This window comes from Oryctolagus cuniculus, chromosome 6 (assembly GCF_051225735.1).
Source record: "Oryctolagus cuniculus isolate XC-2025 breed Fujian yellow rabbit chromosome 6, ASM5122573v1, whole genome shotgun sequence".
In the NCBI taxonomy this organism is placed as follows: Eukaryota; Metazoa; Chordata; class Mammalia; order Lagomorpha; family Leporidae; genus Oryctolagus; species Oryctolagus cuniculus.
In genome coordinates, this window is record NC_142872.1 from 78,874,520 (window position 1) to 78,946,608 (window position 72,089).

The window sequence follows — 72,089 nt, forward strand, 5'->3', positions numbered from 1 at the left end:
ATTTGTCCTTTGGGTAAATGCATTGCTCTTTAAATTGATAACAGCAGTCAAAACAGGAGCCTCTCCCCAGTCTGCGGAGACAAAATAAGAAAGGGATCTGCAGCCCTGGATAATGCCAATGAGTCTTTGCTAACCTCATTTAGAGTTCCGCTGGTGTGAAACGGCTCCTAAAGAGCATGATGAGAAAACTGACATCTGTTGTCCTTAGCAGCACTGCCCGAAAACAGCCCTCCACCCCCCACCCCGCCCCTCTTCACAGCTCTGCTACTAGGAGTGAGAAAGGGCCAAGAGCAGCAGGCGAGCCCCCTGTAGCAGATACACAAATTTAATTCTCATGCCAATCAGGGAAATAGAAACCCTGCTTTCTAAAGCAAAACAGCTACAGCACAACTCTGAGCAGCTAAAGAAGGGCTTCCTCCAGTTCCTCTGGGCTCCAGCCTGCAGCCCTGCTTACCATCACTATCACTCCGTTCTAGAGATTCTCACCTGGTGAAGCAAAGGATAATAGCACTAGGAAGGTCTTTAGTGCATCCAGTACAACTTGCCACTCCCCTAAGAAGAGAACACTAAAACTTAGAAAATAAAAATTTACCTGAGGGATGAGTGTTGTGATTCAGCAGGTTAAGCCACCACTGGCGATGCTGGCATCCCATATCAGTGCAGTACTGGCTGCTCTGTTTGCAGTACTACAAACTGCATATCAGTTTGAGTACTGGCTGATCCACTTCTGATATAGCTCCCGGCTAATGCACAGAGACAGCAGATAACAATCCAAGTACTTGGGCCCCTGCCTCCTATGTGGGAGACCCAGATAGAGTTCTAACCTCCTGGCTTCAACCTGGCCCAATCTCAGCTATTGCAAACATTTGAGCAGTGAACCAGCGTCTATACTCACAATTATACTCTTTAAAAAAAAAGATTTATTTATTAATTTAAAAAGTAGAATCACAAAGAGAGAGAGGGAGAGAGAGAGAGACAGAGAGGGAGAGAAAGTCTTCCATTCACTGGTTCACTCCCCAAATAGCCGCAAAAGCCAGGGCTTGGCCAGACCAAAACCAGGAGGCAGAAGCTTCATCCGGGTCTCCCACATGAGTGCAGGGGGCCCAAGCACTTGGGCCACCTTCCGCTGCTTTTCCAGGTGCATCAGAAGGGAGCAGTATCCAAATTGGAGCAGCCAGCACTTGAACCAGGACCCTTACAGGATACCAGCACTGCAGGCGGTGTCTTAACCCACTACACCCACACCATTACACTCTTAATTCGTGATGAGATCAACTGAGTTTGCATTCTGCAAAGACATGAGGAGGCAGGGCTATGACAGGCACAGGAGCACATCCCATGCCAACCCTGCTCAGGAGGTTGCCCCTCAAGCCTCATTGCCCAGCCTAGCAGAGAGAGAAAAAACCCAACCCTATGTTCTGCAAGGTACATCAATGTGGCTTCTGTAAGAGTGAAATGCAGATATAAGTAAGCAGAGATACAAATAAATAAAGGCATGTTATGGAAAGAGAAAAAGGAGAAAAGGCACACAAATGCAAGGAATTGTTTCTCAGAAATTCCAGCTCTAACCTCATTCTTTGGCTAAGGCATGAACTAGACAGCCCTCCCCAGCCTCTCCTAATGGTCTCCTCACTGAGGCCTCTCTGTTGCTGGCTTTTGCACCAGTGACTTCTTTCTGAAATGTCCTTGAGTGCGCTCACCAAATCCCTTCTCTGGTACCTCCTCCCAGAAGCCCCCAACCCCTGATTTCTCCAGGCAGAGACCTTTAGTCCTTTCTCTACACAGACATAAGAGATCTCCATGTGGTCTCCATGTGATGTTGGTGACCCCAACAGGAGCCTCCATTCTGAGAGGGAGACAATGTCTAACCTCTAACGACATTCCAGACATGGCCCCCACCACATTCTAACAATCTGTGTGGTAGAGGTGACCAGCCCAGGGGTCAAGGAGCAGCGCCAGACTCCGCCCTTCCTAAGCAGAGCAGTGTTAGCTTCGAGAAAGGGGAGGTGGTGATTGATGGCAGCATCACCAGCATGTCTACCACACCCTGCCATCGTCAGCTACTGATGGGGGACAACCAGTTTCACAGTGAAAGTTTGAGAATTAAATGAGACAGAGCCATGAGAGCTCACAACAAAGAATGGCTTAGGACAGTGTACGCTTCCTCCCGTCTCTTGCTGCTCAGGACAGCTTCACGTCTTTTTGTGTCTCCAGCTTAGTTACGCTCTTCTCCCTCCACTAACCTTTCTTCCAGGAGCTCCTGGAATTGACTGTTCACTCTGCACAGCTGGTTCCTCAGGCTGGATCTGTGAGGCCTCCCTCATCTCCCAGTGACTGCATGTCCTGAGGGCCTCCACACTCCCATGATGCCTCTACCTCTGGTGTCTGCCTGCTCCCCTACTTCTTTTTTTTAACTTTTATTTAATGAATATAAATTTCCAAAGTACATCTTATGGATTACAATGGCTTTTTCCCCTCAATAACTTCCCTTCCAACTGTAACCCTCCCCTCTCCGCTCCCTCTCCCCTTCTATTCACATCAAGATTCATTTTCAATTCTCTTTATATACAGAGGATCAATTTAGTATACATTAAGTAAAGATTTCAACAGTTTGCACCAACACAGAAATACAAAGTGAAAAATATTGTTTGAGTACTAGCTATAGCATTAAATCACAATGTACAGCACATTAAGGACAGAGATCCTAGATGGGGAGTAAGTGTACAGTGACTCCTATTGTTGACTTAACAAATTGACACTCTTGTTTATGGCGTCAGTAATCACCCTAGGCTCTTCTCATGAGTTGCCAAGGCTATGGAAGCCTTTTGAGTTCGCCGACCCTGATCATATTCAGACAAGATCATAGTCAAAGTGGAAGTTCTCTCCTCCCTTCAGAGAAAGGTACCTCCTTCTTTGAAGACCTGTTCTTTCCACTGGGATCTCACTCACAGAGATCTTTCATTTAGGTCATTTTTTTTTTTTTTTTTGCCACAGTGTCTTGGCTTTCCATGCCTGAGAAATTCTCATGGGCTTTTCAGCCAAATCCGAATGCTTTAAGGGCTGATTCTGAGGCCAGAGTGCTGTTTAGGACATCTGCCATTCTATGAGTCTGCTGTGTATCCCGCTTCCCATGTTGGATCGTTCTCTCCCTTTTTTTTTTTTATTCTATCCATTAGTATTTTCAGACACTAGTCTTGTTTATGTGATCCCTTTGACTCTTAGTCCTATCATTATGATCGACTGTAAACAGAAATTGATCACTGGGACTAGTGAGATGGCATTGGTACATGCAGTCTTGATGGGATTGTATTGGAATCCCCTGGCACATTTCTAACTTCACCATTTGGGGAAAGTCCGATTGAGCATGTCCCAAATTGTACATCACTTCCCTCTCTATTTCCCGCTCTTATATTTAACAGGGATCACTTTTCAGTTAAGTTTCAACACTTAAGAATAAATGTGTATTAATTACAGAATTCAACCAATAGTATTAAGTAGAACAAACAAAAAAATACTAAAAGGGATAAAATATTAAGTTGTTCATTAACAGTCAGGACAAGGGCCGATCAAGTCACTGTTTCTCATAGTGTCCATTTCACTTCAAAGGTTTCCTTTTTGGTGCTCAGTTAGTTGTCACCAATCAGGGAGAACATATGATATTTGTCCCTTTGGGACTGGCTTAGTTCACTCAGCTTGGTGTGTTCCAGATTCCTCCATTTGTTGCAAATGACCAGATTTCATTGTTTTTGACTGCTGTATAGCATTCTATAGAGTACATGTCCCATAATTTCTTTATCCAGTCTACTGTTGATGGGCATTTAGGTTGATTCCAGGTCTTAGCTATTGTGAATTGAGCTGCAATAAACATTAATGTGCAGACAGCTTGTTTGTTTGCCAATTTAATTTCCTATGGGTAAATTCCAAGGAGTAGGATGGCTGGGTTGAATGGTAGGGTTATATTCAGGTTTCTGAGGAATCTCCAGACTGACTTCCATAGTGGCTTTACCAGTTTGCATCCCCACCAACAGTGGGTTAGTGTCCCTCTTGCCCCACATCCTCGCCAGCATCTATTGTTGGTAGATTTCTGTATGTGAGCCATCCTGACCAGGGTGAGGTGAAACCTCATTGTGGATTTGATTTGCATTTCCCTGATTGCTAATGACCTTGAACATTTTTTCATGTGCCTGTTGGCCATTTGGATTTCCTCTTTTGAAAAATGTCTATTGAGGTCCTTGGCCCATCTCTTAAGTGGGTTGTTTGTTTTGATGTTGTGGAGTTTCTTGATCTCTTTGCAGATTCTGGTTATTAATCCTGTATCTGTTGCATAGTTTGCAAATATTTTTTCCCATTCTGTCAGTTGCCTCTTCACTTTCCTGACTGTTTCTTTTGCAGTACAGAAACTTCTCAATTGGATGTAATCCCAATAGTTAATTTTGGCTTTGACTGCCTGTGCCTCCAGGGTCTTTTCCAAGAAGTCTTTGCCTGTGCCAATATCTTGCAGGGTTTCTCCAATGTTCTCATAATTTGATGGTGTCAGGTCATAGATTTAGGTCTTTAATCCATGTTGAGTGGATTTTTGCGTAAAGTAGGTGCTCCCCTACTTCTTTTTTTTTTTTTTTTTTTTGACAGGCAGAGTGGACAGTGAGAGAGAGAGACAGACAGAGAGAAAGGTCTTCCTTTGCCGTTGGTTCACCCTCCAATGGCGGCCGCGGCCGGCATGCTGCGGCCAGCACACTGCGCTGATCCGAAGCCAGGAGCCAGGTACTTCTCCTGGTCTCCCATGGGGTGCAGGGCCCAAGGACTTGGGCCATCCTCCACTGCACTCCCTGGCCACAGCAGAGAGCTGGCCTGGAAGAGGGGCAACCAGGACAGAATCTGGCACCCCGACCAGGACTAGAACCCAGTGTGCCAGCGCCGCAAGGCGGAGGATTAGCCTAGTGAGCCATGGCGCCGGCCGCTCCCCTACTTCTAACCCTCGGCTCCAACCTCACTTCATACCACCACCACTGCCTTACTCAGGACCTCCGTGCTCTCTCCTGTGTCTCCAGGTACGATCTGATCCATCCTCCGGACTCCCATGGGCTTGTTTTTTTTCAGAGTAAAGTGTGATGAATGTCGCTCTCTGCTGACAGTCTTACAGTGTGCTGGCAGTGGCTTTGCCCCGTCAGCTCAGATCCCAGGAAGTAGGGAGGATACAACAATGTGTGCTCCTTCTCTGGAAAGATGCAGCTGTTTAGACTCCAGGCAGCTTCCCAAACCAGGTTCAGGACATGTGAGGACTGTGGGCCTGGAGAACATTACACCAAGTGGAATAAGCCAGTCCCAAAAAGACAAATAACACTTGTTCTCACTCACATGTGGAAGCTAAAATGGTTGGTTTCATGAAGGCAGAGAGCAGCGTAGTGGCTATCAGAAGCTGGGAGGAGGGGTGAGAGTGGAGGAGAATGGAGAAAGGTTGGTTACCAAGTAAAAAAAGATGGAGTACAGCTGTTCTATAGTATAGCATGTGACTATAGTTAACAATAGCTTATTGCCTATTTCAAAATAGCTGGAAGAAAGGTTTTGGAATGTTTCCAATACAAAGAAATGATAAATGTTTGAGATGATAGATATGTTAATTATCCTGATTTGATCATTACACATTGCCTACATGTACCAAAATATCACACTGAGACCATAAATATGTACAATTATATGTCAATTGAATATAATAGAATAATTTTAAGAAATTACTTCAGCGGTTAACCCTTGCCTACTAGCAAAAATCTCAAATCTAAGTTTGACATATAAAGAAATTCTCATCTCATGCAAACCCATCTATATCTCTGGCCTCATTTTTTTTTTTTTTTTGACAGGCAGAGTTAGAGAGAGAGAGAGAGAGAGAGAGAGAGAAAGGTTTTCCTTCCATTGGTTCACCCCCCAAAAGGCTACTACTGCCTGTTCACTGCACAGATCTGAAGCCAGGATCCAGGTGCCTCCTCCTGGTCTCCCATGCGGGTGCAGGGCCCAAGCACCTGGGCCATCCTCCACTGCCCTCCCGGGCCACAGCAGAGAGCTGGACTGGAAGAAGAGCAACCGGGACTAGAATCTGGCGACCATATGGGATGCTGGCGCCACAGGCGGAGGATTAACCAAGTGAGCCACGGCGCCGGCCACAACCTCCACTTCTTAACTCCTTTTCAGCAGAGGGCAGGATATTGCTCACATGTGTATCCCCAAGATGTACAGTTGTGCCCATTGCATAGCAATCCCTCCATGTATGTGAATTAAATGAAAGAAAGTCAGTTATTTGTTTCTGGACCCTTAAAGAGGAAGGAAGTCTTGATTTGGAAACAGATCTGCAGCAGAATAGGAAAACCTCATTTATGTTTCCAGTAAAATTCCAACACCAATGATGGCACTATTATTCCTGGGCCAGACATCTAGGATTCTTACCATATGTAGTCTAGAAATAGTGGAGGCTTCATTGCCACTTCCAGATTGAATACCCTATGTCCTCTGATTAACAACAACAACAGAAACAAAAAAATACTGCTCTCGCATCATACCATGTACTTCCCAAGAATGATCACCGAGGCACTTTAGGAACAACGTCAGGTTTATCAGTCTGTTTGTGCTGCTTAATGTTTCTCAGTACCTGAGAAACAGTTCTACTTTGCAAAGATTCTAGCATTCTTTGGAATTAGTTTGCAAGCTGGAATAGTACAGTTTATCTCATACAGTCAACCAAGACCTGCTTGGTATTTGAAATGTTCAGCACTGGCTGAACTTGGTTTGTTCAAGTTGAGGCTCAAAGTTTAATTTATATTGTTTAGAACTCATATATTGACTAGCTCTAAATTCCATTAGGCATGACAATCCCAGGTGACATCATTTAAATTTGCAACTGTCTAAGTGAATATGATTAATTGGACCAGGTTTATTAAATGGGAACAAAAACTAGAATACACAAATAAAGGTGCTTATTAACAAAGACAGGAACACAAATTCTACAAATGAATATTTCAACACAAAGTGGATATTCATTTAATTCTAATACTTCTCTCATTGGTTTTCCAGAGAATGTCAGTGGGCAAAACATGCAAGTCATCAATCTTAGTCTAACTCCAAAATAGCTAAATCGATCTGAAGGGATAGCACGTTCAGACTAAGAAAGCCAGCACAATCACAAAAAGGGTTTTTAATAAATCTGCAAATATGTTCAATTGGATAAAAAAGAAAAAGGAACAAGAAAACTAGGTTGATAGAGCAAAATATGTGGAGTGTATTTGTTAAGTGAACAAGATCTGTCCTATTACTGATTCTCATGACTTGAACTGCTTTAAGAAATAATTCAGGCAGTACCCAGGTTATAAAAAATAAGCTCTGCATAGTGGAGTGAACAGGACACTAGGGATTGAGAGGGTCAGTTGGCCTAGGGTACTAAAGGGACCAGCCACATGTGAGTCTAACCTAGGGAATACCAGCTCACTAGGGCCCTGAACATGGCTATGGTGCCGAGGCTGATACAGCCTAGGAACAAAAGGCATAGCATGTAGAGATGCAGCTCAGGCAACTGCAGAGGGGATTAAGTGGATGGATCGGGATGCAAGGAGAGTTGGCTGGTGCAAGAGGTCAGCACAGCCTCAGGTAGAGAAGGTGCTGGTTGGAGAGGATTTCTTCTGTCCCAACAGGTATCAGCTGTGCTAAGGGTAAGGGAAGCCAGGCAGGGCTCAGCAGTCCTAGGAGACTGAGACTCGAAGCATGCCCAAGAGTATTACGAGGTCCTCAGATATCTAAGCCAATTAGATGACTTCAATCAAACAGCATCCTTTTGTTGATGACTCCCAAAACTGTATCAGCAGCCCTAACCACATCCCTGAGTTTCAGTTTCACACACTCAAATGCCATCTTGACATTCCCACTGGGATGTCTCATCCTTGTGTAATCCATGACACATCTGAAGAAGAACACTTGGTTTTCCACCCACTTCCCATCTTCCCGTTTCAGTAGCCAGGAATAGTCCTTGGTTCCCCCTTCTCTCACCCAACTCCATCAGCCCATCAGCAAGTGCTGTCAGCTCCGCCTGCACAGTGTAGCCCACATCCAGCAGGCCTTCCACCACTGTTATCCAGGTCTGTCTACCACAACCACTACCACCTCTTGCAGGACAGATCTCTAACCATCCCCCTGCTTCTCCCTTTGCCCCCCAATCCAGGCTGTCACAGAAAACCAGAAAGGTCTTTTACATGCAAATCAGAGCCTGGACCTCCCCTGCTACCTCCCACCTAAAGCTTTCCCTAGCCCAGAGAACAGAATCCCACAGCCCACATTACCCTCTAGGCTTCCCACAGTCCCCCTCCTCATCAGGCTCTGTTGCCTGCCCACCCACCAGTCTGCCTCTCTCTTGCACTATTTTCTTTCATTCAGAGCTACTACTCAGAAACTGTGTGTTTTAATTCTATTTTCTGCAAACATTAAAAGAAACAAGATTATTTATTTAGAAGGCAGAGTGACACAGAGAGAGAGAAAGAGAGAGAGAGAGAGAGCGGTATTTTCCATCTGCTGGTTCACTTCCCAAATGCCTGCAATGGCTGGAGCTGGGCAAGGTGAAAGCCAGAAAGCAGGAGCTCCATCTAGGTCTCTCATATGGGTGGCAGAAAATTGAGTGCTTGAGCCATTATCTGCTGCCTTACTGGACCCATTAGCAGGGAGCTAGATGGGAAGTAGAACAGTTGTGTCTCTGATATGGGATGCTAGAATCCCAAGCAGGGGCTTACCCAACTGTGCCACAGTGTCCGCCCCTCCACAAACTTTTTAAAATAACCATGTAGAGTGGAACGACTATTTAAGTAGTATTTACACTGCATTAGATATGTATTATTAAGTATTTTAGGGATGATTTAATTTTTAACTTTTATTTAATAAATATAAATTTCCAAAGTACAACTTTTGGATTATAGCAGCTTGTTCTCCCCATAACCTCCCTCCCACCCGCAACCATCCCATATCACACTCCTTCTCCCAGCCCATTAATATCAAGATTCATTTTCAATTATCTTTATATACAGAAGATCAATTTAGTATATACTAAGTAAAGATTTCAACAGTTTGCACCCACCCAGAAACACAAAGTATGAAGCACTGTTTGAGTACTAGTTATACCCTTAGTTCACATAGTACAACACATCAAGGACAGAGATCCTACATGGGGAGTAAGCGCACAGTGACTCCTGTTGTTGATTTAACAATTGACACTCCTATTAATGACGTCAGTAATCACTCGAGGCTCTTGTCATGAGCTGCCAAGGCTATGGAAGCCTCTTGAGTTTGCCAACTCCGATCTTATTTAGTCAAGGTCATAGTCAAAGTGAAAGTTCTCTCCTCCCTTCAGAGAAAGGTACCTCCTTCTTTGATGGCCCGTCTTTCTGCTGGGATCTCACAGAAATCTTTCTCCTTTTTTTGCCACAGTGTCTTGGCTTTCCACGCCTGAGAAACTCTCATGGGGTTTTTTAGCCAGATCCAAATGCCTTAAAGGCTGATTCTGAGGCCAGAGTGCTGTTTAGGACAACTGCCATTCTATGAGTCTGCTGTGTATCCTGCTTCCCAAGTGGGATTGTTCTCTCCTTTTTTATTCTATCCATTAGTATTTTCAGACACTAGTCTTATTTATGTGATCCCTTTGACACTTAATCCTATCATTGTGATCAATTGTGAACAGAAATTGATCACTTGGACTAGTGAGATGGCATTGGTACATGCAGTCTTGATGGGATTGTATTGGAATCCCCTGGCACATTTCTAACTCTACCATTAGGGGTAGGTCCAAGTGAGCATGTGCCAAACTGTACATCTCCTCCCTCTCTTATTCCCAATCCTATATTTAACAGAGCCTCAGTTTTGTTCTGTTTTGTTTTTTAAACAGTCCTGGTTCATATCTCCACACATTCACTAGGTCTTAGTCTCCTGTTATTTCTCCCCACCAGAGTCAGGTTTTTCTGCTTGGCTGAGGCTGGGTGCAGCCCCGAGCTTGTGCAGCTGTTACATATGTCCAAAATGGCGCCTGCTCTATTGTCTCGCACACCATTATAAGGTGAGTGGAGAGAGAGAATCGTGTCTGTACCAGTCCCTTTTATTTTTTTTTTTCTCTCCTCTAGTTAGACTGGTGTACTTTCCCCCACAGGGCTTCAAGCCTTGTTCACTCTAGGCTCTTTCTGCTGCTTTTCTGCCAGTGTCTTGGGCTACTATGGTTTCGCCTCACCTCCCTTTCCAGCACTGGTGCGTAGACTCTGCAGCTGGTGTCCCGAGCCTTGGGTGCCCGTGCCCTCCATGTAGGTCCACTGTGTCCCTCTAATTCCAGAAGAGTTTCCTCTGCAGTTTTTTCCCTAACTCTTCCCTGAGACTACAGTATCTTCACTTTTATTAAACTATCTTTTCCTGGACTATCAATGAGCTCCCTTCCTTTTTCGCCATCTTGGAGCTCTCTTACGGATGGTTTAAAGCATGCAGGTGGATGTGTAATTGCTACATGCAAATACTACTCCATTTTACATAGGACACTTTAGCATCTGTGGATTTTAGTATCTGTAATGGAAGCAATCTCCTGTGGGTACTGAAAGATGACTCTATATGCAATCAAGGAAATTGATTCTAAACTGTTGTCTGTTAAACGCATATTCTTTTTCTATAAGGTGGGGAGAAGAGCCAGCCTGTGCTCATCTACAGCAATGGTTCTCAACTCAGCAGGCATCAGAATCATCTTTAGGTTTAAACAGAATGATTGAGTACATTACTGGTTCCATTAAGACCAGGGTGGGACCATATTACTTGCTAACAAGCTCCCAAACAAGGCTGACATTGCTGTCACCCCAGGGTATGGTGAGGGACACCCAGCTGGCTGCATGGGCACCCGAGGTTACTCCTAGCATTACAGCAGGACATCTGGTTGCAGCAAGTCCTCATTTCAAACCTCTCCAGGCAAGGGTCAACCTCCCTCACAGTCTGACTGATTGGGAAAAGAGCACACCTTGGCCCTACAACAGGACCTAGAGTGACCTGGACACCTGAAGCAGAATGGCCACAAAATAAGGGATGAAATACACATGGGATCTGGGTATGTTTGCACACCAATGACCAGTACAGCATGGCAGGTGTGAAGCAAAAGAGTGAATGTCATATGGGATAAGAAGAAATTCAGTTGAAGGACCAAGTTGGGTCTGGGCTGAAAGACCTTTTTCTATCATGGTAAAATGGTTAGCTGATAAGTCAAGGGGAGGCTTGGAAGAACTTTAAGCATAAGAAATGATAGTATTACCTCTTGATTATAAATGATCACTTCAAGGAACAAGATGGGCCATAGGGTTTTTTTGTTTGTTTGTTTTGACATGCAGAGTGGACAGTGAGAGAGAGAAAGATAGAGAGAAAGGTTTTCCTTTTTCCATTGGTTCACCCCCTAAATGGCCACTGTGGGCAGCACACTCTGCTGATCCAAAGCCAGGAGCCAGGTGCTTCCTCCTGGTCTCCCATGTGGGTGCAGGGCCCAAGGACTTGGGCAATCCTCCACTGCATTCCCGGGCCACAGCAGAGAGCTGGACTGGAAGAGGGGCAACCGGAACAGAATCTGGCACCCCGACCGGGACTAGAACCCGGTGTGCCAGCGCCGCAGGCGGAGAATTAGCCTAGTGAGCCATGGCGCCGGCTGAGCCATAGGTTTTTAAGGAGGACAATGCAAGTACAAACTTCCAGATGAATCTTTACTCAAACCTGATGCATCAGTTTTGAGAGGCTAGGTTTTCATGATTTTTCTTAAAATTGGAGGCAACTAGCATTTCATTTTAATCTGTTATAATAAATAAAAACACTCAACTCCTCCATGTTTGTTTCATGTTGGCTAGGAAATGTCATTATGAAAATAGCAGGGTCTGTTGGAGTCCACAGGCAAATTGCAGATACACAAGTACATCTCTGGAAATGGTCTCGTCTCAAAATATTGACTTTGTTTATTTAAGGCTTTAGCTACCAGAAGTGCTCACAGACTCAAGCTGGCAGGGACAGGAGACCACAGATTCCCACAGCTTAGGGCTTCTGAGGGTTATGGGGTTTTGTGATTTTTTTTTTGAGGAGATGGGGTTTGGAGGGAGTTTTCAAAAAAATAGAAAATTCATTTTAGAATGGATTTAAAACCATACCATAAATGTCATTCAAACTCCACAAAGGCCTCAACCATACAAAAGTACCAGTACCAAAGAAAAAAATTCAACATAGAGATATGGAAAGAACAATAGTTTATGCTCTGAAAGCTATAGACACTTCATCATATAAATCAAGCCCTACCTAGGCTCATGTAACTTTCAATATATTTAAGTAACTGGAGTAGTCCCTTAGATCCTTCCTGTTTTAAACGTCATGGTTTGAAATCATTGCACATCAGTCCATGCTTTTCTTGGATCAGTTCATGTTCTCACTTTCCTGGGAAGTCTAAGACTCAGCTGTCAAAGGATAGCTCCAAGCCTGGTTGGCTGCTGTAGCTGCCCCATAGTCATATGTAATGGTGCTCGTGGAATAAGCAAGGAGAGATTTTTACCAGAACATCATACAGACATTTTCATAGAACCATCTATTTACATAGTATTTTGTAATGTATACTAGCAAACATAACACCAGGGTTTTTTATTTGTTGATAAATTTATTTATATTTATTTGAAAGGCAGAGCAACAGAGGAGAGAAAGAAATCTTCCATTAACTTGTTCACTCCCCAAATGCCACCAACAATAGCTGGGCCAGGATGAAGCATAAGCTAAGAACTCCAGCTGGCTCCCCCATATGGGTGGCAGGAATTCAATTACTTGAATGTCCATTAACAGGAAGGTGGATCAGAAGCAGAGATAGGACTTGATCCTGACACTCTAATATGGGATGCAGGTATTCCAAGTGGTAATTTAACCCACTTCACCACAATGCCAACATCTCCAGGTTATTTTTTGATGACAGCATAGAACTTAACTTGTAAAATATTTCTAGCCTAGGGAAGTCATGAAAGATTTTATTTTTTTTTTAAGATTTATTTTATTTATTTTAAAGATAGAGTTACAGAGATAAGTAGAGACAGAGGGAGAGAGATCTTCCATCCGCTGATTCACCCCCAGATGGCTGCAACGGCCAGAGCTGCGCTGATCCGAAACCAGGAGCCAGGAGTTTCTTCTTGGTCTCCCACGCGAACACAGGGGCCCAAGGACTTGGGCCATTTTCTACCGCTTTCCCAGGATCGGAAGGGGAGCAGACGGCACTAGAACCAGTGCCCATATCAGATGCCAGCACTTCAGGCCAGGGCATTAACCCACTGTGCCACAGTGCCAGCCCTGAAAGATTTTATTTCTGTATCCTCAGCCTCAGGCTGAGCACATAGTAGGCACCCAATAAATACTTGATGGATTGATGAAGGGATTTTTCTTATGATATGTTATATTCATTATTGCAAAATTACGTAAATCTTCATCCAGTACTACCAGTGGCTGATCAGGGAATCATGCTTCTATGTATCAATTAATATATTTTACTGTTTATGAAATGTGTTATTTAAATATCCAGGTTGGGTTGGCATTTGGTAGAGCAGGTAAGACACCACTTGGGACACCCACATGCAATATTGGAAAGCCTGAGCTCAAGTCCCAACTCTGTTCCAACTTCTAATGTACACCTTGTGAGGCAATAGGTGATAACTCAAGTACTTGGGTTCCTACCACCCGCATAGGAGACCCAGTTTGAACTCTGGCTCCTGGCTTCAGCCTGTTGCAGGCATTTGGAGAGTGAACAAACCAGAAGATGGGATGTCTGTCTGTCTGTCTACCTGTCTCCTATCTTTCAAATAAATGAATACATTTTAACAACAAAACTAAAATGTCCATGTTTATATGAGGCAAATATGCAGAGATAAAGTGTAACCTTTCTCAAGGTGTTATTCTGATCTAGCTTGACAATAATCAAAAGTGCTCTTAAAATGAGTGTTCTTATTATCCTGAAGTATCTTTTGAACATTTTTTTAATTACTCTCTCATTTGTGTCACCTCATTCAACCACTTCTGACATTTACATTACAGTCAATTTAGCTTCTCCTTTTCTTTCTCTACAGACAGAACATATATTTAAAATTTAAAGAGAAATTATCATTAAGCTAGATTATTTTGCACCTGTTAGATCTGACCCACGCACACCCCTCCCAACATCAGTACAGTGAATGTGCATCAAAGGCAACATTTCTAATGATATACAGAAAAGACAGGGTGTGGGAATACATCTAGATATTTGAGTAAAGAACCAGATCTGCATTTATCAATTTTCTCTCATTGTTATTCATTAGAAATCTAGGTTTTCATGTAATTTAAAACAGAAATTCCTAAGGTTAACTTTCTGTTCTTTATTTAGATAAACAGAAGAAATGATTGTCTAGACTAGAGGCAAACTTTAGAGCCCTTTCTAATAAACCAGACACTGAGATAACAAAAGGCCTAACTCTCAGAGGCTCCCTCCTGGTAAGGACTTAGAGATAGACAAAGCACTATGTAAATGCAAATTGCAGGAAAGTGTAATTCTCCTGGGATGCTCACTGGAATACTTTGCTTGCTGGTTACTAGGCGGCCCTCTCATTATTTCAACATCAGATTAAATGTCACCCCAGACAATTCTACCCTGATCCTTAGTCTAAAACAACACACCCTCTCATTTAATCCTCTACACTGTTCAGGTCCCTCTGTGATACACTTTTTAAATTATTTTTTGAGAAGCAGAGAGACAGAGAAAGAGGTAGAAAGAGAGAACTCTCATCCATTGGTTCACTTCCCAAATGCCCCTAATAAACAGGGTTGGGCTAGGGCCAAAGCCAGGAGCCAGGAACTCCATCCATGTCTCCCACATTGGTGGCAGGAACTCAAATGCTTGAGCTATTACCTCTGCCTCCCAGGGTCTATATTTGCAAAATGCTGAAGTCAGGATACAGAGCCAGGAATCAAACTCAGGTACTCCGATGTAGTACCTGTGCAACTAAGCCACCGCACCAATCAAGTCATCTCTCTAGTGTTTACTTGTTCATCAATTACCAGCTGCTGCTGCACTTCCCTCAGGCAAGACAGGGTCTGTTCCTTTCAACTCTTCATCTCCAGATCCTGGAAGCACATCTAGCACTTTGAAGCTTCCAATGGATATTTGCTGGAAAATGAGTATGCCAGGAGTTGGTGTTGTGACGTAGCAGGTGAAGTCACTGCCTATAGCACTGGTATCCCACATGGGTGTTGTTAGAGTCCCAAATACTCCACTTCCAATCCATCTCCCTGCTAATGCACCTGGGAAAGCAGTGGAAGATGGCCGAAGTGCTTGAGCTCCTGGACCTGTGTGGGAGACCCAGATGAAGCTTCTGGCTACTGGCTTCAGCCTGGCCCAGCCCCAGCCATTGCAGTCATTTGGGGAGTGAACCAGCAGATAGAAGATTTCTCCCTCTCGGGTGGCCCAAATGCTTGGGCTCCCGCACCCTCATGGGAGACGGGGAGGAAGCTCCTGACTCCTGGCTTCGGATTGGTGCATCTCTGGCCTTCACTGCCATTTGAGGAATGAACCAATGGAAGGAAGACCTTTCTCTCTGTCTCTCTCACTGTCTGTAACTCTAACTGTCAAATAAATAAATAAAATAAAATGAAAGAGTTCTCCCTCTCTCTGACTTTCAAATACAATAAATAAATATTTTAAAAAAAGATTGAATATGCTTGCCTAAGAACTGGTAAAGTGATAAGTATAAATACACAACTGATCAAAAAGATAGGGTAAGTGTCGAAGAGATTTCACAAATAAGACCAGTGTAAGCAAATAATGAAGGATAGAATTAAAAGGGAGAGAATGATCCTGTGGGGGAAGCAGGACACACAGCAGATTCATAGAATGGCAAATGCCCAAAACAGCACTCCTGCCTCAGAATCAACCCTTGGGACATTCAGATCTGGCTAAAAGGTCCATGAGAGTCTCACGGTAATGGGAAGCCATGACATGGTGGCAAAAAACAATCTAAATGAAAGATCCTGGTGAACAAGACCCCAGCAGAAGGAACAGGCCATCAAGGAGGGAGGCGCCCTTCTCTGAAGGGAGAAAGGAACCTCCACTGTGATATGGCCTTGACTAAACAAGTTCAGAGTCGGTGAACTCAAGGGGCTTCCATAGCCTAGAGAGCTCATAGCAAGAGTCTCGGGTGATTGCTGACGTCATAAATAAGAGTGCCAATTGTTAAATCAACAACGGGAGTCACTGAGTACAGGCTCCCCACGTAGGATTTCTGTCCTTAATGTGTTTTACTATGAAACTTAAAAACAACACTACTAGTCGAACAATGCCCTATACCTTGTGCGGTTGTGTGAGTGCAGCCTGTTGAAATCCTTGCTTAGTGTATACTAAGTTGATCTTCTGTATATGAAGGTGATTGAAAATGAAACTCGATGAAGGGCGGGATGGGAGAGGGAGTGGGAGAGGGGAGGGCTGTGGGAGGGAGGGAGGTTGGGGGGGAGCCACAACAATACAAAAGTTGCACTTTGTAAATTCACATTTATTAAATAAAAAAAAAAGACCTATGAGGGGGGGAAGCCATTGTAATTCATAAACTGTACTTTGGAAATTTATATTTATTAAATAAAAGTTAAAAAAAATCATACTTAGTGAAATAAACCAGTCCCCAAAGGACAAATACTATATGTTCTCCCTGATCTGTAGTAACTAATAGAGCACCTAAAAGGTAATTTATAGAAGTGAAATTGACACTTAAAGATGCAATGATTTTGAATAGCCCTTGTCTTGACTGTTGTGAAAGTGCTTTTTATTTTTTGTACAATTTGTTGAACACTTTATGTAGTATACAGTTAATCTTATGAGTGTAAACTTAAGTGAAAATATACCTTTGTAAAAAATATGATTTGGAATAGGAGAGGGAGGCAATAGAAGGGAAGGAATGTGGGTGGGAGGGCCAGTATGGTGGAAGAATCACTATGTTCCTAAAGTTGCTTTTATGAAATGTGTGGTTTGTATACCTTAAATAAAAGGTTTCTGGGAAAAATACTAAACTGAAAATAGATCTTTGTAAAAATTAAGAGTGGGAATAGGAGAAGGAAGAAGAAGGGTGGGAGTGTGGATGGGAGGGAGAGTAGAGTGGGAAGTATCACTATATTACTAAATCTGTATATACGAAATTCATGAAACTAGTATACCATAAATAAAATTTTTTAAAAAATTAAAAATAAATAAATAAATAAATAAATAAAAAGAAATTTATTGGGCCAGCCCCACGGCTCACTAGGCTAATCCTCCGCCTACGGCGCTGCACCCCAGGTTCTAGTCCCGGTCGGGGCACCAGATTCTGTCCCAGTTGCTCCTCTTCCAGTCCAGCTCTCTGCTGTGGCCCGGGAGGGCAGTGGAGGATGGCCCAAGTGCTTGGGCTCTGCACCCGCATGGGAGATCAGGAGAAGCACCTGGCTCCTGGCTTCAGATCGGCGCAGTGTGCTGGCTGTAGCGGCCATTTTGGGAGTGAACCAATGGAAGGAAGTCATTTCTCTCTGCCTCTCTCTCTTACTGTCTAACTCTGCCTATCCAAAACACACATACACACACACACACACACAAAGGAATTTATTTCCAGGGCTCACAATTCCCTGGACCTATTGACTATTCAGTAAGTAATTATTGAGTGCCTAACCCCTAAGAACTATTCAAGGCACTAATAATTCATTAGTAACAAAATGGTAAAATTGAAATCTCTTCTCTCATAGAGCCTGTAGCTTAGTGCAGAGAGACAGACCATAAGTGGATGGTGGGGACTCAATTACTTGAGGTGTCACCACTGCCTCCACGGTCTGCATTGTGAGGCAGGATATTAGAAATCTGGAAGAACAAGATCAGAGCAGCTGAGCTAGAGAATAGATGCCCATCTGGATGTTATAAGCTCGTTTGACATCTTACTTTCCACTTTCCCCAAATCTTCAAAATTATCTCATTTGAATCTCACGGTAACCATGAATGGGTATTCATTAAATTTAGAACAAGAATAATACAGGTGAACCATTCCTAATCCAAAATCTGAAATGTTCTGAAATCTGAAACTTTCTGAGCACAGACAAGTGGAAAATTCCACACCAGATCCTGTGTGACTTGTCACAGTCAAAACATAGGAATACCTTCAGGCTATGTGTGCATAGTTTATATGAAAAATAAATGAATTTTTCCAGTTTCAACTTAGGTCCCTTCCCCAAAGTATCATTATACAGATGCAAATATTCCAAAATCTGAAAAATTTGAAATACTTCTGGCCCAAAAATTTTGGGTAATCATCCTGTAGTGAGTCTGAGGACCCCTCGAGGATGGTCTTCTCTTTGACTTCAAGCACTTAGACAAATTTAGTGGAAAAAAATCATTGTGGACCCTGGTTTCTTCATTTGTAAACTGAAAGGGTTAAACTGATTCTAACATTTTCAGCCATAGAAATATGATCTTGACAAGGTTGAACTTTACTGGAGTCCTGTGTTCCTGGGAGAGGGAAAGTTGAGAAACCTTAACAATGCCACCATTTGAAGTTAGGGAACCACTTTCATGAGACTCTCAGATACCCCTTTGTGGATCTAAGACAAGGCCTAACAGTGACCCTACAAAATGCCCATCTTGGCCTCATAAATATTCAGCTGCCTTGTTGGCTCCCACTGATCAGTCAGGATGAAATGCTTGAAGGAACTTCAATACACCTTCTCTCCTTTCTCCAAGCCTCAGGGGAGGAATACCTTCCCAGATATACTCTCTGATCCACCACCTTTTGATACTCCTCTCCCGATCTGATTCTTTCTGGACTTTCATACTCCTTTCAAGAGAAGAAAAGCCCTTTGCCTGTTTCTGGGGAGCTTTCAGAGCTTACAATGAGAGTGTTTGCCCTATTGCAATGGTCCCCTTCCCAAATTGCAATAGCTCCCTTCCTCCCACCTGGCAGTAATATTTTCCAATAAGTACTCCTAAGTTCCATTTTTTTATTTTGACAATAACTTGGATAAAACTAAACTAATTCATGACTACTCACAATCAATCACATTCCAAAGAAACAGCAGTCTGCCATCCACAAAAGCTAAAGAAATCCTTTTAAGTGTTTACTGGAGACTCTTGAAGAAGCGTTGTAGCAGTCTATTTAGGGTAAGTTACACAGAAATAACCAAGGGGCCCCAATTTGAGATTTAGAACCTAATCTTCAACTGAGAAGATGTAACACCTCCATTAATTTCTATCAGCTTGTTATCACTACAACACACAAGCCAGTCAGATGGTATGTGTGTTTGTGTGTTCAAAATGAGTTGGGAGGGTTCCTTTATGTCAAGGTGGAGGTGGGAAAGTCATCGAAGAGAAGCCTTTATCTCTAAAAGCTGCAGAGGCCAGCACAAGAGGACACACCTGTTCCCTAGATAGGAGGAACAAGGAGTATGTGTCAAGATTTTCATGCCAAGGACAAGCTAAGTGGTTTTAAATTCGCACCCAAAATCAAAAGTCACTGAGCTGTAGATATCATTGCTTTCACCATGGCAACCACACAGTGACATACTCCATTGCCTCAGTTTGTTTATGTGGGGGTGGCTGGTGACTCTCTTGGCAATTCAGACAGGCAGCTTCCATTGATCCCACAGATGTTGCCAAACATCTGCAAAGCAATGTTTGTATTGAGTTGATGTTCTGTAATCCACTAAAGCTCCTTGAAGGCAGGGATGTTTGCCTATTTTTCTAATGTTACATCTCTCATGCATAGAACAGAAACCAATGTGGAGTTGATTGATCCATGAATATGTGTTGGATGGATTCTCACATCCTTAAAGATAGTGTCCCTATTTTAAAGTCTGAAACCTGGAGGTTTGGGAAATGAATGCTGTTTGCCTGAAGTGACCACAGCAAAGGGCTGATGAGTTTGGAGGGACGTTAATGGCATCCCTTCAGTTTCTGTAGAATCTTAGGTACCTGAGACACATACAATTCACAGCATCAGCCTCTCCTATATCCAGAAGGTATTTTTCTCCCCATCAACTCAATACTTTTGCAGTCCCTTTCCTCATATCAGATAATCATTACAAACTGCCATGTTTTACAGCTATCTCTATGTGGGACTTATTCTTCTAATTAGCAAATAAACTTGGTGGTAGAAATTTTAGTGGGTAATTAATTATATAACCTCCATAGGACCTGCCTAACAAAAGGACTGTAACAGGTAACAGATGCTTAATCCAGGCAATTCATCCAGCATTCCTCTAGCAATGACAGTCTTTATGCAAGCTGAACCATTTTCTTTTCTTCCTGGGCACAAAGTTAAATATACTTTCTAATCTCCTTTGAAGTTAAGTGTGACCACAGGGATGGGTTCAGCATAGAATGTGGGAGGAAGAGACATCCACTTCTCTGGACTGGCCACTAGAACTCTTGCTTGGTCCTTTATACTCTTTCTTGTCTTACCAGCCAGATTCAGAGATTTGTAAGTGAACTTTGAGGGCTTGGAAGATGTCAGAGTCTGAAGGAGCAGAGCCTCAACATGGACAACATTGGCCCTCACTGAACTATGACTTGGATGAAAAAAATAAATCTGTTATTGCTAAGCCAGTGGTATTTTGGAGATTTCTTATTACAGAAAGTAGCTTTTTCTAATAGAAACAACCCCCAAATGAGTCAGTACCAGATCTAGGTGCTTATTTTGAGATTACAGAGCAAGAGCCCTTTCCTTTCAATTAGCATGACAGTCTTGAGTATATTAAAAACATCACTAATTACATGTGTAGGTCAAGTTGAAGAAGCTTGAGGTTAGAACCTGGACACTAGAGGTCCCTAAGCAAGCCTTACTCACATTTTTTGGTAAATTCTTGACACTTAGATCATTTCTCATTTCCCCTGAGATCCAAGTTCTAGCACAAAGGAATCGATAGACATATTTCAGAATAACTAATATGTGCAAGTTGTTCCAATTCTGATTAATTATTTGGAATAATGGAAAGTAAGCTTTTGGGGGAAAATGGTTCTTCTAAGTAGCAAAACCCTTCATTAAGCTTAGGAAGGAAGACCTTCATCTACATAATGAAAATCATCCCTTTAATTTTCCAAAATAAAGGCTTTTATGGACTTTGGCCGGAAGACTGAATCCTCTTCCATTTGCAAGCTAATATTTTCTGTTCATTATGAAAGCTCTAGCTAAGGCATGAGGCTACTGCGTTGGCTTTGTATTCTACTATGCAAATCCAAGAGTAGTTTTGGTTCCCCATGGAGTCAAAATACTAAAACTTAAGAATGAAAATGGAGAGACTCGAAGATGGTAAATTGGGGAAGGACATACTGCACTAGGCTCGGGATAAAGAGTTAAAAAAAAAGTGTAGGAAGTGCACTCTCAGGAAAGAATCAGAGAATCAGAGAGAAAACCGCACTGGAAACTCTACAAAAGGAAGAGGAATGCTGTGGACCTATGTGGAAGGTACAGATGCACAGCACAAACACAGACACAACACAGGACTGCGGCAGCTGAGAGCCAGAACGGGCAGCAGCTGGAGATAGAGATGAGACCAAACTACAGCAACCTGTGGTGATATAACCTGAGGGAGAGGGTGGGGTGAGTCCAGATTGGAGCCCTAGTGGCTAGCGGTTAGTAGTGGTTTTCCACGGACCCAGCGGAAGTAAAAAGGGCACATCTATTTCACCTCATCCTCCCCACAACAGTACCCACTGCCCAGCTGAGAAAGGGTGGGGGCCATTTTGGGCTTGGGCTGCACCTGTGGAAGTCCTTGTGCATGCAAACAGCAACTGGCTTTGACAGGATGCCACCTTCTCAGCAGTACTGGCAGCAGTGGCAGGGAGAGGGCAACATTCGCCCAGTGGCTGTTATATATGCATGTGATCAAGGGATTCTACCACAGTGAAAAATTCACAGCCCCCACTAACTTTGAGACTGGCTGGTAGGATAGACAAGTGGCTGGGCAGCCACATAGGACTGTGAGGAGCCCCTAGCCTCCCAACGTAGCACAGGCTCCGAGGCTCAAGCTGCCTAAGCAGAGCTGGCTTGGGGAACATCTGCCTCTCCGTTGACTGGACAGGTGACAGGGCAGAACTGAACTTCTGCACCCAGTGACTGTGGGCACCTTGGGAGTTCCCACCTGAGACTTTGGGGACTTGATGGCTACATAAGAGTCTAGGCAATCACTGGGTGTGGTTTCACACACTCTAAGATCCATGGTTGCCTGGGGTGAATCATTTCAGTGGGAGTTGTGCTCAGGGTAAGGACTACAGATATCATTTGTGCAGTTCATATAGTGATGCGGATGAGTATTGAATGCACTTGAGGTTAACATCTGGGCATTGCTCAGCTTGGAGGAGAGGAGATGAGGGGGTGATCACACCAACAGAGATGAACATTCCTTTCCTTCTGTTAACAAGAGATTTACCACATCCAATTTGGGTGTTATCCTGGACACTCACCCCACCCTGGAGCACTGATCAGAGCTCCCTGGCCACATGCAGCACACACCTCTTGGTATTCATTGAAAGAGCTGATATTCCACTAAGCCAGAGAGGCATAATTCAAAGATAAATGCTATCAGAGGAAAAAAATCAATAAGTAATTCCACATATGCCTAAAAATAATTGCAGAAATTCAAGAAACAAGAGTAAGGAAGACAGCATGTGTTCCCAAAGGAACACAACAACATTTCAATATTAGAATGTGAAGATGAGGAGATAGATGAAATGTCAGAAATGGAAATCAAAAGATTAATCATAGGATTACTCAAAAGCAATCAGAAGCAAATCCATGAACTAAAGAAAACCATAGACAACATGAATGAAATTTTTCCAAAGAAATTGATATTTTAAGAGAAATCAAATGAAATATTAGAAATGAAGAATTCAATAGATCAAATAGAAAATGCAGTGGAAAGCCTTAATACAGAGTTGGTGAGGCAGAAGAAACACTATCAAAGCTAGAAGGCAAATTTGTGGAAATCTTTCAACTAGATCAAGAAAATAAAAGAAATTAGAAAACTTAAAAAGAGTGTTGGAGATCTATAGGATACTATTAAATGACCAAACATAGGGGTCTTAGGAGCTTCTGAATGTCTGGAAAGAGAGATGGACTAGAAAGCCTGATTTACTGAAATAATTACAGAAAACTTCCCCAATTTAGAGAAAGAAATTGACATCCAAGTACAGGAAGCACACAGGACTCCTAACATACATGATCAGAAAAGATTTTTACCTCAACACATTGCAGTCAAACTCTCCGCAGTAAAACATAAAGAAAAGATTATAAAATGTACATGAGACAGATGCCAGATTACCTTCAGAGATTTCCAATTATACTCACAGCTGACTTCTCCTTGGAAATCCTATAGGCTAGAAGAGAAAGGTGAGACATTTCCAAATCTTAAAAGGAAAAAAAAAAAGCTGTCAACTCAGAATACTGTACCCTGTAAAGTTCTCATTTGTGAATATAGGTGAAATAAAGACATTCCATAACAGAAATTGAAAGAATTTGTCACCACCCATCCAGCCTTAGAAAAGATGGTTAAGGATGTGCTATACAAAGAAACACATAAAAGCAACCATAGTTATGCAAGAATGTGAAGTCAAAAAATCCTCCAGTAAAAGTACAAAAGAAATTCAAATAAAAATAAGAATATGTATGGAACAATAATAGGGCCAAGTCTTTGCTTATCAGTAGCCACCTTGAATGTAGTGTTCTCAACTCTCCAGTTAAAAGATGCAGGCCAGATGAATGGATCAAAAAAACAATACCCATTTATTTTCTGCCTACATGAAACACATCTCTCCAACAAAGATACCCATAGACTAAAAGTGAAAGGATAGAAAAACATATTCCATGCAAGGGAAAGCAAAAAAGAGTTGTGTAGCCATCCTAATATAAAACAAAATAGACTTTAACATAAAAACTGTTAAAAGACAGAGAAGGGCACTATGCAATGATTAAGGTAACAATTCAACAGGAAAATACCACTATAAAAAATGTATATACACCCAATGCCAGGGTGCCTGGCTATTTAAAACAAATGTTAATGGACCTAGAGGGAGATATAAACTCTAATATAATAGTACTGGGGGAATTCAATACCCCACTCTCATCAATGGACAGATAAACTAGACAGAAAATAAATAAAGGAGCAACAGAGCTAATTGTCACCATAGACCCAATGAACCTAATTGATATCTACAGAACTTTTCAATCCACAGCTGCAAAATACACATTTGTCTCATCAGTGCATGAAACTTTCTCTAGGATAGACCATATGCTAGACCATGAAGCAATTCTTACCAAATTAAAAAAATCAAAATCATGCCATGCATCTTTTCTGACTCATTCAGTGGAATGAATCTGGAAATCAGCAACTCAAGAATCTCTAGAGCATATGAAAGCACATGGAAACTGAACAACATGCTCCTGAATGAACAGTGGGTCACAGAAGAAATCAAAAGAGAAAGCAAAAAATTTCTGGAAACAAATGAAGATGACAATACATCATATCAAAACTTATGGATATACAGCAAAATTAATGTTAAGAAGGAAGTTTATAGTAAGTGATGCTTACATAAGAAAATTGGAAAGAAAATCCAAATAAATGAGCTATCAGTGCATCTCAAGGACACAGGTAAACAACAACAAGCCAAACACCAAATTAGTAGGAGGAAATGAATAATTAAAATTAGAGAAGAAACTAATTTGAAACTAAAACATAGTGCAAAAAATAAGTGAAATAAAGAGCTGGATTTTTGAAAACAAGCAAAATTGATAAAACATTGGCCCAACTAAACAATGAAAAAAGGGGGAGAAAGACCCAAATAAAGAAAATCGGAGAGGAAAAAGGAAATGTAACAACATATACCACAGAAATGAAAATAATTAGCAGGAAATACTGCAAAAAGTTGTACGTCAACAAATTAGGAAACCTAGAAGAAATGAATAGGTTGAAGGACAAAAATTCAGTTATGAAGACAGAAAATCTAAAGAGACCAATAACCAAAGCAGAAGCTGAATTAGTAACAAAGACCCTCCAAACAAAGAAAAGCCCAGGATTGGACAGCTTTAATACTGAATTCTACCAGACACTGAAGAACTAATTCCAATTCTTCTCAAGCTATTCAAAACCACTGAAAGGGAGGGAATCCTCCCACACTCTTCCTATGAAACCTGCATCACCAAAAACCATATGATCATATCAATAAATGCAGAGAAAATATTTGATAAAATACAACACCCTTTTGTGATGAAACCCTTAAGTAAACTGAGTATAGAAGCAACATTCCTCAACACAATCAAAGCAATTAATGAAAAACCCATGGCCAACATCCTTTTGAATGGTGAAAAGCTGGAAGCGTTTTCCCTAAGATCCAGAACCAGACACAGATGCCCGTTGTCACCATCGTTATTTAATATAGTCCTGGAAGTTTTATCTACAGCCATTAAGAAAAAAAAAAAAAAAAGAAAGGAAAGAAAAGAAAAGAAAGGAAATAAATCACTGTGACACAAATTGGAAAGGAGGAAGTCAAACTATCCCTATTTGTAGATGACATGATTCTATATATAGGGGATCCAAAAGACTCCACCGAAAGACTATTGTAACTCATAAAAGAGTTTGGTAAAGTGGATGGACATAAAATCAACACACAAAATCAGTATTCTTTGCATACACAGATAATGCCATGGCTGAGAAAGAACTTTTAAGATTGGTTCCATTCACAATAGCTCCAAAAAGAATTAAATACTTGGAATAATTTTAACCAAGGAAATCAAAGATTTCTACTATGAAAATTACAAAACATTAAAGAAAGAAATAGAAGGAAACATTAAAAAATGAAAAAATCTTCCATATTCATGGATTGGAAGAATCAATATCATCAAAATGTCCATACTACCAAAACAAATTTACTGATTCAATGTGATCCCAATTAAAATACTAATGACATTTTTTCCAGATATAGATAAAATAATGCTAAAATTCATATGGAAACACAAGAGATCCCAAATATCTAAAGCAATAATATACAATAAAAACAAAACTGTAGGTATCACAACAGCAGATTTCAAGACATACTGTGAGGCAGTTGCAATCAAAACAACCAGGTACTGGCACCAAAACAGACATGTGGACAAATGGAACAGAATACAACATCTAGAAATCAACCCAGACATCTACAACTAACTTATCTTTGACAAAGGTGCTAAAATCAATCCCTGAAGCAAGGACAGCCTCTTCAACAAATGGTCCTGAGAAAACTAGATCTCCACATGCAGAAAGATGAAGCAAGACTTCTCTCTCACACTTTACACAAAAATTCACTCACAATGGATTAAAGATCTAAATCTATGACTCAATACCATCAAATTGTTATAGCACATTGGGGAAACCCTGCAAGACATGGGCATAAGCAAGTCTTCTTGGAAAAGACCCCAGAGGCATAGGCAATCAAAGCCAAAATTGACAAATGGGATTATATCAAATTGAGAAGCTTTTGCATCGCAAAAGAAACACTCAGCAAAATGAAGAGGCAACCAACAGAATGGGAGAAAATATTTTAAAACTATGCAACTGATAAAGGATTAACATCCAGAATCTATAAAGAATTCAAGAAACTCAACAGCAAAACAAACAATCCAGTTAAGAAATGGACAAAAGACTTGAACAGGCATTTTTCAAGAGAAGAAATAAAAATTGACAATGGAAAAAAAAAGTTCGAGGATCACTAGCTATCAGGAATATGCAAATCAGAACCACAATGATGTTTTACCTTACCCCAGTTTGAATGGCTCTCATATAGAAATCAACAAACAAAAAATACTGGTGAGGATGTGGGGGAAAAGGTACTTAATCCACTGTTGGTGGGAATGTAAACTGGTGCAACCACTGTGGAAGATAGTATAGAGATACTTTATAAATCTGAATATAGGGGGCCGGCGCCGCGGCTCACTAGGCTAATCCTCCGCCTAGCGGCGCCGGCACACCGGGTTCTAGTCCCGGTCGGGGCGCCGGATTCTGTCCCGGTTGCCCCTCTTCCAGGCCAGCCCTCTGCTGTGGCCAGGGAGTACAGTGGAGGATGGCCCAGGTGCTTGGGCCCTGCACCCCATGGGAGACCAGGAAAAGCACCTGGCTCCTGGCTCCTGCCATCGGATCAGCGCGGTGCGCTGGCCGCAGCGCGCCGGCCGCGGCGGCCATTGGAGGGTGAACCAACGGCAAAGGAAGACCTTTCTCTCTGTCTCTCTCTCTCACTGTCCACTCTGCCTGTCAAAAAAATAAAAAAAAATAAAAATAAAAAAAAATGAATATAGGGGCTGGTACCTTGGTGCGGTAGGTTAATCGTCTGCCTGTGGAGCCAGCATCCCATATGGGCGCTGGTTCTATCCTGGCTGCTCCACTTCTAATCCAGCTCTCTTCTATGATCTGGGAAAGCAGTAGAAGATGGTCCAAGTCCTTGGGCCCCTGAACCCACATGGGAAACCAGGAAGAAGTGCCTGGCTCCTGGTTCGGATCAGTGCAGCTCCAGTCATTGCGGCCAACTGGGGAGTGAACCAACAGAAGGAAGATCTTTCTCTCTGTCTCTCCTCACTGTCTATAACTCTACCTCTCAAATAAATAAATAAATAAATATTTTTTTAACTTTTATTTAATGAATATAAATTTCCAAAGTACAGCTTATGGATTGCAATGGCTTTCCCCCCATAACTTCCCTCCCACCCGCATAAATATTTTTTTTTAAATCTGAATATACATCTACTGCATAATACAGTGATCCCACTTTGGAAATTTACCCAAACCAAAGGAAATTAGCATATGAAAGAGTTATCTGTACCCCCATGTTCACTGCAGCACAGTTCACAATAGCTAAGATATGGAATCAACCCAGTTTTCCATCAACTGTTGACTGCATAAAGAAAGTATGGTGTGTATATATATACACACACACACACACACACACCATGGAGTACTACTCAGTTGTAAAAAAAAAAAAAATGAAATCCTGTATTTCACAATAAAATGGGTGCAACTAGAAGCCATTATACTTAGTGAAATAAGTCAGTCCAAAAAACACAGTTATCATATATTTTCCCTTATCTGAAGTTGTTAATAGAGTACCTAAAATGTAATGCATTGGAGTGAAATGGACATTTTGAGATTCAATGATGGATTATAGTCCTTGTCTTTTCTGTTGAGAAACAGTATTTTTTTTCTTTGCACTGCTTGTTGAACTCATTTACTTAGTGTAAGTTAACTTTATGATCATTATTAAACTGAAAGTAGGTCTTTTTAAAAATCAGAAGTGGAAATGGGAGAGAGAGAAGGAAGAAAGATTGTAGTCTGGGGCCCACGCCGCGACTCAATAGGCTAATCCTCCACCTGCGGCGCCAGCACACTGGGTTCTAGTCCCAGTCGGGGCACTGGATTCTGTCCCGGTTGCCCCTCTTCCAGTCCAGCTCTCTGCTGTGGCCCGGGCATGCAGTGGAGGATGGCCCAAGTCCTTGGGGCCTGCACCCACATGGCTCCTGGCTCCTGGCTTCGGATCAGCGTGATGCGCTGGTCGTGGCGGCCATTGGAGAGTGAACCAACAGCAGAGGAAGACCTTTCTCTCTGTCTCTCTCTCTCTCTCTCTCTCACTGTCCATCCTGCCTGTCAAAAAAAAAAAAAAAAGATTTTAGTCTGGGCGGGAGGGAAAGTAGGTTAGGAAGTATCACTATGTTCACAAATCTGTGTATAAAAATACATGAAATTTGTATAACTTAGATAAAAATTTTTTTAAAAAAGGAATTAAAATGATCAGGTAGTCTACACATCTGTGAATTTCATTACCAAAAAAAAATCAGGAAAGTATGTTTAAAAGGGTGCTCATTTTCCATTTGATGGCTCTATCAGGCCGTGAGACAATAAGAAGATCAGCATCACTGATTATCTGGCTTTTACATTTCAGAATGTAAGTTATTATTCAAGCAAAAATCCAGAAATGCCACGTCTTATCTGCTCCCATGTATTTTGCTCTTGCTTCTTTTTTAAGGTGAACAAATTTCATGTATTTCATATTTAGAGATTTAAGAGCATAGGGATGCTTCCCTCACACGTATTCTCCCACACTCCCCTCTATTTCCTTTCTTGTTGTTTCTTTTTTTACAATGATGTACTTTCAGTTTATTTTATACTCATAATATTAACTATACACTATTTAAAGAATTCAATGATAGTAAAAAGGAAAAAAACTGCTTCTCAACAGTAGAGACAGAGCTGTAAGCAACCACTGTATCTCAAAGTGTTTTTACTCTGAAAAGAATCAAGACCATGCTGGTTAAGTCAGGAAAGTTTCATCATCCCTTAAAATACCAGGAAACACCCAAAGTCACCACTGTTCTATTCTGTGGTCTCTGTGACTGCAATCGCAGCTTCATTCTCCCAATTGGTACTACCTCCTTCCAAGTACAGTCATCAATTGTGAGCATCTCCAAAGGAGTGGCACTCTGCCTTTTGTTGTAAGCTTCTTCACATTGTTTTCATACTATCTGTTGAAACACAAGATCCATGTTATCAGGGACCTCATCTCCTTATTGCTGACCTGTCGTTCAGTGCCTAGTAGGCATTCAATAGAAATAGTTTGAGTGAATCAATTCATATATGAATGAGTTTGCTTTATCAACCCCTCATCACTCGGGCTCTGTGTCGAAATGCTTTGCTGACAACAACTTCTTCACTCTCAATTTTACTCCATGAGGCTGTTATTCCACAACAGCTTAAACAATTATCTCTCATGATCCACAGCTTTATTAGATGAGTAGAGCCTACTGTTCTATTTCAACACACTGACAACTTTGAAACTGTCAAGACAAAAGATGATGACAATACCAGTAAGTGGGAAAATTGAAATCAACGAATCATCATTATTTATAGCATGTGAAAATTTTTGTGAAACTTTACATGCTATGAATTTATCTCTAAGGGATCTAATTTAGCTCAATGGAGCCACAAGGAAAATTGTGGTGCTATTTTCTCCCAATACCAATGCTAGGTCACAATAGAAACATCTACATGGTGTAGGTTGATATTCCATGTTTTCACCTGGGGAAGTTTTTCAGCAAAGGACAAAGGATTTCCTATCATAAAATTTTAAAGTAAAATTCTCATGTGAATTTCTAAGACAGATATCAGAGGCAGAAGTATCACTGCATTTTAGAGGAAGTGGCAGGTGCATTGAGCTCCCTGTTCTTTTGTTCCTATTTTTAGCACTACATTAACTCAATGTCTCATGCTAAGTTATTCAATATTGTATGGATCCCCATGTCCTTACAAGAACACATGTGCCTCTTGGAGGAGGTCTGTCTGTTCAAAGAGATCCCTGGTGAGGGACTGAATATCAGAGCATGTTCCCAGCTCAGTCAAAATCTCAGCCTGAAGCCAATTTGAACCTGGTGTTCTCATTTATCACATACTGTGCACATTGGAGGAAGCAGAGAAGAAGGTGACTGGGAGAAGAAATGTTTTCACCCAGTTCAGTGAACTGCCCCCAAACCCTTCATCAGTTCTGCTGCTACTTGGCATCATTTATTTATTATTAAATAAATGATGGTTGACCCCATATTATGGCATACACTTCCACCATTTATGTCCATGTATCACAATAGTATTGAAGGCTTAAAAAAGTTTTTAAAAGAAAAAGCATAATGCTAGTGTTGTAGGAGAAAAATGTTGGTGTATATTTATGTGTCTGAAGACAAACACATCAAATCATTGTGGTTTTCTCCAAGAAAGTAAAGGGTGGAGTGAAATTTAAACAGAGAACTTTTCTTTTTACTTAAATGATATCTGTATTGTCTGACATTTCCCTTAAGTGTACATCATTTTATAAATTAAAATATAAATTGTAAACCATGAGGTGGTTAGAGATAAAAATCTCTACATACTTGGTGGATATATGGAAGGATGGATAGATAATTGGTAGATAGATAGAAATATAGATAGATAGATAGATAGATAGATAGATACCTGTAGATCAGTTCATAATCATTCCTAAGTTAAACTCACTGAAAGCTGATAGTAGAGAAAGTGGCTGTTTTGATGTGAAGGAGATGAAGAAATTCCCTTAGGATTAACGAAGAAAAAACTGGTTCCAAGTCATCTAGGACAAAATGAGTTCATATTCAGGTTACTCCAATGTCAAATTGGCTGGTAGTTCATCTCCCATCTCTTCTGTGCTAACTGGAAATTTACTAAAGATGTGCAATCCCATGATGCCTTTTATAAGCAGTGGAATTTTGCCTTTTTCTGGATTTCAGGAACAGCCTCAAACAAGCTTTCAACACCAACCAAGTTAGCATGACCTCAAAAATCTCAAGGCTAGGAATTCTGAAGTACATGGACATAGCACAGATTCAAAGAGAGAAAGAGATTGAATCCAGGAAAGTCTGGCTTCTGTTCATAATTGGCGCACTCAAAGACTGGAGCCTCAGGCCAAACTCGCATCACTGGAGAACTTTGTTCTCAGGGTGTCTCATCTACTCATCAGAAATTTGAGTTCCACAGACTAGGAAAACCACATCTGATTTTTTGGGATCTTCTTCCAGAAATGAAAGTAATGCAGAACCTCGATACACTTTTAGGTAATATATGAGGGTACTTCAAAGAATTCATGAGAAAATAGGATTGAAAGCTAAGTTTATGGGGGCGGCACTGTGGCATAGCGGGTAAATCTGCCACCTGCAGTACCGTCATTCCATATGGGCACCAGTTCACATCCCAGCTGCTCCACTTTGCGGAGTGAACCAGCAGATAGAAGACCTCTCTCTGCCTCTTCTCTCTGTGTAACTCTAACTTTCAAATAAATAAATACATATTTTAAAAAAAGAAATCGAATTGATTTTTGAAATCCATGCATAGTTTTCTCCTGATACTCATATCCATGAACTTTTTTGAAGACCTCTTATATATATGAATTAAAAAAAATTTTTGTGCCAAAATAAACTTAGTTTCTAATTCCTTTTTCCATGGACTTTTTGATGTACCCTCAAATAGAGGTGTAAAGTAACAAGTACTTGAAAAACTCCTAACAGATGCAAAGAAGCTACATTACTATTTGGTATCTATCCTTTTATATATTTTCTCTGTGTGTATGTATGCGTGTGTATCTATACATATGTGTGTGTGTGTACATAAAAGATATTTTCACAAAATTATTTCTATGCCTATCTTCTTTTAAATAATACAGTACCTTTCTCTGAAGGGAGGAGAGAACTTTCACTTTGACTATGGCCTTGTCTAAATAAAATCAGAGTTGGTGAACTCAAAATGCTCCCATAGCCTTGGCAGCTCATGACAAGAGCCTCGGGTGATTACTGACGTCATTAATAGGAGTGTCAATTGTTAAATCAACAAGAGGAGCCACTGTACACTTACTCCCCATGTAGGATCTCTGTCCTTAATGTGTTATACTATACAAATTAGTGGTAAAACTACTACTCAAACAGTACATTATACTTTGTGTTTCTGTGTGGGTGCAAACTGTTGAAATCTTTACTTAGTATATACTAAGTTGATCTTCTGTATATAAAGTTAATTAAAAATGAATCGTGATGAATGGGATGGGAGAGGGAGTGGGAGATGGGATGGTTGTGGGTGGAAGGGAGGTTATGGGGGGAAAAGCTGCTATAATTCAAAAGTTGTACTTTGGAAATTTATATTTATTGAATAAAAGTTGAAAAAGAAAGAAAGAAAAAAAGAAAGAAAGCCATAGTCCAGATGCTTTTAAACTTTACCAGTTTATAAATATTTACACCATCATTTTTAATTATCACAGAGTATTTGCTTGTGTCAATTTTATAATTTTTAAAACAATTCCTTACTGACTTACTTATTTCATGGTTTTCTCCATGATCTACTGTACCATCATAAATATCCTTGTGCATTTTTTCTGTTTTACCAGTAATTTCTTTAAGTTAAATTCATCAACATGGAATTGAAAGGCATAGAGTACACACTGAACTGTCCTTGGAAAAAGGCATACCAATTTATACTTTCACCCTTTCACTTATTTATTCTTGTAAATACTTTATCCTATAAATTTGACTATTCAGTGGTGGCTTCCGATATTAAAAATAGCAAAACATGTCTTGTAGACACTAATGAGTAAGCATTCAAATTTTTCCCTCGGTATCCATATGGCCTTCAGTTTATTTTCCTAACTTCACTTTTCACATCTCCCTACCCCTTCCCTTCTTGTCTCACCTCTTTAAATTTTTTCTGTTCTTTCTGCATGCATCTCTTGTTAAACTCCTTATTAAACTTTTTGCTTCTAATCAATAAAATAGTTCTAATCAATTCATTATGTCTATCAAAGATAAGAATATTAGAGTTCTTTTAAACAGGAATTTTGTAAACTATCCACTATACAATAGAAAGAAAAAATGTATGTTAAGAGAGTGAAGGATGAAATGTGTCAGAACACAATCATTCAAATGGTAAAATTTTTAACTTGTGAATAAAAATAGCTGCACACATGCAAGAAAGAAAGCACAAGGGGTGGGCTCACTTTTTTGATTTTTATTTTTAATTAGATTTTAACAGATTAGGTGTAGTTTACACATATAATTTTAAGCATATAATAATATTCCCTTTCTCCCTCTCTTCCTCATTCTCCCCTTCTTTCTTTTATTTTGTAGTTTTTGAGATAATATCTTTTAAATTTACATTATAGTAAAAAGGCTTAATGCTTCACCAAACGAGTTTAGTAAGTAAAAAGCAAAAGGCAATTGCTACAAACAATAATTGAATGAAGACATGATTATGTCACTCATATAAAGTAAAATTTGAAGTAATCACAGACCATATCTGGTCACTCTTGAGATAACTGACCCACATTCTTATTCTACTTATGCAGGCCCCACCCTCATGACCCGGTAACATTTTATTAGTCCTGTTATCTTTGAACTGGTTTAGTTTACCAATTCATGAGGAACTTAAGTTTCAAAGTCACCATTAGGATATTTATAGAGTGGAGACTTAATCCAATTGTGGTGTTTGAAGTTGGAGCCTTAGGCGAGGGATTGGATTAGTTTGTGTTGTTAAGATGCATCTTTTGTGAATGAATCATACTGACTTTTAAAGGAGATACCACACAGACTTCAGGGTGCTTGCCTGCAGTCTCTACTTCTACCTCCTGACTTATCGTGTGATTCACTACACTCCTTCTGCAATCCATCACCTTCATCAGATGCCAGACGAATAGGGCCACCTGATCTTGGACTGTAACACCGACAACCCTTCCTTCTTAGGTGGCTTCTTTCCAGGGGGGCTCCACTTCTCAACCCTGTCAAGTCAGGGATTAGGTTTTAAAATGTTAGATTGGGAAGACATGATCAAACCATGGCAACATCCACTTAGTGTGTGCATAGAATCCCTTGGAAAGCCCACATTTTTTCATCACAAGTGTTGTGAGTAGAGAAATAATTTTTGCTTTCCTCATTAAATTCCTATGTTGAGGAATCAGCACTTTGGCACAGCAAGTTAAAGCCCCGACCTACAGCCCCAGCATCCCGTAAGGACACCAGTTCAAGTCCCGGCTGCTGCACTTCTGATCCAGCGCCCTGCTAAAGCACCTGCACAATTTAACTGCAGAAGTATTCCACCTACCCTAAAGATGATACTCCATTAGCATTCTACAATTATCTGTATTAACAGCAACAACTTGATCTATGATCAACATGAATATCTAATAAATATTAAAACTATTAAACTATAGAGTAAAATGCAGGATTTCTAATAGAGTTAAATGATGTTATTTTGATACATTCACCATTATTGAACTTTATTTAATAAAGAAATACATCTGCCCTTGCAAAAACAGTTAATTGCAAGTTTACAAATAAAACCACAGATCTCAAAAGTCATGATGTTAAATCTTCAACTAATAACCAACAAAGGTAAATCAACTTGTTTACAAATGGTGCATGGCACAATTAAAACAAAAAATATCAAAAGGTCACAGGATCTTAAAGAATAGGTTTTTTGACAGTAAGTATTGACAATAAATATTCTAGAGAAAATTTCAAGAATTTCTGAACTTAAAATGTGTAAAATCTGTTCTCATTGGCAAAATATCCCGTTAGCTTCATCTATCTTAACATTTTTGCAAAAAAAAAATTTTTTTAAATTAAAGTTTTTCTTCCCTCTTGAGTACAGAACTCACTATTCAGTTTTTATTTCAGCTATAAGACATATTCATAAATATTTTTATTAGCTGCTGTGAATTTGACAGTCAAGTTAGTCAGTAATATATTATCCTACAAACTTTTACGAAGCCAAATCATTTTGGTATTCTTAGTCATAGCAATTTTAGTCAATAAAATGCAAAATGTTGTGGTTTCCCTCTAAATGACCCAAAAGTATATGATACAGTGTCAGGAATTATTTGCATCAGTTTTATAAGTTTATCTGTGTATTTCAGGTATCTGAAACTAAAAAACATGGTCTCATATATTTTGATAAAAATGAACTACAATAACATTAATATTTATTGCTTTATATGAATACTGTATTGAAAGCCCAAGCCAAGTTTATACACAGAAATTATGCAATTATATACCACTATACAATGGCACTAAACACATTACATTCTACAAAATCTACTTTACAGAAATTTAAAAAATGCTAATATCAAAAAGTACAGCTTAGGAAACAGGTATAAATTTGGCAGCCAGTAATTTTGAAAGGGAAGTTGCAGCTCACATTTGAATGTATGTGAATTTGAAAACATTGAGTTTAGAATAATCATTGTGGTTTGTGTTGATTTGCAAAATATAACACTGGCTGTCAAAGAAGCATGTTCAAAAATATTTAATTCACTTCAAAATGTCATACAAATTATGGTGATTTCTATGCATGCTTAATGCCTCAATTAGCTCAGGTACATTACTAAAGCAATATATTAATTCTTCCAGTACACTGGTGTTTCATAACATTGACATTTGCATTCTCTAGAATAATTTAGAAATGTCCAATATTCACAATGTTCAGGAAAGCAAGCAAAAAGTCACGGAACCTGCCTAGTTCCTCTGAGATGGTCTCATGTCAGCTTTATAAGCATTCATTCTACAAAATAATAAGCTACTGTTGGAACACAATTTCCAAGATAAGAACATCTTCTCATAAATAACCATGTCTTTTTCTAAGGTGCCTCAGAAATATACAAAAGAACTTCAGATCTCTTGGAATGTGTTTAACCTGGTATTTCACCAGACAAGATTTCCAGGGTTTGACAAGGGCCAGATTTTATTTGAATTACTCAGAAGAGAAAGAAAATGTCTTCTGAAAGAGGTGAACTCAATCATTACCAATGGAAAAAGTACACACTGTATTCATCTCTTACAGAAACAGAAAAATATAACATTCGCCCCCTTAGAATAATATGTGTGTGTGTGTGTGTGTGTGTGTGTTTGTGTGGCTTAAAGCTCCATTACACACAAACAATAAAATCTGGAAACCAGCATGAAACCCTACAATTCACATTAAAATATTGAAACTATGACCAAAACAGGAAAACTGCTAGAGCTGTCAGACAAGACAAAAAGCTTTCATGTATATGTGTAAACTGAATGTGATAATCTCAAAAAAGCTTTCAAAAATTATAATCATTACCTTCCAGTAAAAAATTTTAATCCTAAATTTAAAAAAAAAAAATCTATACACAAACCATTGATTTGACCAGACCAAAAAAACAGTGAGCGATAAGCTGGACCCAGAGAAGCTGATCTTCATAGTTTTTATGTGTACAACTCTTTCAGGGTTTAAAGTACTTTCCAACCTGTTTCTCTTGTAAAACTACAGGTCCACTGTATCACATAAAAGTATTATACATTGTAAAACCAGAACTGTATGTAAAGTACTGCATGTGTGTGCTTCTAAACAGTGAGTCCTGCTCCATCGGCTCCTTTGGGACTTCTCAGGCTTCATCATCATTTTCCATGGATGACTCTGACAGAATCTCTCCAGTTTCACTGGAGCTGGATCCTTCTTGTTTCATGGCAGTTAGAACCACTATTCACAGGGCCTGTAGTTTCACTACCTTCAAAATGTAAATTTTTTTGACAGGCAGAGTTAGACAGAAAGAGACAGAGAGAAAGGTCTTCCTTCCATTGGTTCACTCCCCAAATAGCCTCCACAGCCAGTGCACTGCGCCAATCCGAAGCCAGGAACCAGGTGTTTCCTCCTGGTCTCCCAGGCGGGTACAGGGCTCAAGCACTTGGGCCATCCCCCACTGCCTTCCTGGGCCACAGCAGAGAGCTGGACTGGAAGAGGAGCAACTGGGACAGAATCTGGCATCCCAATGGGGACTAGAACCCAGGATACCATAGCCGCAGGTGGAGGATTAGCCAAGTGAGCTGTGGCGCCAGACAAGAATGTAAATCTTTCATAGCTTGAGACACATCGGCATCCTCCATTTGATCATTTTCCTCAGAAGTCTCTTCACTCACAGTTAAGGCATCATCAGATCCTTTTTCTTGATTGTTTCTTCCTGGGATCGTTTCTCTTGATGCTGTAAAAGACTCGTCTTCCTCTTCTTCCTCTTCTTCCTCCTCTTATGCACAGTGCTGCCTGGCAGTGTGGCTTTCTTTGTCTTTACCCTGAGGTGAAGACATGGCTTCTGTTTCTGCGTCCAGAAACTCTCACTGTGAGCCCTCACTGGGAGCTGTCTGACCAGCCGCCTCTCTCACTTCCCCTTCTTTGTCAAACCTGAGTCTTCTCACTTCATGGCCCTTGGCTTCTACAGCGTTTTCATCTGGATGTTTATTTTTAATGAGGCTCACTAAGGAGCCTTCTAATTCAGATGCCTGAGAGTCATTGTGGTTTTTCTCTTCATTTTGCTGTAAGTTTGACTCTTTATTGTCTGGGCTCTCAGGCAAACCATTTGTTGTCATTGGAACTGACAAAAAAACCTTTGGTCTATTAACTGGCCTGGGAGTCCCATGCCCATTTATATTAGACCTCTCAGTATAGCTTGTTGAATTTCCAGGAAACATAACACCATTCCTTCTATGTAAACTATTAGAATGGTTTCCTCTGAAGAAGGATAAACACAGCTAACAGCCGTCACATTCTTTTCTACTCCTCTGAGAAATTTGTCTGTTCCTGTATTGCTTCTTCTTGAATCTGTTAGCAATTCACATAGTAGCTGAATAGTAAAAGGGATACTAAGAAACTGTAACCAGTTCTGGAGAGTAGCTATAATCCATCTTCTCCCATTAAATCCAGTAACAATTTTCAGTATTCTTTCCTTCATTTCATCAAAGGGAATATACTTGACATTAGGATTCAGAAGACCTCTTGATTCAGGAGCTAAAATTCTGAAATCATCCATCACTTTCTCCAATTTGAAAATAAAATAGCCTTTAAATTGGGACCAATGAATCATTGTTTCTCCAGTCTTGGCTACATGACAAAGAAACTGATCCAGGACAGGACAAACTTCCTTTTTACTCCTCTTCTCAAAATGTTCCCAAGCCATTGCCAGCCATGGCGCTGGCCCCTTAAATGATATTCTTAAAATTCTGTTTTAAAGTGGAAGTTTAAAATTCGAAGAAATTGAAAATGGACATCTTTCCATTTCTCTGTAGAGAAATCACAGTGCATCCAAGGAATTACAGAATCTTGGCAGAACTGTAGAACACAAGGCAGACAGATCATGAGCTTGGAAAGTGGACAGGATTTGAAGGGTATGAAGACCCTGCTGGATCTTGCAGAACAGTCTACTTTTAGGTGGGACCTTTGATATGTTCACAGGTTCTCCATGATGGAGGGATTTCAGACGAAATGTTTGGGAAACTCTGTACAGTATATTTACCTTTAGACCCATGGGGCACAATAACAAATTAAAGACTAAGAATTCCTGTGGGAAGAGATATTGTTCATCTTTGTTAGGCCAGCATATCTCATGTTTTTCATGAGCTGTTTATCAACATCTTGACATACACTATCCATGTACAAGAGAGAGTGTGGAGAAATTTTAAAGGATTTTAATTACAAAAGATAATATTTTTATTTTGCAGAAATTCATGTTATGAGGGTTTAATAGGGAGATGGAAATATAGCAGAAACAAGAAAGGAAGTTGCTATGTTGGAGTAGGGGTTATAGTATATTATGCTAGAATTTGCTAATTACTTTATTAATCCATTCAGATATGCCGATTCAGCCATATATTTGAATAAATAACCAACTAAAGGTTTGCTTTAAGATAACATAAATTCCTGCCTAATAAACTATCCTGAGTGTTAGGCTGTTATTAATTGCAATCTGAAATCCTGAAAACAACCAATGATTTGTTTCTAGGATGTAAGGATGGGTATGATACCTGAAAAGCCAGTTTTTTCAATCCTTTTCCTTTTTTTTTTTTTTTTTTTTTTCAGGCAGAGTGGACAGTGAGAGAGAGAGAGAGAGAGAGAGAGAAAGGTCTTCCTTTGCCGTTGGTTCACCCTCCAATGGCCGCCGCAGCCGGTGTGCTGCAGCCGGCACACCACGCTGATCCGATGGCAGGAGCCAGGTACTTATCCTGGTCTCCCATGGGGTGCAGGGCCCAAGGACTTGGGCCATCCTCCACTGCACTCCCTGGCCACAGCAGAGAGCTGGCCTGGAAGAGGGGCAACCGGGACAGAATCCGGCGCCCCGACCAGGACTAAACCCAGTGTGCTGGCGCCGCAAGGCGGAGGATTAGCCTATTGAGCCACGGCGCCAGCCTTCAATCCTTTTCCTTTAAAACCTAGTTGGATGATTTCGTTTACTTTCCTGACTTATTTTGCTCTACTCAGATTTCTTCTCTAAAAATTTCTGACGATAAAGTATTATATTTCCTAAAATTCTGAAATCCTACCAAACATTTCCACCATGTGAGGGGTCACAGATTAGAGACAGTGAAGGCCATCGCTGTACCTGCATCCTTTGGGTCTTGGTAAATTTGCTGAAGAGAGAATGGGAAGTGAGCAAATTTATGTGATTTTAGGACTTCTGATTTATCAAAAGACTCAAACTAAGAAATCTGAAAGTTATCAAAATAGAGCACAATTTCAAGTGCAAGCATTTTTTTGCATATGTACTGTTAAAACACGATTATTGGGACTGGCACTGTGGCTTAGCAGGTAAGACCACCACTTGCAGCACTGAAATTTCATATGGGCACTGGTTCCAGTATCAGCAGCTCCACTTCTAACCCAAATCTCTGCTAATGCACCTGAGGAAGCAGCAGAAGATGCTTGGGCCTCTGCACCCATGTGGGAAACCTGGAAGAAGCTCCTGCCTCCTGGCTTTGGATTGGCCCAGCTCCCCAGCTCTGATCGTTGTGGCCATTTGGGGAATGAAACTACAAATGGAGGATTCTCTCTCTCTCTCTCTCTCTCTCTCTCTCTCTTTCCCCCTCCTTCTTTCCTTCCCTCCCTCCTTCTCTCTCTGTAACTCTATCTTACAAATAAATAATCTTTTTAAAAAAGTTTTTCCTACTATACAACTGAGATAAATCACATTTTAAGAAAACTCCATTATTATAACACCATATTCTAAAGTTCAATTTACTAAAAGGACTGATTTTGACAAATGCTTCAAATACAAGATTACATCCATCTATGTCGTTTTCCTTCTTTCTCACTCAAAAAATATTTCAGTTCCTTGACTATCTGGAAGTATTGTTATTGCTTGAAGAGTAACTGGCATCACCTCATTACTCCTTGTCATTCTCAAGGCATAGTATCTCAAATGGCTCTGCAAGTGTTCTCAATATTCACATTTATTCTGTCATATTGGTGAATGACATTGATGCTACTGAAATAGCAAATGTAATCTTATTCAATTTTTATTTCCTTTGGCTGAAAATCACCTTTGGAAGTCTGATGCTATCTTAGTTTGCTAGGGCTATCATAACAAATCACCACAGACCAAGTGGGTTAAACAACACAGATTTATTTGATTACAGTTTTGGAGTATGAGTGTTCAAGAACAAGGTGTTGATAGTTTTGGCTTTTCCTGAGGCCTCTCCTTCGTTTGTAGATGGCTATCTTCTCCCTGTGAATTCATATGGTCTTCCTGATTGTGTCTTTGTTGTAATCTCTTCTTATAAGGACACTAGTCCTTATGGATTAAAGCTACTGAAATAGCCTCATTTTACTGTACTTCCCTCTTAAAGAGCCCTCTTCTAAGATTTTATTTATTATTTATTTATTTGAGAGTAAAGTTGCAGAGTGAGGGAGAGACAGAGAGAAAGTTCTTCTATCCACTGGCTCACTGCCCAGATAGCTGCAGTGGCCAGAGCTGGGTCAATCTGAAGCCAGGATTCTTCCAGGTCTCCCATGTGGGTACAATGGTCTAAGCACTTGGGCCATCTTCTACTACTTTCCCAGGCCATAAGCCAAGAGCTGGATTGGAATAGGAGTAGCTGGGACACAAACAGATGTCCACATGCAATGCCAGCGCTACAGGAGGAAGCTTAGCCTACTATGCCACAGCCTTAAAGGGTTGTATATCTAAATTCAGTCACACAGAAAACACTGGTCTTTAGAACTTCAACAAATTAATGTTAAGGGTACACAATTCAGCCCATTAGTAGATGCAGTATTATGAATGAGTCCCAGCTCAGACAATTACTATTGATGTCAGCTTGGACAAGTCCCACAGTCTCCAAACAATTTGGCTTTCTTATCTGCACCAGAAAGAGTCTCACATCTATGCTCCATTGTGCCAAGGGAGCCACACCATCATGGGTCAACACTACTTGCTCCAGGGAAGCCACTGAGTGGCAGGTAACCTTACAATGCCTATTGGAGGGCTTCTGGCCTTGAGAATCTGGCTGGCCAGCACACTCAGGAGAAAACTATGTTAACTGGGCCCACAGAGATTAAAGTGCAGAACCCAGGAGAGCCTTAGCAATTCTGGGTCATGTGGAGGAGCAGCCCTTGCTGGGCACACTCACCTTGTAATCACACTCCATGGGAAGCCAATGTGACCATCAGAAGGACATCCTTTAAATGATGAATAGTTAGAGCCAGAATGAGGGCATGAATGCCACAGAAGCCTGATGGGATATTCCTCAATATTCCTTATTGAGATTTGGCGACTAGGTACTCCAGATCAATGGTGAAAACTGTGCAGGCTGGAGCTCCGATAAATCTCACAAGGTGCTCAAATAGGCTTTTGGAGAGAAGACTATGACTAGAACCTGGTGTGCCAGCACCACAAGGCGGAGGATTAGCCTAGTGAGCCGCAGCACCAGCCTCAGTTTATGTAGGTTGCAAGAGATTATGATGATTGTCATTAAATTTTAACTACCTTCACTAATATGCTTCAACTGTTGCTTTAACTATGTTAAGCTCTAGAACAAAAGCCAAAATATAATTATTGCTGCCTTCCTAAAACTCAAAATGTAGTTCTGTATTAAACTGAAATGTGCACTAGCCCAAAAGAGGTTAATAGTACTTTCTGAGCTATAGCATAGCTGCTTGGTTGTATTTGACACTTTCTAGTCATCGCGTAACAGAAACATCTTTCTTCTCCAAGTTGTCTGAGAAACAAAGCGCTATATATTTAATGTAAAATTTCTTATACTAAACAGGATGAACTTTTGATTCCTCTTTTCATTTGTAGATTAAGTAAAATAATACTTAATTTTGGCATCTGAATGTTAACATTATGTAACCTGCCTACTTTGGGATAATCTTAAAATGTTTTCCTGGTAATTTGTTTCATTTCCTGATTCTTCCCTGTAAACAAAGTGATGGTGACACTTTATCTTTTTTTCTGTTTTGGTTTATGCTTAATTAAATACGTATAAAGTGAAAAAAAGAAACATAACTCTGTAGGATGACATGAACTTATTACATACACATCTAGTCAACCACACCATCCTTTCCTTTGCTTAGCTTACTGTTTACCTTCAGAATCCTCCCTACATCCTATAGGCATCTGTTTCACCTCACTATTGGGCTGGGTTAGCTGGACCAACTGGTCCACCTGCAGCTCTGGGATCACAATTCTGGTGAATGGTTAAGGAGCCTACATGATGGGTCATAAAAACAAAATCCGGTTTTCTGGTTTTTATTTCATAATGTAGCCGAGCTCCAGGCCTCTGCCTTGATCTCAAACCAGTTTTTCTTAGGCTGGAATCCCACACTCCCCTTAACTGATCTCACCCAGAATCTAGAGAGTTGACCTTGCTCTCAGGCCTCCTACCCATCCTATTGATGAGTCAGTTCCCAGAAGTTAGGTGCTAGGGTCCCAATGACTTTTCAGGTAGGCAGGAGGATCAAATAGTATATGTTCATGACAGTGACTAAAAAATTGTATATCTACCTTATAAACGTTTCAATGTTATAAGCCTCTAGAATGGTAGAAAGCTTGTAATTATTCAGTGAAAATATTTACTAAACAATGAATCAAATATTGCTTTCATTGTGAACTTAAAATGCTCCAGAACTTTGTAAGACTCTGAATCATAATCAGGGGCTTATGATAACAACAATTGAGTTGTAATCTAATTTTGATGGCTTTGGATTACTTAACTTCACTGAGATTCACCACAAAAACTCACTCACATCTTAAAAGTTAAGAAAATACAGTTGATTTGTTGATTCTACGTTTGTGAATTCAGCTACTGCAATTCAGTCATGCACAGCATAATAACACTTCAGTCAACAATAGAATGCAAAACAACAATGATCCCATGAGAGTATGCTGCCTAGTGACATTGTAGTCATCTTAGTTTGTGTTGAGTACACTCTACAATGTTCATATGACAAAATCGTCTAATAGGGTATTTCTCAGAATATAGTCATAAGTGATGTATGGCTATATTTGTGGCTCTTAAATCCATAACTTAGTGCTTAAATGGTCTTACAGACATATACATAGGGGAAAAAACTTTTTTTAAAAGTTTACTTATGTATTTGAAATAATACCAGAGAGAAAGATCTTCTGTTTGTTGGTGTACTCCCCAAATGCCTGCAATAGCCAGATCTGGGCCACACTGAAGCCTTGAGACAGGAATGCCACCCAAGTCTCCTTTATGGATGTCAGGGACCCAAGTACTTGAGCCATCGCCTGCTGCCTCTCAGGTTGACTCAAATCCAAGCAGGCATCTCAAGTGGTGGTTTAATTCACTATGTGACAATGCCTGATCAGAGATGCAAAAAATTTGAGACACCAAAAACACTTCCCAGCTGAATTCAAGCAAGGCCAGGCTCTGCCTTCTTGTTTCAGTAAACAAATGCCCTTTCCACATTCTACTTTGTGCCATGCTTTTGCACTTTGGTACTTTGGATTGGTCACACCACTGTCTGAAATAGCTCACCAAGGAAAATGCAAAAGTGTTGTCCAGTGTCCCTTAGAGCAAGACGACTGCAAGGTTCTTTAAAGGGAAAAACACACATTAGATCTAAGCTGCCTTTGGACATGCATTACAAGGCTGATGGCCATGAGTTCAATGTTAGTAGATCAACAATGTATCAACAAAGTATGGTAAATAAGATGTTTTTAAATAGAACCGCACATAAAGCAAGTTTATGTATTAATCAACTGACAAAAAACATGTTTTGACCAGAGACTGGTAAGGGCTTACCACTGTTATTTTCTCTAGGAACAATGTTTCCGTATTCACTGGTTCAGGGTTTTCAGTGACATTTTTGGAATACAATAGCCATGAATAATGAGAATTATTATTCATGCATATTCTAAGAGAAATTGCATATTTCTAAGAGAAAAGCCACATAACAGAAAACATGTATTTTTTTTTTTAACAGGCAGAGCGGACAGTGAGAGAGAGAGACAGAGAGAAAGGTCTTCCTTTGCCGTTGGTTCACCCTCCAATGGCCGCCACAGCCGGCACGCTGCGACTGGCGTACCGCGCTGATCTGATGGCAGGAGCCAGGTACTTATCCTGGTCTCCCATGGGTGCAGGGCCCAAGGACTTGGGCCATCCTCCACTGCACTCCCTGGCCACAGCAGAGAGCTGGCCTGGAAGAGGGGCAACCGGGACAGAATCTGGCACCCCAACTGGGACTAGAACCCGGTGTGCCAGCGCCGCAAGGTGGAGGATTAGCCTAGTGAGCTGCAGCGCCAGCCGGAAAACATGTATTTTTAAAAAGCACAACAGCTACCAAGGAGCCTTTTTGGACAAAAATATCTATAGTTCAAACATTAGAATCCTCACATAATAATTTGGTCCAAGGTTAGTTTCCTCAGCGCCCAAGCCACCCAGAAAATGAGCTGCTCCTTGTGGTCTTTGGTTGGTGCCCATTCAGAGGAGCTACAGTTATGCAAGGACTCAGAGTTTTGAATCCTTGCATGGTGAAGAGTGCCTGGTGCTTATCACAAACTCCAAAGATGGCAGGATCATCATGGTACAAATAAGGGTCAGTAACTGGTGAGGTGTCTTTCTGATGAGACTGGGACCTAGTTTTCAGATGCATCCTCCTCTTCTCGTTTTGGTCCACACATGATGAAATTGAGTCCATCTAACAATACACTCATCAGTGAAAGCTGAGCTTAGGAGTCCCTTTCCTCCTCCCTCCCTTTCTCCTTCCTTCTTCCCTTCAATTCACAACTACGCCAGATATTGCTCTGAGCACCAAGAGTGCAGAAAGCAAGCCACCTAATCTCATGGGCCTTTACCCCACAAGAGGGAGATTGTAAGAAGCAAACATTTAAAGAACGTGATTGGGATGCTGAACAAGGTAGGAGGGGGCGAGTAGCAGGTGGCAGGGACAGTCTGTATGTGGAGATGGTAAGAAGAAAGCAGAATCTGGATAAGGGTTCATAAGTAAACAGCACGTGCAAATCCCAAAGGTGGGAAGGAACGTCAAGGATAGATGCAGTAAGGAAGCATGAGTGGCTGGGGCTCATCTCTTGAGAGGAGGTAACTGAGGAGCACAGAAAGAGGCCAGCTTTCTGCCAAGCCTCAGTTCAAATACTCAATCCCACTCTGATTTAGGGCCTCAGATTGGTCATGCTGCCACTGAACGACAGATTTGATGGGTATAAATTTCAGACATTACCATAGAAACCTGTGGAAACTGTCCCTCTGTGTTCTGGCCTTGGATGTGGCAGTGAGGAATCTGATGACAGCTTCTGCTGCTTCTGCCTGAATACCTTAAGATGTCCTCATTGTCAGCAAGGTAAATAACTTCATGAGGATTGGACTCTGAGTCAGTAATTCTTTATTTTTCTCGAGTATGGGGTATATTTTGGACCTACACTGATAGCTTTTCTTTTGAAAATTTTATTGTATTTTATACTCATATGCTCTTTTTCTGACCATTTGGTGAACTCTGCTCTTGTAGGATCCTATCGTGTAATTGGCTTAACTTTTCTTCTTTTTTAAAAACAAATTAATAATTTATTTGAAACAGAGATAGAGACCCAGACAGAAAGAGATACCCTGTCTACTGGTTCACTCCCCAAATGTCTGAAACAGCCAGGACTAATCCAGGCCAAAGCTGCCAGCCAAGAACTCAATCCAGGATCTCACATATGAGTGGCATGAATTCAATTACTTGAGTTGTCAGGGCTGCCTTCCAGGGTCTGCATAAACAGAAGGCTGAAGTCAGAGGCTGGGCCCGGCATTGAACCAAAGTATTTCAATGTGGGAGGCAAGCATCTCAACCAATCTTAACCCATAGGCAAATTTCCCACCCTACCTCTTCTTCTGTATCAATTATTTTTGCTCTACCTGAGTTCACCTGATCAACACTTTTTTCTGGATTCACTTTGATTGGCTTAAGCCAATTCTTTGTCATTTTGTTTTCGACCATGCCTAGTCTCCTTTGGACTCTTCTTGATATGGGTGGTAGCTCTGCAATAATGCTTGGATTCTTACTATGTTTCTTTAGCCTTATGATAGTCAACACAGTTTCATCAGCTTTTCTTCAACGCCTTGCTTTAGATTTTGTGTTTTTCCTAGTTTTATTGTTGAGTTGAGAGTGAGAATGAAATAGACAGATAGACAGAATAAGCTCACAACTGCTATTTCACTCCCTAAATGCAGTATCTGATGCCAGGAATTGGGAATACAATCCATGTCTTCCATGTGGGTGACAAGGACCCACCTCCTAGAGCTACCACTGCTGCCTTCTAGGGTGTGCATTAACACAAACTGGAATTGGGAGTAGAGGCAGGACTTAACCCAGGTACTCTGATATGGGATGAGGGCATCCCAAATTGCATCTTAACCACTAGACCAGACATCCACCCCTTTCTAGTTTTCTAGAGTGCAAATTACCAGAGGGGAGTTGCTCCTTGTTCCTGGTCTTTCCAGACAGGCTAGATATGCTACCCCTTGATTTTCCTGGTGCGTTTTCATCCATGCTAAGTTTGCTGTACAGTGCTCAGGCCTGGGCAAGTCTGACCAGATTCTGCAGTGCTAGAAAGTAGTGTAGGAGGATTCTTTCCACATTATACTTTGATGCCTGGAAATCTCTAATGCATTTCTCTCTAACCTGGGGATGCAGGAGAGTGGATGGGAAGGCATAGCAAGGACTTCAAAATCTGTGGTCTCAGACACTGTCCTAGCTTGGGTTCCATCTGTGTTTCTTCTCCCCCATACCTACCATCTTCAGTGCACAAAGCGTTCATTCCCATCAGTCATCCTTCTGCTGCATATTATGAAGAATGCTTGTATGCTGTGGCTTCCCAGTTGAAAGAGCTTGACAATCACTCTTTTCTTTTCCAGGCTCTCCTTTCTTCCCTTGTTCACCACTCTTTGACACGAAAGTCATCAGTTTTTGTGCCTCTAGTTGTTTGACTTCTGCTGGCAAATTTGGGGTCAGATGGAAAAGTAGTTTATGGAATCTGAGCATTTGAAGTTTATTTTTTACAGTTTTTGACTGTAGTGACAGAGACTCTATAATCTATTTTCCTGTGCCATGTCTGCCCAAAAGTTTCCAAGAAAACCATTCAAATACCTTCTGAGGACATGATAGGAACATATACAGCAGAAAATGGAAGCATATAGAAAGTGTTACTATTCCTTTGGTTTTGTATGGATAGGGAAGGCTTCCTACAGAAGGTAACTCTTGAATTGAGACTTAAAGGTTATACAGGACATAGAAAGGTGAAGCCATGCTACAAATAATATTTGAGGAAGGCATACAAGACAGAGAATCTAGAAACCGCAGATGTGTCAGAAGAACTGTTGTTAATTAAGAAATCCAAAAGCTTAACTGTGAGTAAGGAAATAAGGGTAGAGAGAGATTCAGAAGATATGTCAAGATTATCCTTGCAGGAGCTAGTATTGTATCGTTGCACATTAAGCCACTGCCTGCAATGTCCGCATCTCATTTGGGTTCAGGTTCATGTTCCAGCTGCTCCACTTCCAACCCAGCTCCCTGGGAATGGCCTGGGAAAAGCAGTGGAAGATGGTCCAAGCACTTAGCCCTGCCACCCAGGTGGGAGACCTGGGTGAAGCTTCTGGCTCCTGGCTTCAGTCTGGCCCAGCGCTGGCCATTGTGGCCATCTGGGAAGTGAACCAATGGATGGCAGATCTCTCTCATTTTCTCTCTCTTTCTCTTGCTCTCCCTCTTTCCCTCCCTCCCTCCCTTTTTCCCTATCTTTCTCTCTATATATAACTCTGACTTTCAAAATAAATAAGTAAATCTTTAAAAAAAATAGCCTTGTATGCGTGCAAAGGAAGGAGTGGCTTGTAGGAAACCATTGAAGAGGTTTGATCCAAGGACTTCAGATTTTCTTTTAGCTATAGTTCTTACTGTCATTTGGAAGGATTTGCAAGGCACAGCCAAGAATATGAGCACCAGTTAATAAACTGTTGTAATAATTTAATGGGAACTCATAGTGGTTTCTACTAAGACAGCTATACCAAGTGTGGAGAAACAGGAATAAATACAAGAAATATTTAGAGAATGAAGTATTTGACACTTGGTGATTTGGTGATTAATCCAAGTGGAGGTGAAATACAAATCAAAGATGACTCAATTATTTCTAGTTTATAATTTAAGTGAGCAGCAGGTGAAACTGCTAACTGAGAACAGGAATATAGATTATGGATGAGTATGGCAGCAGGTAGAAAGGAAATTAGTGGATTTGGTTTGGAAAAACAGACAGTTTTGACTGTCTATTGAGCATGAAACATCCAGGTGGAAATGCCAGCCTCTATCCAAAAGAGAGATCTTCATTTCAATACCATTTTTACAAACATATCTGCCTAATGTTCATCAAAAACTTTCTTACATGCATAATGCATGTATGTGTTCACCTCTTCTTACTAGATTACAACTTGGCTATAAGAAATATATTGGATAATTTATTTTCATAATCCCTTTAGGGCCCTTTTGTGCTAGATAGCACAAAGCCTTGTCTGTAATCAGTGCTTAATTCATGTAATCAGTTAAAGGGTAAATGGGTAGATCGATGTCCAAATGGGTGGATAGATAAAGAAAGGAATGATGAACAGACAAATGGGAAGACAGCTTCAAGGATTCTCCAGAGAGATAAGAAGAAATATAGAACTATGAAAAAATGGAGCACAAGTAATGGAATTCCATTCTGATATTTCCTACCAGAAAACATGAATTTGCTTGCTTTTGTTTTATGTCTGTTTAAATTCATAAACTGAATGTCTTCAGAGAATTTACTTCATCAGAGAAACAGAAAAGAGACACAAGCTTATGTTATGAAGTAAAACAGATTTATGTAGCTGCTCAGAAATATTAATAATTTTGAAGCACATTAAGGGAGATGCAACATAATTAGCAGTGTTAATAGTACCAAATGTGATTTCTATGGTAACTATCAATTCTGTGCACATTACTAATTCAAGAGATAATTTTTCAAGCTACACTCTCATAGCTTGTAAGAACTAAAATACCCTCTAAGTAGCTTAATTGCCTCTGCTGTTTAGTTGGTAGATAGGTTTCCATGAAAGATTTCTATTCAGCTTACTCTTGCTGATCTTCCTTATGTACCTCACTATCCTTTTGGCTTCAAATAACACTGACAGGCTCCTTTCCAGTGTGAATATATATGTCATAATCATTATTACCACAGATACTAGGTTAGATCTCACTGGTCTGCAGGAAATGAACTGTTCAGCTTTTAGAATCAATAGCCATTTAATACATCAGAAAAGCAATTAACCAAATAGCAGCCTAATATCCCGAGACTACTCAAACACCTCTAAAAGGTAGATAATTTATTCCCCATTGACTGGTGAAATGAGCCCTAAGGTCATTGCTAAGTATTATTTACAGAGTGAAATCCTTAAATTTCCCAGCAATTAAATGCAACTGTTGCCCTTTAGAGTCAAAGATAATATTTCAAATTAAAGTAGGCCCAACTGTCCCAAACTCCCTTACCACCTTCTCTGCACAACCACCTTTAGAAAGACCTGGACTTGGTTTTTTCATAATCTTTGACTTTGAGCAAATTTCCTAACTTCTCTGCGCCCACATTGTTATCAGTGAAACATCTTACAAGATTATTATGTGCCAATGTGATAATATGTGCAAAGGCAAGCATATAGAAAATATCAATAAATATTACCTTGAATAATAGATTGTGATATTAAATCCGATTGTATTCAGATTTTGTCTTCATGGGAGCTATGCAATTCTGTAGCTGAATTTAGTTAATGCTATTTCCCAGTTTCCAATTTCCATTCAAAATATAAACACAAACTCTTCAAGTATTATTTGGCTCTGGAAGGACCATGTGATATGGACAATCTACTCCACTCCACATAGTCATCCCCTGTCCCCAATATATGCAAAGATGCAAGTCAGCTAAAGGGTGAGAAAAACTAAGGGTAGCTGATAATGAAATGAGTCGAAGAAGACAGGAGGCCAGGTCTACTCTGCTTCATTCACCTCCTATAGATTCTGATGCTGTTCATCACTCACCTTAGTTGGCTCTTCTCCCTTAGCTACACACAGTAATGTTTTCTCTTCCTAATTAACTGATTCTATTTTATCCTGTAGTTCTTTAATATACAACCGGGATACTCTGATTCTCTCACATTTTATAAAAAAGCATTTTGAAAATGATTGTTAATGCCTACTTTGGGCCAAGTTGTGATTAGGTATGAATCCTTCCTTCCAGAACTTATCAGTCAGAGGAAAAAGCTTGGTTGCAAAAAGATAAGCAACAACAGCATCCTAAACATGTTCTTGGATAGTTACTATGAAGAGCTTGCTACCCATTCATGGCCAATACCACAAATAGCCACATCCACAAACTAAGGAAACTCAGGGAAGCTGATGGCTTGCCAGCTTCATAATTAATCCTGCCTGCCCTCAACCAGCTCTTTCTTGCTGATCTCTGCCTTCCTTGATACCCTCACCTTCTCACCAAGAACCTTTTTGTCCAATTTTGCTAGAAGTGAGAGAGAGAAAATCCACCTTCTCTGTCATTAAGACCAGTAAGATATATTGCCTCGTCTGACTGCTCCATTCTGTGAACACTAGACGCAAGGATTCAACTGTCCTCTCTTGATCAAGCTCTGGACCACCATGTAGATTGAGACATAGCCTAGTGACTGTCACTTGGTATCTGTTCTCCATTTCTGGGATAATGGATTTCAAGCCAGAGGCTACATTCCCCAGACTTTCTTGCAGGAAGGTGTGATCACATGACTGCTACTTCACTAATGAAGGCAGACAGCAGCATGATGTCCACCTTCTGCATCACTTCAGGGTGCTGTGCACAACCATTTCCTCTGTCCCATTTTCCACTGGCTGAAATATGGCAGCCAGCAGGAGAAGCCTTGTTGGCCCCTGAGATGAGATGTACCTGTTGAGAATGGCTGAACCACCAACCAAAAGAAATTGGATACCAAGGCAGCCTCATTGGGCAATGTCACTTAATTTTCCCTGAGCTGTTTGGCTAACTCTTGGCCATTTCATGAAAACAAAGTAAACTTTTAGATCATTGTGTCAACTTTTTTGTGCCTCTGTTACAGTTTTGCTTGCTCTAAAACTAATGCATAGTGGAAAAGGATTTCTTCATAAATCAATTAAGTAGCAAACATTTTGCTTTCTGGTATTTATAAGTTTGGCTCTCAGAATTTAAAGAGCTAATTCATCATCAAGAAACAAAATCAATGACCATTATAGCCCTACCTAAAGACATTGAGAAAGCTATGATATGCAGGAATTTTTCTGCAAGTTTTGGAGTGTCAAGTAACAACCCACTAACTCTATCATAAATATGTGCCATAATTATAAGATAATGCTACATTTATTCATGGCATCCTTTGCAAGGTAGTATGCCCAGTGCTGCACGGACCATGGGACATGGGTAGGAAATTATTGCTAAATGCTTTAGTGTTTGATGTTACTTTAAAATGAGTACTATGAGAAAACTACTCAGATTTCAAAAGTATTTGTGCCAAAATAAATTTAGCTTTTAATTACATTTTTCCATGAACTTTTTGAAGCACCCTGTATTATAAAGATAGCCATAACTTTTCTTATTTACTCCTATAACTCCAAATATGGAGTTCTAATTTTAGAAATTGCTTGATTAAAATTTTTTAATTATACAAAATAATCTATCCATTATTTTGATGTTTTTAAACAAAGAGACAATTTCAATTATTTATTTTTACTTATTTGAAAAAGAGAGAGACAGAGTCAGACAGACAAACCATCTTTTTTGTGTTGGTTTCTGCTCCAAATGTCCACCATAGCTATGGCTGAGCCAATCAAAACCAACATCCAGGAATGCAATCTGGGTCTCCCATGTGGGAGCCAGGGATGCCAATACTGGAGCCATCATTTGCTGCTTCCTGAGATATACATTCACAGGAAGCTGGATAAGAAGTCAAGCAGAAACTCAAACGCAGGACTTCAACATGAGATACAGATGTTTCAAGCAGTGTCTTAATTGCTGTACCAAATGCTTACTCCTATTTTGATATTTTTGAAGAATAGTACTAAAAATTGAATAATGCTTAAGTAAATTAAAGTGCAGAGTGTCTATGTAATTTTCTTACTGTGTCAAGAATTATTCTCTTAAAGAGCATAAAAATACGGAATTACACGCAAAATGCAAAATAGAAAAGCAAAATAAAAATTTTATTTATGCTATGATTTCAACTATCTGCATATCCATAAGGACAAGAACTAATGAGGAAACAGATAACTGAGAGGTTCTGGGTTTCTGGAAAGAGATTCTGGATGACAATGTTTCCTTTTTCAAAGTACCCAGCACTGTTTATTTGGTGCTATTTGAGCAATACTTTTCTTTTCCACATTTCTCTTTATAAAATATGGAACTAGCATACATTTATTGATCATCAGGTCATAATCATATACCATCTCCTTCTCGATGTCCCCAGCCTGATGACCAGTACTTGTGGATGTCTCTCCTGTGCCTTGGTTAGAAAAAAGCTGGCAGGAACCCTGCTACGACTTTGTCCGTGTTCAAACAATACAAATTTTCAGTCACATCTTAGAGAAATGCTGTTGTGGGCATTTGTGTTCACAAACAGAAAAAAGGATGATGCTATGTGTGACACAGGTTGAAAAACAGTGGTAGCTGTTTCCCATTGCACCTGTGTGCATTGCTACCTTTACCTTCCAGTCTTTCAGTTCTGCTCAGCCCTGCTCATAAACATGTCATTCATTCAGCTTGCAGCTTGAGGGGTCTGCAAAGAGGCCCTTACCCAGAGCTCGCCATCCCCAAGACAAGGAGGCATGCACAGATATAATGATTGTTTCGTAGAGCATTTAGGAGAGCAGCTTGGTCAGATCCCCATCTCCAAAGTCAGTTAACCAGGGACAAAGAGTTTCATGACCCTGATGGCACCCAAGCATCTGCAGCAATTTATAACATCTTGACCTCATCACCCTCCTCTTCCTCAAATCTGTATTTAACAATTAAAGGAACAAGCAAGATGGTTTGTGTAAGACACTACTCCCTTGGCTTCCGGGTTTGCTGGCACTATAAAAAGACTTTTCTTGCTTCAATATCTTGCCTTCAAGATACTGGCTTTTTCCTGCAGTGGGCAAATGAGCTGGACTTGGAAATATTTTTCATGCTTAGGACACAACTTTGTTATTTCTTTAAGCTTTTCTTTGCTTTTAGTAGTTGTATTGTGAAGTACTCATTATTTAAAATAAAAACCAGGGACCAGTGTTGAGGTGCAGCAGGTTAAGCCACCACCTTCAATGCCAGAATCCTATATGGGCACCAGTTTGAGTCCCTGTTGCTCTGCTTCTGATCCAGCTCCTTATAGCATGCCCGGGAAAGCAGTGGAAGATGGCCCAAGGGATTGGGCTCTATCACCCATGTAGGAGACCTGGATGGAGTTCCAGGCTCCTTTCTTTAGACTAGACCAGCTTCAGCCATTTGTAACTGCCTTTCAAATAAATAAGCAAATTTAAAAAAAAAAAAAGCAAAGGCATTGCCCTCCAATGACTCTTCTCACAGGCTCCTTCCCACACTTTGCCACTAGCATCTTGAGGGAAGTAGTTCAAAGTGTTCACACCACTCTTGACCTGCTTGTGAGCTTTTTAGAAATCACATCTAGGGCTCTGGTGCACTTTGAGGACTTATGTGACTCCATATAAATATTGCAGGACTAAAGTCAGCTTTTAGCAATGAAGGCACAGCACAGACATCGACAAGAATATCTCCAGGCAAAAACAAACATTCTGTTCTCTGCTTGTGACATCCTGCCACCCGTTGTTGCTGGCTGTTGCTGGCTGTTGTTTTCATGTCTAGAGTATCAGTGTCACTGTACAGACCAGGGGACAACACTCAGTGCATCAATTCCTTGCGTCTCTTTTCTCCTTCAGTTTATGATGAGATCTTTGATGATGGTGGGGACAGTCCGTTAATCAGAATAAACTTGATAAATAGGTGATTTAAGGCAATTTATGGGAAAAGTTGGCTGATGCTTTTAACAGCTTAAACTTGACTATCTCTGTTTTGCATTTCCTTTGTGAATGGATTCAGAAGAGTTTCTTGTCAATATTTATTTCTTTCACTGAGTAGTTTTCTTTCCACATCGTCTTATCCATCAAAATTGATCAAGCTTTTAAATATACTTTGCCTAAACATAAAAAATTTCCTCTTTAGAATTATTTCCTATGTGCCAACAAAATGTCTCAGTTGATTATAAACCACTCTTTTCTCAATATCATTTCTTATTCTGAATTCCTAGAATTTGAACAATAGATTGGTGAAGATAAATATACAAACTTAGATAGTTCAAAGTCAAAACAATCATTTTTCTTACAACCACATAGTGTATGAATGCAAAGGTTTTGGATAATGTATTATATTAGTTCACTTTCATGAAACCAATATACAGAAAAGGCAAAAGAAATGAAACAGAGGTACAGGAACACCATGAATTTCTAAAGCACAAAGAAGCAGAAATTGTTTTGACTGAAGACTTTGACCCATGTAGTTGTGAAAGATGATATTTTGTAATCACTGAATTACTAGAAACTTGTCAGAGAAAACAAAGATTAGCTATGTCCACACAATTCTGTACAAAATTGTATGGAGAAGTAGTTGATTCATTAGATCCACAGAGACCTCCACAAGAAAAAAGTCTAAAATTGTCCTTAATTGGAAACTTAATCATCGACTGTTTTCACATTATAGCCAACCATTATATCGTCAAAGGACAAAATTACAACAATGTAGTGTACAGATGTTAATTGGATTCATTTTTTATTCTAGGATCTGGCAACACTTCATCCCTGAAATAGAACAAGTGTTTCAATGAAACGGGCAAAGAGTTTAATTTTATAGACAGAAAAGAGCAGAGGAAAAAATAAGCAAAAACAAAGAGCAGATTGGTAATTTTAAATGTATCTTCCTTCTAGGGTAGAGGGATAGAAAAATAATTTAGTGGCTAACATCGGGTTACCTTTTTGTGTATAAGAATTATGGCAGAAGAAACTTTATTATCCTGCCAATTGAAACTGGCCTATTGGGGAGTTTTGGTTGTATTTTCTCTAATCCTGATTTCTCCAAAATTCATATAAATAGCTTGATTTCAGCTTAGTGACATGGAACTTCAGCAAGAGTGACAATATTTTTATTTTTAGCCTCGCCTGCTGGATTCTAATGTAGGAGCTTAGCCTACAATAGCTTCCTATAAATTTCATTTAAGAAGATTTTGGTCCTAATCTCACCCATCCAATGAATGGTCTCTTTATCCTTGAAGATCAACTAAACAGATGGAGAAATGCAGAATGATTGAACATCATTAGCAATTTGATTTAAACTTCATTTAGTTGCACTATTAGTGAACACAGGAGGGCACTGTGTGGCAGGGATGGTTACCATTACATGTACCAATCATCCCTTAAGCTGCTCTTGACAGGCTTGGCACTCTATAGAGGCCACATTTCTCCATACACATCATGCTGTCCCATAATCTCCCCTTTGGCAGTAGTTCCTCCCATTGGGGAAACTGGAGAATCTTTGAGGACTTGTGCAACCAGTCTCAGCCTGGATGAAGGAGGGATGCAAACCCAAACTCTTAACCTGTATATAAAGAGATGTTGCTAGGAAGTGGTGACATTCATAAGAACTCTAGCATCCATGTGTCAGGGGACTGAGTTCAGGCCTATGGAATGTGATGAAAATGAAGATACCACATGGAAGCCTAGTGCAAGCACACTTCCTGAGTGGTTGGTTCTCTTGGGCACTGTCTCTTCCTCTCTACCCAGCTGGAGAGCAGCAGCAGGCCAGCCACAGCCACTATATACTGAAGATGCCAGAGCCCCCATCCATCTGAGCACGTGGATCCTGGATGGCTGGAGCATATCTCCCTGGACCATCAGCCTCAGGTGGGAAACGTGAAAGGGCAAGCGCTGAGGTGCCACTGTATGGTGGATAGTGTTAATCAGTAGAACAACACATCCAAAGACATCCTGAGAATTAATACATAATTCAAGAGCACCGTCTGAGTTACTCTTTAATGACAGGTTCATTTGTGCAAGATGAAAATTGAAGACAAATGCTTCATTTCAGAGACTGACTAGCTCATATGCACAAGTGAAATCATCAATATTAGGATTTTTATTTCAACTTGACTTCTATTGCAGGGGTCACAGAAATATAGACAGAAAGGAATGATAGGACCAGCTCCATCCTGTTTGTGTTATTAAAATAACCTCATCAAATCAATTAGATGCATCTATTATTAGGCATCTTTCTTTTTTTCAGGTAAAACTGGGAAATTAGCATAACTGATGTCAGTATAATGGGCTCTTTTTAGATGACAATCAGTTGACTATACTAAAATCATGTTCATGTCTTTGCTCCCTGTCTCCAATGAGGTCATCCTCTGAATCATTCATCACCAGCAATAGCTGAAGACATATGGAGTAGCAGCCAGATGCAGCCTCAGCCGAAATGTGGGAATCTTGAATTTAGCTAGTTCATAACAACAATGACATTTGTAGCTCTCCAAAAATAGTCTAGGCACAGTACTTTGCAGCCTTGTGTGTGTTATCATGGACCCACAGTTATCACCATTGGTATGCCTGGCACCAGATGTTCCTATAGCCCAAAAGATCCATGTTTTATTTGTGAGGAGACCATCATCTGCCTGAAACTGCCTCTTGAAAGTCCAGAAAAAAATTCAGCTTATAGGCGATCTCATTTATAAAGGCAGTTTTAAGACCTTTTAATTTTTTTATATCCATGTTTCCTACTAGCTATGCTGTGGGTTCATTGGAACCACCACCTGCACCTCATCCTCTCCAATGCTATAGACATGTAGAGTTCCAGCCAACAAGCAGGAGGCCAGCCTCTATCCTCAATCAGGTGCCCTAGGCCTTTAGAGCCCCTGTACTTTCCTTATATAGTAGAAGGCTTGATCTGAAATTTCTAAGATCTGGTGTTCTAAGATCAGATTTCTGGGACTGAGACTTCCTAACACCAAAAGAGTAAAACAATAACATATGCAAGGAGACATCAACATTTGTGAGAAGTGGAATTAATGTCTATGTTGGTGCAAAAAATTTCAAATCCATGCATTGCCTTTTTATAAAGTTTTCCATTAAGTTTTTTGTAAATAATTTTTAAAAGATTTGTCTTATTTATTTCAGAGGCAGAGTGACAAAGAGAGAGATCTTCTATCATCTGGTTCACTCCCTAAATGACCACAATGGCTGATGCTGGGCCAGATTGAAGCCAGGAGCCTGGGACTCCACCTAGGCCTCCCACATGGACTGCAGGAACCCAAGTATTTGGGCCATCTTTTGTTGCTTTCCTAGGCACATTAGCAGGGAGCTGAATCAGAAGCAGAGCAGGCAGAATAGGGATCAGCACTTCAATATGGGATACTGTTGTCACAGGCATAGGCTTAACTCACTGTGCCACAATGTTGGCACCTAGGAAGATTTTGAAGACCTTGCATACACTTGATTTCAATATTTTTTTAACTGAAACAATCTTACATTTAATTATACTGCTTCATGTACTTTTTAGAGTACTTATGTATTCCAAAGTATACCATGTGGTATCTCACCCCCTATCTTTCCAGAGAGAACACGTAGCAATTACCTGTCGTGACCTACTCTAGATTGAATATGTGGCTAAACATTGACTGAAGAAAACCCCAATGAAAGAGCCTTGTTCAAAGAACATAAACCATGTTAATAATCTTGATACCATTATTTTATTCATAAAAATTATGTTATTTGGGAGAAAATATTCTACTGTTATTTGCATAATTTATTTTTCCAAACATCTGCCATCAAAGTTCTCAAATGCAGATCCAAATTACAGAAGTAGGATGTGAGGGCAATCTGGCTGTGATATCTGTCACCCCATTGATCGCCAGGGTTGATTCGGCTGATCTGGCTGGCTAGGCGGGTGTCCCCTTCCTCCCTCACGACTCCATGTGCATCCCTCCCGAAGCTGCAGGCTTGGTGGAAAAGGACGACCTTCCCCATTAGAAGAGGACCAGTCTTCGGTCAAGGGTATACGAGTAGCTGCGCTCCCCTGCTAGAACCTCCAAACAAGCTCTCGAGGTCCAAATTAGAGAATTATAATATATAAATTTTAAAAAATAATAATAACATATAAATTTAAAAAATATATATGGCAGCCATTGTGGCACAATGAGTTAAGCCATGCATGGGACTCTGTATCTTAAATCAGAGTGCTGGTTGAGTCCTGGTCTCTTCACTTCAGATCCAGCTTCCTGCTAATGTACCTGAGAAAGCCTCTAATCCTAGGGCATTTTGCTGCCCCGAGAGACACTTAGGCAGCATCCTCTATAGCCCAGCTCCAGCTTTGCTGGCATTTGGCAAATGAACCCACAAATGGAAGATCTCTCTGTCTCTTCTTCTCTCCATAACTCTGCCTTTCAAATAAATAAATAAACAAATCTTTAAAAAAAATAGTCTGAGATAATTGTCATCATCATCATCATTATCATCATCATCATATTTAATGCTTACTGAGTATTTGTAGTGTATCAGACTCTATTACATTAACTTCTCCAAATGACCTAAACAACTAAGTACTTCCATTATCATACTATATATGAAATCATTGAAGCTGAGATAACTAAGTTTAGACAAGAGCAATATTAAAAGATTATGTTTCCATATACTAGCAATAGATAGAAATTAATTTTTAAATGATATTTCCAAGAGCATCAAAAAATGAACCAATTTAGAATAAAGACAGCAAAAGATGTGAGAGGTCTGTTGCAGCAGGCATAATTTCAATAACCTCCAGTGGGCTGTGTATGGTTTTGTACAAAACCCTTCCCTTGAGTCTGGATAGAACCTCTAGCTGGAACCTTTAAGTATGGAATCTCTAACTATGAAAAAGGTTAAAAGGGACTGCATGTATATTTTTAAGTATTTTATTTCCTTATTATCATTTTGTTTCAAGGACAGACACAGAGAGAAGGAGAGATGGACAGAGAAATTGAGAGATTTCCTATGCACTGGTTCACTGACGACAGGAGCTATCTTGTGTTGTAGCAGGTAAAGCATCCCACATGAGTGCTGGTTTGTGTCTCAACTGTTCCATTTTCCATCCAGCTCCCTGTGAATGGCTTCAGAAAAGCAGCAGATGGCCCAAGTGGTTGGGCCCCTGCCACCCATAGGGGAGACCTGGAAGGAGCTCCTGGCTCCTGGCTTCAGCCTCACCCAACCCTGGCCATTGTAGCCTTCTGGGGAGTGAAGCAGTAGATGGAAAATTCTCTTTCTCTCTCTCTCTCTCTCTCTATCTCTATCTCTATCTCTATCTCTTTACCTCTCTCTCGCTCGCTCCCTCCCTCCCTCCCTCCCTCCCTCCCTCTCTGTAATCCATGACTTTAAAATAAACAATTCTAAAAAAAAAAAAAAAAAAAAAAAAAAAAAAAAAAAAAAAAAAAAAAAACACTGACAATAGCAAGAGTTGGGCCAGGGCAGAGCCAGGATCCTAAAATTCTATCTGGGCTGGATGACAATGACCTAAGTACATGAACCACAATCTGCTGCTTCCCAAGGTGCATGTTAACAAGAAGCTGGAATTGAAAGTGGAGGAGGAACTGGCAACATGGCACAGTAGGTTAATCCTCAGCCTGCAGTGCCAGCATCCCATATGGGCACCCGTTCTAGTCCCAGCTGCCCCTCTTCCAGTCCAACATTCTGCTATGGCCTGGGAAAGCAATAGAAGATGGCCCAAGTCCTTGGGCACCTGCACCCACCTGGGAGACCAGGAAGAAGCGCCTGGCTCCTGGCTTTGGATCAGCACAGCTCCTGCTGTTGTGGCCATTTGGGGAGTGAACCAAAGGAAGGAAGACATTTCTCTCTGTCTCTCCCTCTCACTGTCTGTAACTCTAATTCTCAAATAAAATAAATAAAAATTTTAACAAAAAAGGGGGGGGAGCCAGGACTCAAACACAGATACTCTAATCTAGGCTATAGGTGTCCTGAGCAGTGTCTTAACTACTATGCTAACCATAGATAAATTTAAACTTACTAATCAATTGACTAAGTTAATCAAAAGGGAGATTATCTTAGATGGGCCATACCCAATCAGGAGAGTGGTTTAAAAGAGGTTCTTGAGAGATTACAAGATGGCAGAATAGGGAGGGAGCTTTCTGCTCTAGTCTCGGGGAAGAGAGTTTTAAAAAAGTGCAGAGTGCAATCTCAGGGAAGATTTAGGGAGAAAACTGCAATGGAAACCCCACGCAAGTTAGAGGGAAGCTGTGGATCTACATGGAGGGTGTGGACTCGCAGCATGAACTTGGACACAATGTAGGACACCAGCAGCTAAGAGCCTCAACACCAGCTTTGGGGAGACCAGACCATAGCCTCCCAAGCCACTGGCAATAAAGCAGGAAGAGGTTGCCATGAGTTAGGCTTGGAGCCCTGTGGTGGACAGTGTACTTGTCAACCTAGAAGAAAAACAGGGGCACGTTTCTCTCTCCCTGACCACCCTACAATGGCATCCTGTAACTAGCTGAGAGAGAGTGGGTGCCATTTTGAACATACATAACAACTATGACAGTCTATGTTTGAGCACCCAGTAACCAGCCAAAAGGAGATGCGTGAATCTGTCTGGGAATAGATGGGGGCTGGGTGTCCATGTAGGACTGTGAGGCATGCCCAGTCTCCCAGCACATCACAGGTGGTAGAGCTTAGACTGCGTGGGCAAAGTACCCACAGGGAGTGTCTCCACCTTCCTGTGGATAGATGGCCTGTCAAAGAAGAGTACATACTCAGTGCCCCATGAATGTGGATGCTAGGACTGTGGAAACACTGTGGCAGCGTGGGAGGGTACAGAGTGTGTCTGGGTCTCTGGGCAGTGACTGTGGGCAGCTCCACACACTTGGGGCTCCCTGATTACCTGTTAAGGGTCATTGCTATGGATCTGTGCTCACACTGAGGACTGCATGGATGCTTTGTATGGTTCTTGTGGCAGTGTGAATGAATATTGCACCTTCTGGGACTAGCACCCAGAAGGACTAGCGCCCAGCTTGGAGGAGAGGAGGTGAATGTGAGACTATGCTAACAGAGCTGATCAAACCCTCCCCTATGATTAAAAATAAAAAAGGAGACTGGGGCCAGAGCTGTGGTGCAGAGGGTTAACGCCCGGGCCTCAAGCACCAGCATCCCATATGGGCGCCAGTTCTAGACCTGGCTGCTCCTCTTCTGATCCACCTCTCTGCTATGGCCTGGGATAGCAGTAGAAGATGGCCCAAGTCCTTGAGCCCCTGAACCCACGTGGGAGACCCGGAAGAAGCTCCTGACTCCTGGCTTCGGATCAGCGCAGCTCTGGCCGTTGTGGCCATCTGGGGAGTGAACCAGCGGATGGAAGACCTTTCTCTCTGCTCTACCTATCTCTGTAACTCTGTCTTTCAAGTAAATAAAATAAATCTTTTTTAAAAAAAAAAAAAAAGATAGATTTACCATACCCCACTTGGCTGTCACCCTGGCCAAACCCAACACATGCCTCTGGGCATTCACTGAAAAAGGAAATACTTTGCTTAGCCACAGAGGCATAGTCCAAAAATAAAAGACATAAAAGGAAAAAAAAAAGTATCTTTACAGATGCCTAAAAATTAACACAGAAATTAAAGAAGCAGGAATAAGAAAGACAACACCCACCCCAAAGGAACATAACAACATTTCGATACTAGAATGTAAAACCGAAGAGATTTAAGAAACACCAGAAATAGAATTCAAAAATTGATCAAAGGATTACTTAGAAGTAATCAGGAGCAAATCCACAAACTAAAGAAATCCGTGCATGACATGAGTGAAAAATTTTCCCATGAAATTGAGATTTAAAGAGAAATCAAAATGAAATATTGGAAAAAAAGAATACAATAGAAAATTTAAAAAGGAGGTGGAAAGCCTTAACAACAGACTCAGTGAGACAAAGGAAAGAATATCTGAGTTAGAAGACAAACTCAGGAAATTTTACAGTCATACCAAAAAAAAAAAAAAGGATAAGAAATTAGAAAATTTTAAAACAATGTTGGAGATTTATGTACCATCAAATGACTCAACATATGGGTCTTAGGAGTTCCTGAAGGTGTAGAAAGAGAAAATGTATTAATCTTCTCTGACCACAATGAAATGAAGCTAAAATCAAAACTTGAGAATTTCCAGAACATACAAATCCATGGGGACTGAAAAACATCCTCCTGAATGAACAGTTGTGTCACAGATGAATTCAAAGAAGTATCAAAAAATTTCTGGGTAGAAATGAATGACAATATATCATATCAAACTTATAGGATACCACAAAAGCAGTGTTAAGAGGAAAATTATAGCAATTGGTGCCTAAAATAAGAAATTGGAAAAACACTAAAAAATGAGCTATCAACACTTCTCAAGGACCTAGAAAAACAACAGAAAACCCAACCCAAAATTAGTAGGAGAAAAGAGATAAATAAAATTAGAGAAAAATAAACAAAACTGAAACTAAAGAACATAAAAATTAGTGAAATGAAGAGTTAGGTTTTTGAAAGAATAAACCAAATTGATGCATCATTGGCCCAAATAACAAAAAAAATAGGAAGAAGACCTAAATCAATAAAATCAGAGATGAAAAAGGAAATATAACAACAGATACCACAGAAATAAAAAGAATCATCAGAAATTACTACAAATAGCTCTGTGCTAAAGAATCGAGAAACTGAGAAGAAATGCATAGATTCCTGGACAAATACAACCTACCTAAACTGAGCCATGAAGACACAGAAAACATCAACAAACCAATAGACAAAATGGAAATTGAATCAATAGTACAGGCCCTCCTAATAAAGAAGAGGCCAGGACTGGGCAGCTTCACTGCTGAATTCTACCAGACGCTTAATGAAGAACTAACTCCAATTCTTATCAAGCTATCCAAAACAGACGAAAGGAAGGAATCCTCCCAAACTCCTTCTGTGAAGCCAGCATCATCTTAATTCCTAAACTTGAAAAAGATACAATAGAGAAAGAGAACTACAGACCAATTTCCCAGATGAACATAAAAGCAAAAATCTTCAACAGAACGCTAGTCAATTGAATCCAACAACACATCAGAAAGATCATTCACCCAGACTAAGTGGGGTTTATTCCTGATATGCAGTGTTGGATCAACATTTACATATCAATTATTGTGGTACATCACATTAACAAATTGAATAACAAAAATCATAGAGTTATTTCAAAAGATGCAGAGAGAGCATTTGATAAAATACAACATCCTTTCATGATGGAAACTTTGAGTAAATTGGATATAAAAGGAACATCCATCAACACAATCAGGACAATTTATGACAAACTCATGGCCAGCATCTTATTGAATGGGGAAAAGTTGGAGCATTGCCACTAAGACCTGGAACCAGACAAAGGTGACCAATCTCACCATTGTTATTCAATATATTTCTGGAAGTTTTAACCAGAGTCATTAGGCAAGAAAAAGAAATCAAAGGCTTACAAAATGGGAGGAGGAAGTCAAACTATCCCTATTTGCAGATGACAAGATTCTATACATAGAGGACCCAAAAGACTCCACCGAGAGTCTATTGAAACTCATAAAAGAGTTTGGTAAAGTGGCAGGATACAAAATTAACCCACAAAAATCAATAGCTTTTGTATACACAGACAATGCCATGACCAAGGAAGAACTTCTAAGATCATTCCCTTTCACAATAACAACAAAAAAAATTAAATAGCATGGAATAAATTTAACCAAGAATTTTAAAGTTCTCTAGTGAAAATTATAAAACTTTAAAGAAAGAAATATAAGAAGACACAAAAAATGGAATAATCTTCCATGTTCATGAATTAGAAGAACCAAATAATCAAAATGTCCATACTACCAAAAGTAATTTACATATTTGATGTGATAGCAATCAAAATACCAAAGACACTTTTCCCAGATATAGAAAAAACAATGCTGAAATTCATATGGAAACACAATAGATCCCAAATAGCTGAAGCAATCTTAAACAACAACAACAAAAAAAGCCAGAGGCATCACAATACCAGATTTCAAGACATACCACAGGGCATTAAAAACAAAACAGCCTGGCACTGCCTCAAAAACAAACATAGAACAATTGAAGAAAGAAGAATCTCCAGAAATCAATCCATGTATCTATAACCAACTTATCTTTGACAAAGGAGCTAAAATCAATCCCTGGAGCAAAGAGAGTCTCTTCAACAAATGGTGCAGGGAAAACTGGATTCCCACATGCAGAAGTATGAAGCAAGACCCTTACCCTACACCTTATACAAAAACTCACCCAAAATGGATCAAAGACCTAAATCTACAACCTAATACACTCAGATTATTAGAGAACATTGGAGAAATTCTGCAAGACATTGGAATAAGTGCAAGAAATCAAAGCCAAAATCAACAAATGGGATTACATCAAATTGAGAAGCTTCTGCTTTACAAAAGAAACACTCAGCAAAATGAAGAGGCAACCAATAGAATGAGAGAAAATATTTTCAAACTATACAACTGAGAAAGGATGAATATCTAGAATCTAAAAAAAAAGAAAAAAGAAAAAAAAAGAAACTCAAGAACAAAACAAAACAAGTAATCCAGTTAAAAAAATAGACAAAGGACTTAAACAGGCATTTTCAAAAGAGGAAATCCAAATGGCCAACAGACACAAGAAAAAATGTTCAAAGTCTCTCGCTATCAGGGAAATACAAATCAAAACAACAATGAGTTTTCATCTCACTCCAGTTAGAATGCTTTTCAGAATAGGCCATCAAAGAATGAGGTACCTTTCTCTGAAGGGAAGAGAGAACTTCCACTTTGACTATGGCGTTGTCTAAATAAGATCGGAGTTTGTGAACTCAAGGGGCTTCCATAGCCTTGGCAGCTCATGACAAGAGCCTCGGGTGATTACTGACGTCATAAATAAAAGTCTCATTGTAAAATCAACAACAGGAGTCACTGTGCACTTACTCCCCATGTAGGATCTCTGTCCTTAATGTGTTGTACTATGTTAATTAAGGGATAACTAGTACTCAGATAGTACTTTACACTTTGTGTGTCTGTGTAGGTGCAGTCTGTTGAAATCTTTACTTAATATATACTAAGTTGATCTTATGTATATAAAGATAATTAAAAAAGAATCTTGATAAAGAATGGGATGGAAGAAGGAGTGGTAGATAGGATGGTTTGTAGGTGGAAAGGAGGTTATGGAGAGAAAAACCGCTATAATCCAAAAGTTGTGCTTTTGATATTTATATTTATTAAATAAAAGTTTTCTTAAAAAATGAATAGCTTTCATATAGAAATCAACAAACAACAAATGCTGGTGAAGATGTGGGAAAAGATACCCTAATCCATTGCTGATGGGAATGTCAATTGGTATAGCCACTGTGGAAGACAGTATGGAGATGCTCAGAAATCTGAATATAGATTTATCATAGGACCCAGCCATCCCACTCCTGAGGATTTACCCAAGAGAAATTGAATCAGCTTATGAATGAGTTATCTGCATCTCCATGTTTATTGTAGCTCAATTTACATTTGATAAGTTGTGGAACCAACCCAAATGTCCATCAACTGAAGACTGAATAAAGAAATTATGGTATATGTACACCATAGAATATTACACAGTGGTAAGAAAATGAAATCTTGTCATTTGCAACAAATTGGATTCAACTGGAAAACATTATACTTAGTGAAATAACTCCCAAAAAGACAAATACCACATGTTCTCCCTTATCTGTGGTAACTAATATAGTACCTAGAAAGAAATCTGTTGAAATGAAATTGACACTTTGCAGTGCAATGACTTTGAACAGCCCTTGTCTCTTCTGTTGAGGAACAATTTTTTTCATGCTATTTGTTGAACTCTTTACCTAGTGTTCAGTTAATCTTATTGCATAAATTTAATTGAAAATAGATCATAGTAAAAAAAAAAAAACTAGAATGGAAATAATAGATGGAGGAGGATGAAGGGACGGAGGGTAGGATAGAAAGAATCACTATGGCCCAAAGTTTGTATTTATGAAGTGCATGAAGTTTGTATATTTTAAACAAATGTTTCTAGGTTAAAAAAAGAAGTCCTAGAATCCTACTAGTTCTAGGAAGCAAGCCATCACAACTTCTATGACTCTAGGGAAAGAGCACTGAGAACAGTCCTCCAAGCTTGGAAAAGACACTTAATCCTCAGATGAGACTGCAACCCAAACACACCCCTCAACTACACCCTCAGGAAACTGTGAGCATACAGACCAGCTAAGCTGTACACCACTCCTGCTCCCAATTAATAAGTCTGTGTTGTTTTCAGCTGCTCAGTTTGTGGTGATTTGATAAGCAGTGTAGAAACTGAATATACTTGCATCTTGCATCAAAAATTATAAAATATCATCAAGAAAAGTTAAAGATCTAAAAAAGCAGAGGGATCTACCAGGTTCATAGTTTAGAAGACTAAATTCTGCTAAAATGTCAGTCTCCACAAACTGACCTTTACACTCGATGCAATCACAGTCAATATCCCAATGGACTTTTCTATAAAAATTGACAAATTGATGTTAAAGATTTAAATGAAAGTTCTAAGAACCTAGAATAATCAAAACAACTTTGAAAAAGAAGAAAATTAGAAAAATGATTCACTCTATCAAGATGTATTATAATTTCTAATAACTAAGATGTATTATATTGGCATTAAATAGACAAGTAGATCAACAGAAGAAAACAGAGTCAGAAACAGAATGGTGTCTATGAATAACTGATTCTTGACAACAGTGCAGAGACAATCAGTGGAGAAAAGAATGTCTTTCCAAAATACAATGCTGTGCTATATACATTAACTTTAAATACAAACTTCCCACTGTACACAAAAACTAATTCAAGGTAGAATCCATATCTATAAATAAGGCTTAAAACCATTAAATGCTAATTTTCTTTAAAATTTAGTTATTTACTTGAAAGGCAGGATTACAGAGAGAGGGACAGAGATAGAGACACACAGAGAAAGAAAGACATAAAACATTTAAAAGAAAACATAGGGGCCAGTGCCACAGCTCACTTGGCTAATCTTCCACCTGTGGTGCTAGCACTCCGAGTTCTAGTCTCAGCTGGGGTGTCGGATTCAGTCCCAGTTGCCCTTCTTCCAGTCCAGCTCTCTGCTGTGGCCTGAGAAGGCAGTGGAGGATGGTGCAGCGCACCAGCAGAAGCGGCCAACTGGGGTGTGAACCAACAGAAAAAAGGAAGACCTTTCTTTCTGTCTCTCTCTCTCACTGTCTAAATCTGCCTGTCAAAAAAAAAAAAAATAGGAGAAAATTTTGTAACCTTGTATTAAACCAAAATTTGTTCAGGATTATACTAAAAAAATCCATAAAAGAACAGTTGGATAATTTGTTTATTATTAGAATTAAAAACATTTGCTATTGGCCAGTGCCGTGGCTCACTAGCCTAATCCTCCGCCTGCAGCGCTGGCACCCCGGGTGCTAGTCCTGGTTTGGGGCACCGGATTCTGTCCCAGTTGCTCCTCTTCCAGTCCAGCTCTCTGCTGTGGCCTAGGAAGGCAGTGGAGGATGGCCCAGGTCCTTGGGCCCTGCACCTGCATGGGAGACCAGGAGGAAGTACCTGGCTCCTGGCTTCCGATCGGTGCAGTGCACTGGTCACAACACGCCAGCCGTAGCAGCCACTTGGGGGATGAACCAAGGGAAAAAGGAAGACCTTTCTCTCTGTCTCTCTCTCTCTCTCTCTCTCTCACTGTCTAACTCTGCCTGTCAAAAAAATTTTTTTTGCTGTTTGACATATACTCTTAAGAGTATCAAAAATATAATGAAGTAACTTGGAGAAAATATTTTCATTTCAAATATTTTCTGATGCAATACTTGTATCAGCACATAAAAAGAACTCAGAATTCAATAATAAGGGATCAATGCTGTGGCATAGCAGGTAAAAGCCGCTGCCTGCAGTACCGGCAGCCCATATGGGTGCTGGTTGGATTCTCAATGGCTCCACTTCTGATCCAGCTCTCTGATATGGCCTGGGAAAGCAGTGGAAGACAGTCCAAGTCCTTGGGCCCCTGCATCCATATTGGAGACCCAGAATAAGCTACAGGTTCCTGGCTTCAAATCTGCCCAGCTCCAGCCGTTTCAGCTAGAAGGATGCATCCAGTGGTGCATCCACCCAGAGGATAGAAAACCTCTCTCTCTCTCTCCCTCTCTCTCTCTCTCTCTCTGCCTCTCTGTAACTCTGTCTTTCAAGTAAATACTCTTTAAAAAGTAATTCAATAATAAAACAATTTTAAATGCTCACAGAATCAGAACATGTCAAAGAATCTCACCAAAGAAGACATATATACATATCATCATTAAATGCATGAAAAGATGTTTATTCTGTATTAGAGAAGTAGAAAAAATCACAATGAGATACCAGGACACACCTATTAGAATGACTAAAGTTAAGCAGGCTGATCACATCAAAGGTTGGTAAGTCTATGGAACTTGAACTCTCATATTTCTAATGGGAAGATAAAATAACACAACCATTTTAAAAAACAGTTGGACAGTTTCCTAAAAACTTGAACATAATCATATAATCCAGCAATTCTGCCCCTATATATAAAAGATATATTAAAGTATAGGTCCAAGAAAATAATTTAATACTTAAAGCAACTTCATTGGAAAGAGCCAAATACTGGAAACAACCCAGATGTCCATCAGTAGTGGAAACATAAACTGCTGGGGTCAGTGCTGGGATACAGCAAGTTAAGCAACTGCCTGCATATTCAAGTCCCAACTGTTCCACTTCCAATACAGCTCCCTGTGAATGGTCTGGGAAACCAGCAGAAAACCCAAGTACTCAGGCTTCTGCCATACACATGGGAGACACAGATGAAGTTCTAGCCTCCTTACTTTGGTCTGGCCCAGTCCCAGCCATTGCAGTGATTTTGAAAGTGAAACAGCAGACAGATGCTTGCTCTCTCTCTCTTTCAAATAAATAAATTCTTCAAAATAAATGAATAAATTTCTGGTACTAGAAGTATTGTCTGCATTTGTGGGTCTGTAAATGTTCAACATGGGATGACAGACATGGAGCAGGCACCAGATCATGCAGAGCCTTGTATCCAATGCTTGAGAGAGAAGACTTCACATTGAAAAATTTCAAATATGAGAGTGTCAAGCTAACACTTACATGTTCTGGTATGCACTCAAATGCCAGAGACACTGAGAATCAAGATAGACAAATGTAGAATCATTTATGATATGTTTAAGAGATAAAGTAGACAGTGTGGGTGATCCTGTGTCTGGCTGGGAGACTGCCTGCCTAGCCCATGAAGGAGGTTAAGAGGGCATGGCACACCATACCTCCCAGGAAAGACCCTGGTTAGGGGACTCAGGCACACTGAGAGCCACATGACCTGACTGCTGGCAGCAGCAGAAGTCCCAGGCATATTTTCCCCACCCCTGCTTCCTGTTAAAGGGCCTTGTAATTGTCAACTACGTAAACAGCTCCTTGGTGTGGCCCAGACCCATAAAGACCACCTGAAGCCTACATAGCTACATGACCTTCAAGCTGATTGGAGAAGCATAGAGGCACCAATATCAGCTTTATTCTATAGAATTAGTGTTGCTCTGAACTAGCTACTCCTCTTTGCCTGCCCTTTAAAGCTTGTGCTAATTGTTAATAAATGGAAATATTCATTGAAACTTGTCTCTGCTGCTTCTTGTCAAAGAATGCTTTTGTCCCACCATTCTGACAGTGAGGGCCTCACAGGATGAGCCCATAAGACAGCATTCAATGATCATTTAGTATTAAGAGAAAAAAGTCAAATATGTTGCTCAGGCTATTATGTTAGCTTAGCTAGGTAGACAATGAGACCACTCAAATGAAAGAGAATGGAGAGAAGCTAGCTTAGAACACTTGTGGACATATTGTGTTTGAAGGGTGTCTTCTCAGCCAGGAAAAGATATCCAGTAAGTAGGATATACAGTGGCATTTCAAAATTCTTGTGGAATATATGAAATGCATGAAATTTCTAGACCCTAAATAAAATTAAAAAGAAATTTATGGAAAACTGAGTTAAAAGATGCATTTATTTTGCTACAAAAAGGAATCTAATATTTAAGGGACTGGCATTCAAGGAAAGAATGTTTTTAACTAAAAGGACAATCTAGGGGCTTCATTGTTAATAATGTCAAGAGCTTCAATTACAAAGAGATCCAACAAAACAAGAACTAAAATAAGTAAACCGTTCATTGGAATTGGCAGGTGACCTTAGCCAATGTTATTAGAATGGCAGGGGTGATTTTATTTGCGTTTACATAGAAAAGTATGAACGTGCACAAAAGGAACTCATATTAAGTTCAGGACAGTAATTATCTCTGGAGAAAAAGAGGGGAATGGGGTATGAAAAGGATGTTTTAGCTGCACTTGTAAAATTTTCATTTTAAACAGTTGAAACTATGGGCCTGACATCATTACACAACAGGTTAAGCTACTGCCTGCAAAGCCAGTATCCCATTTGAGTACCAGTTCCTGTTCCAGCTTCTCCACTTCTGATCCAGCTCTCTGCTAATGCACCTAGGAAAGCAGCAGAATATGACCCAAGTGCTTGGGCCCCTGCACCCACTCAGGAATGCTAGATGAAGCTCCTGGCTCCTGAGTTCTGCCTGGCACAGCCCTGGCCACTGCAGCCATTTGGGAAGTAGCCAGTGTGTGGAAGATTCATTCTCTCTCTCTCTCTCTCTCTCTCTCTCTCTCTCTCTCCTCCTTCTCCTCCTCCTCCTCCTCATCTTCCTCATCCTCCTCTCTGTCTCTCCAGCCTTTCTGTAACTCTTCATTTCAAATAAATAAATAAATCTTTTTTAAAATGTCAAATCTAGTACCACTAAATATTACCTTTATTAAGCTTGTGTGATGGACCCATGGATTTCTGTGATATTGTTTTCCATGTATTTCTGTACTTAACGCTACTTAATAATTTCCATAGCAAGTAACAAGTAAGAACATTGACTTTAAATATTCCTTCAAGATGACTCCTTGGAGGGAAAACCCCTTAAAAACACAAAAACAAAAAACAGGAAAGAAGAGGACCTAGAAAAGAAGCAGTTATGTCCCAATGTCTAATCCCAGACAAACCAAAGTAAGGTGATCATGACTGTCAAACAATATACAG

At 40.2% G+C, this 72,089-nt stretch overlaps 1 pseudogene; it reads right to left on the minus strand.

Annotated features, from left to right (window-relative positions):
* Positions 1-19,351: 19,351 nt before the first annotated feature.
* Positions 19,352-38,533, minus strand: LOC127490711 (serine/threonine-protein phosphatase 4 regulatory subunit 2 pseudogene; annotated as a pseudogene).
* Between the last annotated feature and the right edge of the window lie 33,556 nt (positions 38,534-72,089).